Source organism: Oncorhynchus gorbuscha, linkage group LG07 (assembly GCF_021184085.1).
Source record: "Oncorhynchus gorbuscha isolate QuinsamMale2020 ecotype Even-year linkage group LG07, OgorEven_v1.0, whole genome shotgun sequence".
Taxonomy (NCBI): domain Eukaryota; kingdom Metazoa; phylum Chordata; class Actinopteri; order Salmoniformes; family Salmonidae; genus Oncorhynchus; species Oncorhynchus gorbuscha.
Window position 1 is genome coordinate 70534781 of NC_060179.1, and position 72089 is coordinate 70606869.

General features: G+C 42.3%; 2 protein-coding genes and 1 long non-coding RNA gene across 3 annotated transcripts; 2 read left to right on the plus strand and 1 right to left on the minus strand.

Moving 5' to 3' along the window:
* The first annotated feature begins 3274 nt into the window (after positions 1 to 3274).
* LOC124040310 (protein phosphatase 1 regulatory subunit 21-like) lies at positions 3275 to 27571 on the plus strand. Its single transcript, XM_046357375.1, has 21 exons — positions 3275 to 3568; positions 5115 to 5183; positions 5360 to 5506; positions 5881 to 5985; positions 9145 to 9309; positions 9525 to 9583; positions 10974 to 11068; positions 11618 to 11670; positions 13078 to 13227; positions 13872 to 14062; positions 14388 to 14524; positions 17941 to 18033; positions 18295 to 18422; positions 20182 to 20334; positions 20591 to 20683; positions 20915 to 21181; positions 22382 to 22417; positions 22523 to 22639; positions 23927 to 24025; positions 24472 to 24600; positions 25421 to 27571. The coding sequence occupies exons 1-21, from the start codon at positions 3515 to 3517 to the stop codon at positions 25451 to 25453; spliced, it is 2373 nt and encodes a 790-aa protein (XP_046213331.1). The 5' UTR covers positions 3275 to 3514; the 3' UTR covers positions 25454 to 27571.
* A 2096-nt stretch (positions 27572 to 29667) lies between these two features.
* Positions 29668 to 49688, plus strand: LOC124040311 (stonin-1-like). Its single transcript, XM_046357376.1, has 7 exons — positions 29668 to 29864; positions 42887 to 44192; positions 44356 to 44553; positions 45880 to 46020; positions 46224 to 46743; positions 47119 to 47321; positions 47624 to 49688. Exons 2-7 carry the CDS (start codon positions 42987 to 42989, stop codon positions 47687 to 47689), a joined length of 2334 nt encoding a protein of 777 aa, XP_046213332.1. The 5' UTR covers positions 29668 to 29864; positions 42887 to 42986; the 3' UTR covers positions 47690 to 49688.
* Positions 45650 to 52041, minus strand: LOC124040312. Its single transcript, XR_006839701.1, has 3 exons — positions 51642 to 52041; positions 51447 to 51540; positions 45650 to 46006 (listed from the first exon to the last, which is right to left on the minus strand). It is a non-coding gene; the product is annotated as an uncharacterized LOC124040312 (long non-coding RNA).
* Positions 52042 to 72089: the final 20048 nt, after the last annotated feature.

The following is a 72089-nucleotide window of genomic DNA, read 5'->3' on the forward strand; positions in this document are numbered from 1 at the left end:
CAGTTAACCCACTGTTCCAAGGCCGTCATTGAAAATAAGAATTTGTTCTTAACTGACTTGCCTAGTTAAATAAAAGTCAAATAAATAAAATAAAATAAAAAGTACTACTTGAATGTCTTCGGGTCTGCATCTATAAAGGTCAAGTACAAAATGAAGGAAGTTAACAATGTGGCTTAGATTGACTTCAAAGTTGACATAAATGATAAACTAAGCAATAAAATGCAACAAACTACTGCACATATGAAAGACTACCACACAGGCCAGTACAATGGACTACACATGGAGAGGAACCTAAAAGGCACATACATTACCAACAGTACTACTCACCTGACAGACAGGGCAGGTATGGACCAGTGCTGCCTTGGCTGGAGTCTTCTGGTTCACAGCTGCTCCCTCCATCTTAGCAGCCAAGGAAAGAACTTCTCTGATATAGCCAAACATGCCACTACGTGCTCATTAATAGCCTACATTGTGACTATCCCATCTATTCACAACATTAGGAATAGTAATTTTAGGCTGCAAACTAGTTTTTTAGGCTGCAAATGCATCATATCTGCATGTAATACTTTGTTATAAAGGTGCAGATTTATGGTGAAAAGAATTGCTTCCCAAAACGTGAAACTCACGCGACACATGCTAATAGGTACACTATAGTCTATCTAGCTGGCTAATTTAATGTTGTTGTTAACACCTGGTTAGAATAACAGCAAAACTCAAAATTGATCAGATTTGACTAACCAGTGATACAATTATTGTTATAGACCCTGTACTGAAGGCTGTCTGGATTCGGGTCTAGACGGGTAAAAACGTTTTCATTTTTCCGACAGTTCCCGAGACTTATTTAGTATTTTTTCACCTTTATTTAACCAGGTAGGCTAGTTGAGAACAAGTTCTCATTTACAACTGTGACCTGGCCAAGATAAAGCAAAGCAGTGCGACAAAAACAATAACACATAGTTACACATAAACAAACGTACAGTCAATAACACAATAGAAAAATCTATGTACAGTGTGTGCAAATGTGGAAGAGTAGAGAGGTAAGGCAATAAGTAAGACATAGAGGCGAAATAATTACAATTTAGCATTAACACTAGAGTGATAGATGTGCAGATGATGATGTGCAGGTAGAGATACTGGGGTGCAAAAGAGCAAGAGGGTAAGTAATAATATGTGGATGAGGTAGTTGGGTGTGCTATTTACAGATTGGCTGTGTACTGGTACAGTGATCGTTAAGCTGCTCTGACAGCTGATGATTAAAGTTAGAGAGGAAGATACAAGACTCCAGCTTCAGAGATTTTTGCAATACATTCCAGTCATTGGCAGCAGAGAACTGGAAGGAAACGCGGCCAAAGTAAGTGTTGGCTTTGGGGATGACCAGTGAAATATACCTGCTGGAGCGCGTGCTATCTCCTTGTCACCAATGGTTGCAGGGAATCTGTAAAAAAAATATATATCCTCATTGTCTTTCCTGTCTTGTTGGAGCAGGCAAATACTGAACAGAAAATGACCATGGGGATGAATCAACTAGTTTAAGGCACCATTATCAAGTAGTTTGTGGTAGTCACTCAGCTGTTGTCGGATTAATTAATGTGGTCTTCCAACATGGCCACCAGGAGGCGTCGTACGTCAACTGCAAGTCCTCTATAGTTTCCATTTACCTTATCTTGGAACACTTTTCAGAAGGACCTAAAACTAGATAATTTTACTCTGATTGATGATTTTAAATCCCAGATTGGAGGGCTGCTGACCATAAATTGCACATGTATTTAAACTTGCTCTTTTAACCTGTTTTATGCACTTTGCGCCTTTTTAACTTGCATTCATTGTTATGTTTTATGGTTTGTTGTGTCTCATGCGTTTACTAAATGCAACATTTATGTTGGATGTATTTTAAACATGTATTTCACTGGAGTATTTTGTCATTAACATTACACTGGGCTGAACTACACTCCAATATATTTTGTAACAAGATACTTTTGAGTGCTGTAATTTGTATTTTCAAAATATTTTATGCAATTTTTTATATTTTGTATAGCAGTTCACAATTTTGTGTCCCCTTTCACCCTGCATTGGTATCAGAAGTCTGACGGCATGCTCAATGAACTACACTTAACAAAAATACAAACACAATATGTTATGTGTTGGTCTCATGTTTCATGAGGTGAAATAAAAGATCCCAGAAATGTTCCATATGTTCAAAAAGCTTATTTCTATCAAATATTTTGCTCAAATTAGTTTACATCCCTGTTAGTGAGCATTTCTCCTTTGCCAAGATAATCAATCCACCAGACAGGTGTAACATATCAAGAAGCTGATTAAACAGCATGATCATTACACAGGTGCACCTTGTGCTGGGGACAATAAAAGGCCACTCTAAACCGTGCAGTTTTGTCACACAACACAATGCCGTAGATGTCTCAAGTTTTCATTTTTTTCATTTTTTCATTTATTTTGATACATTGATCATTATGGTATAATGGGTAGCCTAGTGGTTAGAGTGTTGGACTAGTAACCTGAAGGGTTGTGAGTTCAAACCCCCGAGTTGACAAGGTACAAATCTGTCGTTCTGCCCCTGAACAGGCAGTTAACCCACTGTTCCTAGGCCGTCATTGAAAATAAGAATTTGTTCTTAACTGACTTGCCTGGTTAAATAAAGGTCAAATAAAAAAATTGTATTTTGTGTAATTTAATTTTGGAAGTTTTGCACATCCTTGACTACAGTATATTTATGCTGCTTTCTTGCAGCATAAATCACAGTGTGACCTCTGGTTAAATAAATTATAAAGGATTGTAGCCACATGTAGTTATAGTTTCCCTTTACATCATCTTGGAACACTTTGCAGAAAGACCTGGAACTAGACCAGCACATTTTACACTTTTTGACCACAGTAAAAGTCCAGCAACACTTCCTATGACCTATCTTTTTGTTCAAATTCACCTGATTTATTTTCTAGGGACTCCAGTGAGTAGACTAGACCCTGGTTTTATGGACACACAATCGATAGTTTTCCTGTGCAGTGCTATATGTGTGTACTGTATACAGAAATGTGTTATTCTTTATTTGACATTGAAACATGTTTTCGTGGTTCAAATGTCACTTAAATAAGAACAAATATGAATCATTGTTAAGTTATACACAATTCTTTTTCATATAATAAAATATACCGTTTATTGATACTTTTCTACTATTACGTGAAGGACTTTTATTTGGAAAATTCCCTGACCCGGAAGTGCTTTTTTACTTATTGTTGCTGGATCGTTAGCTTACTAGCTAGCTGAATAACATCCGGCTTTACCACTCAATCAGATTATAGAATAGCTATCCTCCCCTTCCTACATGGCATGAAACTGTTTATCAGTCACTTGCACCAACTGTCATTCAGATAAAGAAACGGCAAGCTAACTCGTCAGTGTACCTGCGCTACAGTAACTAGCCAGTTTATTTTCTCGCGTTAGCTAGCTATTCCATTACATATTGGTTATCCAGCTAACTAGCTTTATTTTTACTAAAGCAATGGCTGCAGACCTGCAAGCGAAATACACCAAATTGGCCCTGGAGTATTCAAAGGTAAGGAGTTATTTGTTGCTCTATCGTTAGCCACAGTTTTTGGCTATTTAATCCGATTGCTGATTCATTCTAACTAACGTGCAAGGTACACGATCAAAAGTATGTGGACACCTGCTCGTCGAAAATCTCGTTCCAAAATCTTGGGCATTAATATGGAGTTGGGCCCCCCTTCGCTGCTATAACAGCCTCCACTCTCCACTCCACTCTAGATATTGCTGCGGGACTTGCTTCCATTCAGCCATGAGCATTAGTGAGGTCGGCACTGATGTTGGGCGATTAGGCCTGGTTTGCAGTCGGTGTATCAATTCATCCCAAAGGTGTTTGATGGGGTTGATGTCAGGGCTCTGTGCAGGCCAGTCAAGTTCTTCCACACTGATCTAAAAAATATTTCTGTATGGACCTCGCTTTGTGTACAGGGGCATTGTCATGCTGAAACAAGAAAGGGCCTTCCCCAAACTGTTGCTGCAAAGTTGGAAGCACAGAATCATCTGGAATGTCATTCATTGTATGCTCTAGCATTAAGATTTCCCTTCACTGGAACTAAGGGGCATAGCCTGAACCACTATTCCTCCTCCACCAACCTAAAAAATAAAAGGTGCTGTCCAAAGTATCTAGTTACTTAGCTCGATCTGTTTCCAATCAAGTTCCTTTTCAGGGTGTCACTACTCACTAGTGTGTCACCCTCCTGGGTGTATTGTCAAGTATAGAGAGAGCAGCCCATTAATAGGTTGATTTGTGTTTGATAATCGAAGGCAATATTTGGTGTCTTTACTGCACTGTTCACTATGAATGTGAACTGTGTACAGCAAGGGATGTAGCTAACTGCTGTCAATCAATCAAAACAATCTCATAGTGAACATTATTTTGGTTGGTTTCTTCATTCTATGATTTAGCCTAGGTCACTGCCTGATATGTCAGCTGACACTCACAATGTGTCTGTCTTTCATGACAAAGGGAGGAGGGTAGGCCAGAACAGAAGCCACCCTTCTCTAAACAATATAATGTTACATAGCCTGAGTAAAACGCGGGGAGCCATGTTCTTCAAATCCCCTATCATACGTTAGGTAGAAAATGGATTGGTATCCATGTCAATAGTACCCATCCTAAAAACCCTTTTTAGGCATTATTAAAATAAATGTCAGTTAGACTGACTAGCTTTGGTTAATATAAGAACTAGTCTCCTGACCAACACTGTCAGTTGACAGGCAGTGAATGGAATGCATGGTGTTTCCTGTCTGACTGTTGTAAAACCATAGCTCCCCGCTGGCCAATATCCTGTTATTTCTATTTTCCATTGAATATGGGGTGTAGTTTCCCAATAAGCAGCAACATTCACCCAACCTTCAGAAATGTTAGTGCAGTCATGCATTGCAGTTGAGTTATCCATATTTGATGATTTAACAATATGTCTCACGCAAAATAAATCCATAAGATAGCCGTGTTGCTTTGCTTAGAAGCCAAAGGCCGAGGCAATACTGTAAATTTAGAGGTGGTGTGTCTGCAGTAGACCTACAGCTCAGTGTCTATACTCCCCATGTCTCCATAGCTACGGGCACAGAACCAGGTCTTGAAGAAAGGCGTGGTAGATGAGCAGGCCAGCTCCACCTCTCTTAAGGTACAGAACCATTCAGAGCCCTCTGGAATAGGGTTTCAAAATTCCAATTTCCAATCCTGGTTGGAGGAAATAATCAGGAAGGGAATCCTCCAACCAGGAATTCTGAAAAACCTGGGAATTTTGGGTGATATACTTTAAAATCACTGAGCGTCTTCTCCTCCACACCGACACTACAGGATCAGGTGAAGCAGCGAGAACAGAGCCTGAGGAAGGTGGAGCAGGAGATGGACAGTCTCACCTTCAGGAACCAGCAGCTGGCTAAGAGAGTAGAGCTGCTGCAAGAGGAACTGTCTGCCAGCGAGGCCAAGGGCAAGAAGAGCAAGGTAGACAGACACTGGTCCTCTGTAGCTCAGTTGGTAAAGCATGGCTCTTGCAACGACCGGATTGTTGGTACGATTTCCAGGACCACCTCTGCTTAAAATGTATGCATGCATGACTATAGCTTTGGATAAAGGCAACTGCTAAAATGGCAGTATATTAGACTGGGAGGCGGGTGCACCCCACAATCAGACATGTTATAGTTCGACAGGCTTACCTTGCTTTCCTTCTACCTTTGATCATGTTTGAGTTCAGTTTAAGCAAGGCGAAGTGCAGAATCACTCATCTCGAGCACATAATGAGTATTCATTTGGGATGCAATTTGATTTGTCGATCAGTGATTCGGTGTAGTCGATCTCAGACACTTTCTCTTCACCAGAACAAAGGGGACTCCCCCTCCCAACAGGGCTTGCAGCAGACCCAGAGTGTGTTTGATGAGGACCTGCAGAAGAAGATCCAGGAGAACGAGAGGCTTCACATCCAGGTATGTCTGTGTCCGAGACATGGGAGTGAATACAATGAATTTGGGAAGTATTCAGACCCCTTCCCTTTCTCCACATTTTGTTACGTTACAGCCTTATTCTACAATGGGTAAAACAAAAAAACAAAGCAAATACAGGTTTTTAGAATTAAAACAGTAATACCTTATTTACCTAATTATTGAGACCCTTTGCTATGAGACTTGAAATTGAGGTCAGGTGCATCCTGTTTCCATGGATCATCCTTGAGATTTCTACATCTTTATTGGAGACCACCTGTGGTAAATTCAGTTGATATGACATGATTTGGGAAGGCACACAGTTGTCTATATAAGGTCCCACAGTTGACAGTGCATTTCAGAGCAAAAACCAAGCCATGAGGTCAAAGGCATTGTCCGTAGAGCTCCAAGACAGGATTGTGTCGAGGCACAGATCTGGGGAAGGGTACCAAAAAATGTCTGCAGCATTGAAGGTCCCCAAGAATATAGTGACCTCCATCATTATTAAATGGAAGAAGTTTGGAACCACCAAGTCACTTCCTAGAGCTGGCTGCCTGCCAAAGTGAGAAATTGGGGGACAAGGGCATTGTTCAGGGAAGTGACCACGAACCCGATGGTCACTCTGACAGAGCTCTAGAGTTCATCTGTAGAGATGGGAGAACCTTCCAGAAGGACAACCATCTCTGCAGCACTCCACCAATCAGGCCTTTATGGTAGAGTGGCCAGACGGAAGCCACTTCTCAGTAAAAGGCACATGACAGCCCACTTGGAGTTTGCCCAAAGGCATTTAAAGGACACTGAACATGAGAAACAAGATTCTGTGCTCTGATGAAACCAATATTGAACTCTTTGGCCTGAATGCCAAGCATCACATCTGGAAGAAACCTGGCACCATCCCTACAGTGAAATGTGGTGGCAGCATCATGCTGTGGGGATATTTTTCAGCAGCAAGGACTGGGAGAACCCGATCAAACATCTCAGAAACCTGAAAATAGCTGTGCAGCGACGCACCCCATCCAAACTGACAAGAGCTTGAGAGGATCTGTAGAGAATAATGGGAGAACCTCCCCAAATACAGGTGTGCCAAGCTTGTAGCGTCATACCCAAGATGATTTGAGGCTGTAATCGCTGTTGAAGGTGCTTCAACAAAGTACTGAGTAAAAGGTCTGAATATTTATGTAAATATTTTATTCACATTTTTTTATGTGCATTTGCTAAAATGTCTAAACATGTTTTTACTTTGTCATTATGGGGTATCATGTGTGGATATATATATATTTTCCCCTCATCAATCGAATCCATTTTATAATAAGGCTGTAACGACACAAAATGTGGAAAAAGTCAAGGGGTCTGAGTACTTTCCAAGTGCAATGTATACAGTTGAAGTCTGAACTTTACATACACTTAGGTCGGAGTCATTAAAACTAGATTTTCAAACGCTCCACACATTTCTTGTTAACAAACTATAGTTTTGGCAAGTCAGTTAGGACATTTACTTTGTGCATGACACAAGTCATTTTTCCAACAATTGTTTACAGACAGATTGTTTCACTTATTCACTGTATTACAATTCCAGTGGGTCAGAAGTTTACATACACAAAATAGTTGGAAAATTCCAGAAAATGATGTCATTGCTTTAGAAGCTTCTGATAGGCTAATTGACATCATTTGAGTCAATTGGAGGTGTACCTGTGGATGTATTTCAAGGCCTACCTTCAAACTCAGTGCCTCTTTGCTTGACATCATGGGGAAATCACAAGAAATCAGCCTCTGAAATTGTAGACCACAAGTGTAGTTCATCCTTGGGAGCAATTTCCAAATGCCTGAAGGTACCACGTTCACCTGTACAAACAATAGTACGCAAGTATAAACACCAAGGGACCACGCAGCCGTCATACCGCTCAGGAAGGAGACGCATTCTGTCTCCTAGAGATGAACGTACTTGGTGCGAAAAGTGCAAATCAGTCCCAGAACAACAGCAAAGGACCTTGTGAAGATGCTGGAGGAAACCGGTGCAAAAGTATCTATATCCACAGTGAAACGAGTCCTATATCGACAAACCTGAAAGGCCGCTCAGCAAGGAAGAAGCCACTGCTCCAAAACCGCCATTAAAAAACCCAGACTATGGTTTGCAACTGCACATGGGGACAAAGATCATACTTTTTGGAGAAATGCCCTCTGGTCTGATGAAACAAAAATAGAACTGTTTGGCCATAATGACCATCGTTGTGTTTGGAGGGAAAAGGGGGATGCTTGCAAGCCGAAGATTACCATCCCAACTGTGAAGCACGGGGGTGGCAGCATCATGTTGTGGGGGTGCTTTTCTGCAGCAGGGACTGGTGCACTTCACAAAATAGATGGCATCATGAGGATGGAAAATTATGTGGATATATTGAAGCAACATCTCAAGACATCAGTCAGGAAGTTAAATTGGTCTTCCAAATGGACAATGAGTCCAAGCATACTTCCAAAGTTGTGGAAAAATAGCTTAAGGACAAATAAGTCATGGTATTGGAGTGGCCATCAAAAAGCCCTGATCTCAATCCTATAGAACATTTGTGGGCAGAACCGAAAAAGCGTGGGCGAGAAAGGAGGCCTACAAACCAGACTCTGGTACACCAGCTCTGTCAGGGGTGAATTTTGGCCCATTCCTCAACTTATTGTGGGAAGCTTGTGGAAGGCTACCTGAAACGTTTGACCTAAGTTAAACAATTTAAAGGCAATGCTACCAAATACTAATTGAGTGTATGTAAACTTCTGACCCACTGGGAATGTGATGAAAGAAATAAAAGCTGAAATAAATCATTCTCTCTGCTATTATTCTGACATTTCACATTCTTAAAATAGTGGTGATCCTACCTGACCTAAGATGAGGAATATTTACTAGGATTAAATGTAAGGAATTGTGAAAAACTGAGTTTAAATGTATTTGGCTTAGGTGTACGTAAATTTCTGACTTCAACTGTATGTATGGGCAAGTGTTTACAAAGAGACTACTGGCTTGAATATGTGTACTACATAATGTATTTGATCATTTGTTTTTGTGTGCTGGTCTGTTCTAGAATGTGTGTCTGAGAATGATGATATTTTTAGAATTCTTATAAGGTGAAGCCCAAAGAAATGTTTAATCCTTGGTTGGACAATAAAGTTATGTTCTATTCTAAGTTCTATGAGGCTGATGAGCAGCACAGGCAGCAGGAGTCTCAGCTGAAGGTCCAGTTGGAGGAGCTGGAGAGAGACCACGAACAGCACCAGGCCATAGTGGACGGACTCACCTCCAAATACATGGACACTATTGAGAGACTACAGAGTGACAAGGCCAGACTAGAGGTGAGAGGGAGGGGAGGTGGAGAGTAGTGGATGTCCCACCTCCAACTACATGGACACTATTGAGAAACGTTAGTGACAAGGTCTGAGTAGAGGTGGGATGGTGAGAGAGACTGCTGGAAGGAGGAAGCGACTGAACAAAGGCTAAACTCAATCTTTTGTTATTGGTAAATGATAGAATAGTAATACATGATGCTATTTTCTGTGTTCTCCTACAGGTGAAATCCCAGACTCTGGAGAGGGAAGCTAAAGAGTGCAGAGCTCGGACAGAGGAATGGTAAATAACCTGTTCTAATCTACACATGTACCAGTTAGATATACACTAAGTGTACAACACATTAGGATCACCTTCCAAATATTGAGTTGCAATCATTTTGCCATCAGAACAGCCTCAATTTGTTTGGGCATGGATTCGACAAGGTGTTGAAAGCATTCCACAGGGATGCTGGCCCATGTTGACCTCTTTGCGAGGCATTGGAAAACCTGGTCTTTGTGGTTAAAGCTGTGTTTGAAATTCACTGCTGGACTGAGTGACCTTACAATTATCTGTATGCGTGGGGTACAGAGAGGTAGTCATTCAAAAATCATGTTTACATAATTACTGCACACAGTGAGACCATGCAACTTGTTGAGCACATTTTTACTCCTGAATATAGTTTAGGCTTGCCGTAACAAAGGGGTTGAATACTTATTGACTCAAGACATTTTAGATGTTCACAAATTAAATAAAAAATGAACATTTCCACTTTGACATTATGGGGTATTGTCACTGGCCTACACATAATCAAAATGTAATCCATTTTAAATTCAGGCTGTAACACAACAACATGTGGAAACGTCAAGGGTGTGAATACCTTCTGAAGGCCCTGTAGATAATCTTTGATCAGCCTACTGGTCTTACCTAGTGAGTTGCACTGAGCATTAAAAAACATTAGCAACATCTTCCTAATATTGAGTTACACTGCATTTTGCCCTCAGAACAGCCTCAATGCGTTGGGGCATGGACTCTACAAGGTGTCCAAAACATTCCACAGGGATGCTGGCCCATGTTGACTCCAATGCTTCCCAGTTTACGTTGGCTGGATGTCCTTTGGGTGGTGGACCATTCTTGATACACACAGGAAACTGTTGAGTGTGAAAAACCCGTTGCAGCTCCGGACACACTCAAACCGGAGCACCTGGCACCTACTATCATCCCAGCCAGCCAAACGCTACCCTAACCCGGACAAAGCTGGGCCAAATGTGCGCAGCCTCATGGGTCTCCCGGTTGGGGCCGGCTGTGACACAGCCCGGGATCAAACACAGATCTGTAGTGACGCTTCTAGCGCTGTGATGCAGTGCCTTAGACCACTGCGCCACTCGGGAGGCCCCATCTACACAGATTTGAAGTGGATTTAACGGGTGACATCAATAAGGGATCATAGGCTGACCAGGTGCCTCCAAGTGAAAGCTGTGTCATGGAAAGAGCAAGTGATCCTAATGTTTTATACACTCAGATGGAGAATGATTGTATGTATCTGGTAGAGGACTTGTGGTTAACATGATGGAATAATGAGGGTTGTAATAATGTGGATAGGGAAGTATTTAATATGGTCACTGAGTGGTCATTCACCATCTCCTGATTCCTCTACCCTCTCTTCCTCTCACAATCATCCCTCTCTCTCCAGTCAGCAGCAGTTGAGGAAGTGTCAGTCAGAGCTCAACAGACAGGTGAAAAAGAGCAGCATTGTCATCCAAGAGAAAGTGCCCTTCAACGACACCAGTGAGTAATATGCAACATTTCACTGACCCAGATCATGTTTATTAGGAAGAAAACAGACTGAAAGAGTAAGGGACTACCTGGATTTGTCCAATATGAACTGCTCATTATACATTTTCTGTTGCAGTGTGTGCTCTAATGAACACAACCTTGTAGAAACATCACCGATGATGGTTTATCTATGAGCACGTCTTCCCATTCTATGACATGACACCCACACATATGCAGTACTAACTACTAATGAAATTGAATTACGTTTCTATCTCACTGACGCTGTAAGAGGAAAACTGAAGCACTGTGTAATGTGTGTCATGCCATGCCACTAGAGCCTTGTTTTCCTCCTCAGATGGTTTTCATGCTAAATGAAGGACCGACCTATGACATGCCATCATTTGGCGCTTTAAAGGCATAGTGCAAGATTTTGGCAATTAAGCACCCAGAGTCAGATGAACTCATGGATACCGTTTGTATGTCTCTGCGTGCAGTTTGAAGGTAGTTTGGCGAGCCGTTGCTCGCAACCTCTCCTTTAAATTTCCCTCCCTTTTTCTCTAGAATTCAGTGACTACAACAGTCTCAACGTTCCACCACACAACAGAAGACACCAGGTGAGAGGAAGTCCTATAGGAGGCATCATCAACAAGATTATATCTTTTTTCTTGATTGGATGGTCGAGCCAGAACATAATTACAAATGATTTGTAGACTGCAAATTGATCACAGGAAGCAGAAACTGAAATATTGTAAAAATTATTATTTTTTAACCTTGCTTACAAGGTTTGAAATGAACGCCGGCTAAATGCGGGTTGAACTATGAATCCTACAATATATATCCCACATCGCCCAACGAGCAGCGACGATGCCTGGCTGGGGAGCTGTGAGCAGTGTGATTTAAGTGCTGAAGATACATTTTTAGGAGCACTGTGCACAGGCATACAAGTTGGTCTAAATTACTAAAGTCAACTAGTGAGACTTTGTCATTGTGTTTCTTGACAATTTACATTGTTTTGTTTACAAGCTACGTTGCTTTTCAATGTTGGAGTTTGCTTCAACTTCTAGCGAAGACATTCTCTAGCTCACACAGGCACATTGTCACTAAGCGGTTGAGAAAATGTCTCATCTGGGATATTTAGGTTAAAATATTTTGTTCTCAAAAATGTTTGTAATATTGAGCAATATACCACATCACTTCAGTTGTTTTAGAAACATTACAAAGCATGCTCATTCCATAGTGGTTAGAAGCCCCTTTGGCAGTGATTACAGCATCAAGTCTTCATGGGTATGACGCTACAAGGTAGATTTTCCCATTCTTCTCTGCAGACCCTCTCAAGCTCAAGTATCTCTCTGTACTTTGTTTCGTTCATCTTCGTCTCGATCCTGACTAGTCTCCCAGTCCCTGCCGCAGAAAATATCCCCACATCATGATGCTGCCACCACCATGCTTCACTGTGGGGATGGTGCCAGTTTTCTTCCAGGCGTGACACTTGGCATTCAGGCCAAATAGTTCAATCTTGGTTTCATCAGACCAGAGATGCTTCTTTCTCATGGTTCTGAGAGTCTTTAGGTGCCTTTTGGCAAACTCATAGCGGGATGTCATGTGCCTTTTACTGAGGAGTGGCTTCTGTCTGGCCACTCTACCATAAAGGGCTAATTGGTAGAGTGCTGCAGAGGTGGTTGTCCTTCTGGAAGGTTCTCCCATCTCCACAGAGGAGCTCTGAATACTTTCCGAAGGCACTGTACACCAGAAGGTCCGTTTAAGGCCCAGACCACATATCTCTATTGTGTGTAGGAATACTTTGGAACTGATTTCCCAAATTAAAATCACTTGAAACTGATTTGCTGGTGTTTTTAGACTTGTGTCCCAAAATGTTTTTGCTAAGAGAACTTGGGGGGGGGACCCTGAACTATAGCGTGATCCTCATATTTTATAGAACAGTTATGGCTTCATCATATGTTGTCATTGTAGATATGTGGTCCAGAGTTTTGGTACTAATTTCTAATTTTCCTGTCCTCTAGTTGAAGGCCCGAGACGTGGCTGGTCAGGCCTTAGGCTTCGTCCAGGACATAGTGGCTGCTCTGTTAAACTTCCACTCCTACACAGAGCAGAGGGTACACATCTACCCTCTGGACTCCTCTATCGAACCCATCTCACCACTCAACCAGAAGGTCAGGGACACACACACACACACACACAGTCTATGCCCTGACATCCTGTTTTTGTCATTTAGCAGATGCTCTTATCCATACGTGTCAAACTCATTCCAGAGGGCCGAGTGTCTTTGGGTTTTCGCTCCTCCCTTATACTTGATTGATGAATTTAAAGGTCACTAATTAGTCCTATATACTAGGTGGTGTCAGAGGAAGGGCCCAAAAAATTCAGTCAACCAAGTCAGACTATGCTCTCTGCTACCGCACGGAAAGCGGTACCAGAGCTCCATGCCCCCCCCCCCCAAGCCATGAACAATTAATCATCTGCCTCGCTATTTCATTATTTTTTTAACTTGAGTTTATTTAGTATATATTTTCTTAACTCTTTATTGAACTGCATTGTTGGTTAAAGGCTTGTAAGTAAGCATTTCATGGTAAGGTCTGTTGTATTCTGCACGTGACAAATACAATTTGATTTGATAATAAGGCACTCACCTCATTGGGTTGTCTAGGGCTTAATTGAAAGCAAAACCAAAAACCCGCAGACGCTCGGCCCTCCGTGGAATGAGTTTGACACCCCTGCTCTTATCCATAGTAACATACAATAAGTGATTTTGGCTGAAGTAGGTAAGATGAACTCTACTCCGCAATCTTTTCCCCAGTTCTCCCAGTATCTACATGAGAATGCAGCCTATGTGCGCCCCCTGGAGGAAGGACTAGTGCAACTACACCAGAGCATCACAGAGGACACAGTAACAGTGCTGGAGACTGTGGGGAAACTCAAGGACTTTGCCGATCACTTCACCTCCTACACCCACTTTCTGCAGAAGATTCTACCATACCAGCTCAAAAGGTCAGTACTCATTACATTAGGTAATGTGTACTGTACGCATGAGTGTGTGTGTGTGTGTTCCTCTCTATCCCCCTCTTCATTTTCCCCTCTCCAACCTGGAGGAAGAGTACGGCCCCTCTCTGTACCTGAGCCCTCACCTCTGAGTGTGTGTGTTTCTCTATGGCTGCGTTTACACAGGTAGCCCAATTCTGGTATTTTTTTCCTACTAATTGGTCTTTTGACCAATCACATCAGATAATTGGTCAAAAGAAAATATCAGAATTGGGCTGCCTGTGAAACTGCAGCCGATGTGTCTCACCCTCTCCTCCTCTCTTCTCCTCACCAGTCTGGAGGAAGAGTGCTGGACTCCTCTGTGTACCTCCTCTCTCACCTCGAAGAACCAGGAGCTGCAGAGTGACATGAAGAGAATCACTTCTTTGTTTGACAAACTACACAGCTACATCAGCCTACTGGCCTTACCTAGTGAGTTAACACAAAGGATAGAAGTGAGAGGACTGACTCTGTGCCAAAATCAGTCCGCGCAAGAATAAAGCGTGAAGCAGACCAAGTGGGATTTTTTTAGTATGGAGGGTGTTAGGGTTGGGTGGATTTCCATACCTTTATACAGTTCCTGTACCATACCGGGGTATACGGTATTACCAGCAGTGCACATAAGGGGCGCTATTTCTTTCAGAGTATAAAAAATATATATCATGCTAACAAAGTACTAGTGAATTCCTATATTGGATGCTAACTAAATGCTAACAAGCACAAGTGAACATAAACTAAATGCAAGTACAGACAACTCAACTCATAAAGTTATACAAATGTCTCAAAAGGCAACTCGCACTTTATCCAGGAGGGGATTGATCGTCTGCTGTAACCAAGAATCTTGAACTTGCACACTAACCATCACACACTAACCAGCTAGCAAGTTAGCAAACCAAATGCATAGCTGGAGCCCTGAGATGGAGAAAATGTATTTGGTATTTAGATAGTTAACTTATGTTTAAGATATTTAGTAGGGAATTTCAAGTGGAACTTGATCATCACTTGTGCTGCTCAACAGTGGACATCGTATCACAAAAGTAAGTTTTAAAACACCAGTTTGCTCCATATGATCTTTGTAAACAAACATATGTAACTGGCTCAATATAATTTTTGTGAATGAAAAATATTTGGGGGATGGTAATTGAACATCATACAGTCAGTTTTCGAAAAAATACTCCGATATACAACTAAAGCCTAGAAGTGTGTCGAATTTTGTTAAGCGAGGCTTATATGGTAGAATAGAAGTTGTTACGAAAGTACTGATATAAGAGGATGAACGTGGCATCCCAGCAGCTTTGAGAAACATATTTTATATCGGGGTTGTGCATGTTCACATGCATATCTGCCCTCTCATTGTCTAGGATGTTCCCGTCTCCTCCCGCCTGCCTTTGTCCTTTGCGGACATTTATTCCCATTGGTAGAGCAGACTGTCAAATATCTTGTCAAGGTCGTGCCTTCAGAAAGTATTCATACCCCTTGACTTATTCCACATTTTGTTGTTACAGCCTGAATTCAACATGTATTAAATAGATGTTCTTTCCTCACCCATCTACACACTACACCATCATTTCAAAGTGAAGACATGTTTTTGCAAATTTATTGAAAATGAAATTCAGAATGTTTTCTGTAAGTATTCACACCACTGAGTCAATACATGTTATCTTTCTGGGTAAGTCTCTTAAGAGCTTTGAACACCTGGATTGTCCAATATTTACCAATTTGTATTATTTTCAAAATTCTTCAAGCTGTCAAATTGGTTGTTGATCATTGCTAGACAACCATTTGCAAATCTTGCCATAGATTTTCAAGCGGATTTAAGTCAAACCTGCAACTCAGGAACATTCACGGTCTTCCTGGTAAGCAACTCCAGTGTATATTTGGCCTTGTGTTTTAGGTTATTGTCCTTCTGAAAGATGAATTAATCTCCCAGTGTCTTGTTGAATGTAGACTGAATCAGGTTTTCCTCTAGGGTTTTGCTTGTACTTTGTTCCATTCCTCTCCTCAGTCCTTAATGATTACAAGCATACCCAATTACCCATATGATGCAGCCACCACAATGCTTACAAATATGGAGAGTGGTGTGTTCAGGAAAAAGTGAATGGCTTTGCAACATTTTTTGCAGTATTACTTTACTGCCTTGTTGCAAACAGGGTTCATGTTTTTGGAATACTTTATTTTGTACAGGCTTCACTCTGTCAATTAGGTTAGTAATGTGGAGTAACTACAATGTTGATCTATCCTCAGTTTTCTCCTTTCAAAGCCATTATATTCTATAAATTTTTCAGAGTCACCATTGGCCTCAAGATGAAATCACAGTGGTTTTTCTTATTTTCCTTCAACTGAGTTAGGAAGGACACCTGGATGTTTCTAGTGACTGGGTGTACTGATAATTTATTAATTTGTGAACATTTCCACCTTCACAAAATGGGGCATTATTGTGTGTAGGCCAGTGACAATCAAAATGTAATCCATTTTAAATTCAGGATGTAACTCAACAAAATGTTGAAGTCTAGGGTTAGGAGTACTTTCTGAAGGCCCTGTAGATAATGTTTGATTACCATCATCCTACTGGCCTGGCCTAGTGAGTTACACTGAGTGTAAAGGTTGCACCCCTTTTTGCCCTCAGACCAGCCTTAATTCATCGGGGCATGGAACCTACAAGCATTCCACAGGGATGCTGGCTCATGTTGACTCCAATTGTTTTGTCAAGTTAGCTGGATATCCTTTGGGTGGTGGTCCGTTCTTGATACATCCGAGAAACTGTTGTGTGAAAAACCCAGCAGTGTTCCAGTTCTTGAGACACTGAAACCGGTGCACCTGGCACCTACTACGATAACCCGTTCAAAGGCACTTAAATCTTTTGTCTTCCCCATTCACCCTCTGAATGGCACACATACTGTACACAATCCGAGTCTCAATTGTCTCAAGCCTTAAAAATCCTCTTAACCGGTCTCCTCCCCTTCATCTACACTGATTTTGAAGTGGATTGAACAAGAGGCATCAATAAGGGATCATAGCTTTCACCTGGTCAGTCTATGATATGGAAAGAGTAATGTTTTGTACACTCAGTGTATATCATCCTACTGGCTTTACCTAGTGAGGAGAGAGCGGGACCGCTGTGCCACTCGGGAGTTCTATATCTGAGGCATCACAGTGCTAGAGGTGTCACTATAGATCCTGGGCTGTATCACAACCGGCTGTGATCAGGAGTCTCATAAGGTGGCACGCAATTGGCCCGGGGTCGTCCTGGTCAGTGGAGGGTTTGGCCGTCATTGTAACTAAGAATTTGTTCTTATTAACTGCTTAACTTGCCTAGTTTATTTTACTTTATAAAGTTGTTTTTTTTTACCCCTTTTTGTCCCCAATTTTGTGTTATCCAATTTGGTAGTTAAATTCCTGTCCCATTGCTGCAACTCTCTTACGGACTCGGGAGAGGTGAAGGTCGAGAGCCAAGCTTCCGCCGAACATAACCCAGCCAAGCCTTACTGCTTCTTGACACGATGCCCACTTAACCCGGAAGCCAGCCGCACCAATGTGTTGGAGGAAACACCGTACACCTGGCGACCGTGTCAGTGTGCATTGCACCCGGCCCGCCACAGGAGTCTCTAGTGCTCGTTGGGATAGGAATATCCCTAGCGGCCAAACCATCCCCTAGCCCGGATGACGCTGGGCTAATTGGGCCGGCTGCGACAGAGCCTGGAGTCGAACCAGGATCTCTAGTGACACTGCGCCACTCGAAGACTGACTTTTCTAGTTAAATAAAAATGCAATAAAAAATGTCAGCTTACTGGCCTTACTAGTGAGTAGTGTGGGACTTGAGGAAAATCATGTGTGCAATTGTTTTCCAGGTGTTCGACAGGACTCCATGCCCCAGAGCAGTTCCTCTGCTGTCTTCACCCAGCTAGCGGCCTGTCTACACAGCCTTCACGATGCGGTCAAAGGTGAAACCTTTTTTTTTTTCTTTTACTAGAAATGGTTATTTTGTCTGTTTTTATAGACTAATGTTCAAGCCACTCTGTCCTTCCTCTGTGTTCTGTAGAGATGTCTAAGCTTAACTGTTATAAAGCAATATACCTGCAGGCTTCAAATAAAATGGAACCAATAACAGGGTAAGCCCCCTGTGCCATCCTTTAACTGTTGGTCTCCTTCCTGTGTGTGGAGATTATTTTGTATGTATAAGCTAAACCCCTCTGTCTCTACAGAGATGTCTACTCATTACAGCCAGAAGGCCAGTCTGGAACAGGAGTTGTCTACAATCACTCAGAAGCTCCGCACTACTAATGAGTGTCTGCTGGCTTCCCTGGGCTCCCTCACCAGCAGCACCGGCAAGGTAGGACCATTTACCGCTATAGAAACACTGGGAATGTATTAGCGATTGGGGGGAAAAAATAATGCAGTTACATATCGCAATATTATTTTGGGATGATATTCTATCAATTCAGCTGTCATCAAATCATCCCTGTTCTCGATCTTATTTTTAGTGAGCCAACATGTTTTCAGCACTTATTTCCATGATTGATCAAAACACATTTTCTCATGTCTCTGCAGCAGACGTATAATGAGCAATATGTTTGGAACATCAAATTGCAATATATATTGTATCGACACCGAAGTATGGTGATAATATCGTATCGTGAGTTCCCTGGCAATTCCTGGCCCTATCTGTTATCACAACATCTGTGTCTAAATGGACACAAATGGCCCCAGCAAACAAGCACACTGACAGAGACTCTGTTGTTTTGGTTGTCATTCTCACATTATCACAGTTTCATAGGTTTGGTAACATGAAAAAATATTGGATTTTTGTCAGTAAAAAAATACGATGTATTTTTATTTTTTACTTCCCGGGAATAGTCAATGACATCGGACTTATTTCCATTGTGGTCACTATTTTTGCTGTTTACATATGAGTTTAAGCAATAGTAGCAACTGCCTTGGTATCTGGCTTATCAACCGTGAGGATTGGTCATTTACAATACATGACCACTAATAAGAAGGGAGGGCTTAGTTGGGGCAGGAGGGATTTTTTTCACAGATCCGCACCATATCAGAGCAGTACAGCTGTGTACCCCAGATAAAAGGGGTGGGGGATGGGGGCTTTGAAACTGAGACTGTACAGTGAGTGGATACGTTTGTACTATACGTATGAGAGCCTTGCGGGAATTGAAACCACGACCGTACCAACTGATTGTATGTAGAGGAAGTAGATATGTTACTGTTATAACTGTAATAACCACACTGATTATTTTTTGGTATTCTAGTTCTAATAGTAAGGCATGTTTTTAGTCTCTACTGCTGCCTGGCTGATGAATGCACCAGACACAGACCGACTGTTTGTTTGAGGTATGAGAGATGGGCTACTGTTCTGTTGTTGTGGAAGAACAGGGATGGAATGCTCTGAGCTGGTTGGTTGCAGAGTTCTGAAGGAAGGATGTTTACTATGAGGTGATCTGAGTGGGCGAGTTGTTTTGAATGGCCTGGTGCCCAAGGTGGTCTAAAATGTGCAAACTCCGCCCACCCAGGCCTCCTGGCCATGTTAAATAAAAGAGTAATAAGAACTTGGTTAACAGTAGTTGGGAGTGTCAGAAAAGAGGAGCAAGGCACTCGTCATATAATTAAGTTGTAGTGGGAGTGTGTATTAGAAATGTGTCTATTCGGTCAGTCCCTTCCACTGACCTACTCAAAGGAACAGAGACGTAGTTGTATTGGATAAGTGTGTATAGGAAAGTTTGACTTGGTGTTGTGGCTTTGTTTGAAGTGTGTGTATAGTGAAGTAATCATGACAAAAGATTTTATGTACTCCTTTCACATTAGTTTGTTTAATTGCACCTGTTTCACCCTCATATTGAAGCGTATACAATATTGACAGATTGAAAATGTATATTCTATGACATTGTTGCACCGTGATATTGAAATGGCAGTGTGGACTACAACATATAGGCCTAGAAGACCATGTATATGGCTCACCAATACTGTTTATAAGAAGACCTTTATAAAGCTTATACTTCCTTAAAACAAATGATAAAGAATTGGTGTCTATACCTGGATAAGTCTTACCGTAATATTCATTCTGTACTGTTTTTCTACAGATTGCGACGTTCTTCAGCAACAACCTGGATTTCTTCACATCTTCTCCAGGCTACAGTCCAAGAGGGGGGGCCGGGGCACTCAACCCCCTGCAGGCAGAGAGCATGCTGGGTAACAAGAAGGCGGCCTCTGACTACATGCATGCCATTAGAAAGGTCAGTAGCTTTGCTGGTCATGTCACCTTCACAGACCTGGGTTAAAATACTATTTTAGACATCATTCAGCTGTGTTCAATTAAGCTTGCCTAGCAAAATAGAACCAATAAAATAGTCTTCAGTGTAAATCCTGCCCCATCTGGCACGCCAATCCAGGCTTGCCTAAAGCAAACAGTGGAACATTCCCTTAACAACGATGCTGTGGTTCAGTACAAAAGTGTGTATTTGACTCCTGTCCTGTCTGTTGTGTATCCAGCCCAGACCAGAGACTGTTCCATACAGAGAGGCCCTGTTGCACCGCCGTGTTCTAACTAGCTCTACAGAGAGCAGAGAGGGACTCACACAACAGGTATTGTTTGTATTTCCACGCTCCTCTCTTCCCTTCTACCCTTCAGTCTGTCAGTACACACGTCTGACTCTTTATAATGCTCAAGGTAACCCATTTGGTTACTGACTAGGTAAGTGTGTTAGAGAAGTATAGTCCTCTTACCAACTCGCTCCTCTTCTTTCCACCTCTCCTCACTGTGTCCTCTCCTCCACATCTCCATTTTCCTCTGTGTCCTCTCCTTTATCACCCCAGGTGGTGGCGAGCCAGGAGAAGATTGCTCGTCTGGAGCAGGAGAAGGAGCACTGGCTGCTGGAGGCCCAGCTGGGCAGGGTGAGGCTGGAGAAGGAGAGCCAACGCATACATGACCTGGAGACACAGCTCTCCTCTGCCCTGGGAGGAGGAGGCAGCCCAGCCCACTCCCTGGGCCAGGCCCCGGGCAGCCCAGCCCTCACCAGCCTGGAGGACGGCGAGGTGGAGGAGAGAGGAGCAGGGAAGGAGGCTATGCTAAGCAACAGTCTGGTAGATACATCTTCACTCTTGTTTTTTCTTTACGGCTGCAAGAATCCTCAAAGGGATTTCAGGAAAACTGGCAACTTTTGAAAACTTTCCGGAATTTTGCGACCTTATTTTTCTTCAACAGTGATTGAATTTGTCTTCATCCTCATGCTTAACAATACTACTTTGCAGTTGTGTGAGACTGGCATGATGTGAGATTAAATCTAGGGACATCATTCCTCCCTTTACAACCCTCCCCTTTCCCACAAAATGAGTCTGACACATCCTCGTGGGAGCAGCCGTAACATGCATTTGAGTGTTTTGGCTTCAGTGAAGGCGGTTGTGTTATCAGTGTCTGGTTAAGTTCCAATTATCTCTCGTTTGGCCCAAGGTGTGCACTTGTTCATTTCCCTTCTCTGATTTGAAAGTAAATGATGGGTATAAGGAATATGTTGGAAACTTCCTCTAGCCCATGCCTCCACAAATTCAATGCTTTTTAATTTTTAAATATATATATTTTTTAATCCTTTATTTAACTAGGCAAGTCAGTTAAGAACAAATTCTTATTTACAATGACTGCCTAACCCAGACGATGCTGGGCCGATTGTGCGCCGCACAATGGGACTCCCAATCATGGCCGGTTGTGATACAGCCTGGAATCGAACCAGGGTCTGTAGTGACACCTCTATCATTGAGATGCAGTGCCTTAGACCACTGCACCACTCTGGGGCCTTATAGTAGTGAACGTGTGTACACCTCATGAGAAAATAAATAGTATTGGGAGGCACCAGCTTCCTTGTTTCATAATGCCTGTATTTTAATAGCATACTCAAGGTCCAGGATACACCCACTTAATCTGGTCCCAGATCTATTTGTGTTGTCAAGATCGCACAAACAGATCTGGGACCTGGCTAGCACCATGCTAGTCACTAACTGGACACGGTTGTCATTAACAACCAGCTAAACTCTTCATTCACAGGTGTTTATGAATGTAATTCCTTGCAGGTCCAGTTTCAGATACCATTAGGGGCCTGTAGTGTTTTATTGGATTTCAGTGGGTTTTATTAGCCTGGGCCCAGATCTGTTTGTGCTGTATAGCCATAAATGACCATAGCAGTTGGCAAGATGACAGAAACCGATGTGGGACCAGGCTTGGTTCAATTTTTATAGCTTTTTCAATTCTCATAGGGAGTGATTGTCTAACTGTGTTTTTCATCTCATCAGGTTGGCATGTTAACCACAACTCCTACCAACGAGGATGTAAGTTTGTCTTGTTCTTCTTGACCCAACTATTCCTAGTGTAATTACAACACCGGTGTAAGAGCAATTTCACGTAAAGTTGTTGTCCTCTCTGTGTGCTTACAGGTGGGAGACGAGGAGTCCAGAGAACAGCTGATTAAGACTCACTACATGGCCAGAGTAGGAGAGCTCACCACACAGCTACAGGTCTCTGACAGCAAGGCGGTTAACTTCCATGCTGAGGTGAGATACTGGATCTAATTCCCATTCATAAACACAGAACTATTATTTCCTATTGAATGTAAAAGGATGTGTAGATCTTATTTTGTTGGTGGATACTGAGGAGAGATATGGGGAACAAAGTCACATGTGCGCTCAATTTAGACGCTGCTATACAGAAGACTAACTTACTAGTTGTACAGTCACTTAACCATTTCCCCTCACGTCTTCCTTCCTCTAATACATCCAGTGCATTCGGAAAGTATTCAGACACCTTGACTTTAAGTTACAGCCTTATTCTAAAATTTTCCCCCTCAAATCTACACACAATACCTCATAATGACAAGGAAAAAACAAGTTTATTTATATGATTGGACTCCAATCAAGTTGTAGAAACATCAAGGATGATCAATGGAAAGAGGATGCACCTGAGCTCAATATCAGTCTCATAGCAAAAGGTCTGAATAGTTATGCATTTGTTTATGTTTAATACATTTGCAAACATTTCTAAAAAACAGTTTTAGCTTTGTCATTATGTGGTATTGTGTGTAGATTGCCGAGGATAAAAAAAAAATTGTAATCCATTTTAGAATAAGGCTGTAACGTAACAAAATGTGGAAAAAGTCAAGGGGTCTGAATACTTTCCGAAGGCACTGTACATGTGTATATGTTCCTGCTGCTATTTTGGTAACCTACTTCAGTCCTATACGTCTTGTTCCAAGGGAAACGGCAACAGTTGACTGTAGTCAAACCTTGTTTCCCTAAGAAGACAACTTTGTCTTTTCTCTTCCTCTTTCGTTTCTCTCGATCTGCTCTTTCTATTCCATCCTGTGTTTCCAGCTGGACAGACACAGGTGTGCTCACAGGGAAATCATTACATTTCTACACTGGTGTTCCCGGTTCCAGACCTACACTAGGATATATATATATTTTATATACATGTATCTACATTGGCATGAAATAAGTTTATGCTATAGTTAACCAAATCTAAAGATAGCCATGTGGCGTTAGTATGTAGTATTGACTTACTGTCACATGTCAACCCTTCCGTGCTATGCATCACGGCAGTATGATTCCTCCTGATAGATGGGGAACTGGAAGTAGTGACGTAGAATCTCCCACAAAGTTAAACATTACTGTTGCAGGGTCCGTTCAGTTCAAACCCAGACATCATGTAGGCCTATATTTAAATAGTTTTAGTGAAGAGCATCCCATTTTATGACTTCACATTAGTTGAAGTGATCATCTGTGGATATGTTATATTTTGTAGGTTTGTTTATTCTCTCCTGTGTTGTAACTTCCCACCCTCAGTGTCGAGCCTTGGCCAAGCGTCTGGCTATCGCAGAGAAGTCACGGGAGACTCTGACGGAGGAGATCAAACTGGCCAATCAGAACATCACACGTCTCCAGGTAAACAACATCTGTTGTTTGAAAGAAACCAGCATACCCCAGAGCCAGTCAGCTTTATAATTTATTCATTGATATTTGTTGTTTATTATGTATATGTATATTTGTTCCGACCTTTTTCTTTTTTAAGTAGGATTTAGAAAGTAGGATTCCCATGTATTCAGTAAACATGGCATATTAACTTTAACCTTAAAAACAAATATACAAATGTTCAACTTCATATTCAGTTCCATCACCACCTCATGTGAAAATTGCACGTTTCTGTTTTGTAGTAAAAAAGAGAGGATGATAAATTTGGTTGTCATTTTCCTCCATTTCTTTTACTACAAAAGACATATTTTTCACATATGTTGATGTTCGGGTGGTGCTGGAGATTATGAATAAAGTTGGATATTTTTTAAATAAACATATTGGCTCTACCTAGCCACAACATGTTCCTTGTCTTTCAGGATGAACTGGCCACGACCAAGAGGAGTTACAAGGAACAGCTCAGTATGATGAGTGACCACCTGTGCAGCATGAACGAGACTCTCAGCAAACAGAGAGAGGAGATCGACACACTCAAACTGGGCAGCAAAGTATGGAGTCCCCTCACACATTCCTCACTTCCTACACACTCTGTCGACTGCTACTATATTGATGAGGTCTCTCTTGCAAAACAGATTTGATCTCATTGAGACTAACCTTGATAAGTTAAGGTTCAATAAAACGCTTCACTCACTGGCCCACACAGCAACATAAGCAGTAAGAGGTCAGGTTATGCTGATATAGACATAACCCAGTAACAAACTACTATCAATTCTGAGGGGAGCTGGGATGTGCCAGTGGGGGATAAGGGGGGGTGGGGGGCACAGCAGGGTCTGATAGGAAAAGCACCTGCTGGAGTCAGAGGCTGACATCTGAGAAAGTCATTACTGTTTGGCTGGGCTGTTGAAGTCGAGGAAGAGGCCTTCTGTTAAAACCCACTTCTCTTAAAACACTTCTGAGATGAGGTGTGTGTATACGTTCTTGGGTATCAACCCAAGCTATTGTGTGTGAATGGTGGCGGCCAAGTGCTGATACAAGCCTATTCAACCTGAATACAATCCAAGTGTAAAGAAATAAACCGATTTACATGATTAGCTGTGAGTGAAACTATAGAATGGAACTAACAATGTTTCAAAGTCGAGACTCATTCATGGGGTTTCTTTCATGAGTGCTCACTGGTCACGTACTAACACCACAATCTTATTCAAAAAATGCCATTCCGATCTCCAGATTACAGTACCAAACCAGAAGTATTGATACTAGGACTAGCGCTCCTGCTTTTGCTTTATCGCTTTAATGTTCATTCAAAAATGTATTTAGTCTTGGTTTACCATGCGTTATATGTAACTCAACCCCTCTTGCCTTTTCCAGGGAAACTCCAAACTTCTGAAGAAGAGTCGGTAGGAAAGTCTGTTGGGAAACTTGCTACATTTTGGATCGGCAGAGCACCCTGGACTGAGCTTTACTATGGGACAACCCACCCACTACAGTCCTGTCAGCTCCCTAGCACCCCAAGATGGAGGACCCTGTTAACTTCTCTATCAGAGGGTGGGCTATTGGGGGGTGTCTCTCTGATACCACTCTGCTTAACCATAAATAAGCAGTTTATCTAATGTGTATTTCTGATTTACACATAATGACTTTTGTAAAGTGCTTCCTAATGTATGATGGAGGGCAGACTGACAACTGCTTGACCCTTTGACCTTTGGTTTGAGGGAAGTAGAGGAAAAAATAAAAATCCTAGTGAGGTCATGGATGCTCACTAAAGTCAGGGATAAAGACCACCAGGCCCTCATGGTTACTGTCTTTCTCTCTCTACTATCTCTGTGTGCTAAGCGTAGGAATGACATAGGTATTACTCAAATTGCAATTAAGTGGGAAGAGTGAGAATGTGTTTGCATTATGTAAGGGAATGTCTGTCTAATACTGTGACAGAAAATAATTGAATCTTTCCATGTTTTATTAGATGGTTTTTAGTTTCAGTGAGAGAAAATGTGTGCAAATGTTGGTTGTGTTTACCACAGTCTTCTGTTTGAAGAAGGGCTGCCCCAGATTAAATCAAGGAATGAGTGACCAATTAATTACTCACACTAGCCTCTGAAGTCCAGGCTTCGCGCTTAACCGAAAGCCTGAAACAGACACATTCCCTTAACTAGATATCCCATCTATCCTCTAGAACAGATAGAAGAATCCATACACAAGTAGCATTTATGACCTTACTCGCCAGAAGGTGGAGATTGCCCTTGTCTATGTCCCAATGGCAGACTAATTCCATATTTAGTGCACTGGCTTTGGTAAAAAGGTAGTGCACTATATAGGGAAAAGTGTGCCATTTTGGAAGTAGTCCAGGGGTGTATTCCGTGAGATGAAACGTAAAGAATGTGATGGTGCAGATAGATCTATTCTATGTCACTGCATGTCTGTCTCGATTCCCCAATCAGTTCTAACATGACAGAACTGTTCTATATGATATTTCTATCTGAACTCGGGCCAATGTAGAGTTCATAAAATGGTGACCGTTTTGTCTGTGATGTTTCTGTAGTGTGGATGTGCACTGAGGAGAACTATATCTGCGTCCCAAATGGCACCCTATTCCCAAATAGTGTGTTACTTTTACCAGAGCCCTATGGACCCTGGTCAAAAGTAGTGCACTATATAGGGAATAATGTGGTGCCATTTGGGACATAGTATGTGTAGCACCAGTCTCTAAACCCATGTTATTATGTATTGATGAAAAAGGGTTGTGAATATAATACTCCTTTTGAATCATTCAATGTACATTTATTGTATTGTGTACTTCTTAAGTAATATACTAAAAAACAAAGGCATTCATTCTACAGTTTCAAATGTCTAATTTCCATGATGACCCAATGAAATGACTGGTTGATCAATGAAAAAGATAAGAAATATCAAGGTAATCAATCACTCACCTGCATTTATTTTTTTGAATATTGGGTTTGAGATCTTTGGAAATATCTACTGAAAGGCAATACACACACAAAGGTCCACTCTCTTGGATCTAGAGTGAGACTGTATCACTGTTTGTGTACGGCACTTTACAATTGTATTATTGGCATGTTGGCAAGCTAGTCAACCCCTTGTCTGGAAATGTGTAATGACATCTCTAAACTGTTTACAATTAACAGCAGGGTTGTGTTCATTGGGGTACACCGTATCAAAAGCAACGGAAAATGAAAGTTCAGATAGTTAAATGCCGTTTCGGCCAGTTTATGGAACATTTTCTTCCATTTTGTACCTTATCCTGTGGACGGTTTAGACCTAAAATAGGTTTTGATGAGTTTGGATGCTTCTGATGGGTTTTGACTGGTTCTTCCGTGTTCAGTTCAACCACCAGGTTTACCAATAATGAGAGCTCTATTATACCTGCCGTTGGATCTTTAATATGATGAGAATTCAAGAGGTTTGCCAACATGCCCTATACTACTGAAACTTGTAAAACAATGTAATCTGACAGACCAACAGATTGCACATATGAAATAAATAATAAAGAGCTCAATATTCTTTGTTTTGTGTTAGTACTTATGACGTACCACAGAGTTGAACACTTCAGGATATGTTGACAAGCTACTGTAGATTTATGAAGTTCCAATGTTATATGGCAAACAAACTTGTTAACTATGTCCAAAATGTTCCCAATCTCAAATAATTCAGGCAACACTAGCAGCTAGAACCAAACACTCACTCCTACACAAGCAAATTTCATATGCCACTCGCACATGTGAGCTATTTTTGTTGCAGGTGCATGGTAACAGTTGAATAATATGAGAAAAAAGAACCTGCACACCGCTCTTGCTAGTATTCAACACTGCTCTTTAATAAGCTTTACCCATCGGCCTCAAGGCCTTTGTCAGAGCCTTTGCAACCACTCACACTACCACCCATAATAATAGTTGGCAGTTCCAGGATGATGGCCCTTACAGACTTGTTGCCAGCTGCACTATTACTTCTTCAGCAAAGAACAGGATAAACCCTGATCACATTCATGTTGTCAGTGGGCCCTTGGCCCACTGTGACTAGGTGTTCTCATCCAAATACTCCTCGCTCTGTCCTCTCCATCTCTTACTGAATGTTCTCATCCAACTACTAGGGTTGTCCAACTGAATGTATTCAACTGAAAGGTATTCAACTTCCACATTTCACCCAACCCCTCTGAATCAGAGCGGTGCAGGGGGCTGCCTCAATCGACATCCATGTCTTCAGCGTCCGGGGAACAGTGGATTAACTGCCTTGCTCAGGGGCATAACTACATATTTTTTCCTTGTCAGCTCGGGGATTCGATCCAGCCCAACGCTCTAACCCCTAGGCTACCTGCCACCCTTCTCTCTGTGACAATGTTCTCATCCAACTACTACCTCTCTTCTCTCTGACTGAATGTCCTCATCTAACTTCTATCTCTCTTCTCTCTCTGTGACACTGTTCTCATCCAAATACTACCTCTCTCTGTTTGCATTGTGTTTGTTTTGGGTCTGTTCCAAAGGGGCTAAATGACCTTGTATTGTGTTAGGCTGAAGGTTGGCCATAACCCATAGCCATCCTCCTCCTCCCCTCTGAAGAGTGCTATGTTATCCCGTTTATCCACCCTCCTCCACTCATCTGTTATCGGACAGAACAGAAAGAAAAGGGGGATACCTAGTTAGTTGTACAACTGAATGTCTTCCGCATTTAACCCAACCCCTCTGAAACAGAGGTGCAGGGGGCTGCTTTAATCCACGTCTTCAGCGCCCGGGGAACAGAGGAAAACCACTTCAGTTTGTGTTGATATTGGTTTAATTTAATTTAGTGTGTATGTGTATGTGAGAGAGTGTGATTCTTGTCTGGACCAACTCCAGATGACAGCACTTCAATGATTTATCTTCAACCCTTTAATTATCTCCCATCCAACCGCTGACCCCTCCCTTGGTGAGTAATCTCTAGTCATCCACGCCTAATTGTCCCACCCTAGCATCAGACCTCTGTCACTGTGTGAACCACTACCCTTTTTTATCATGGAGTCATATGAACATGTCTGCCAGAATTCAGCTCAAATTCTCCATCTCCGCTCAAATCTCTTTCTCACTTCAGATTTTTCTCTTTGGTCATAATTTATAGTCTCCAGTCTCCATAGCTTGTAACTAGGACTAGCCCACTGTGAGGTTAAGAGGTTAATTGACAGACAACCTTGTCCTAATCAGTGTGTGAGTGAGTTGACTGGGGTGGAACGAGGTTCTTTGACAGACAACCCAGTCCTTGTCCTAATCCAATTTCTAAATGTCCCACCTGGAACGTAAAAAAAAAAGAGTCAGAATGTCTAGAATGTGCTTTACTACTTATTACCGTTTTACTTAGTTGGTGGATATCAACCAAAAATATTATATTCATAAAGCTTCCAACTAGGCTATCTACTCGTAATGTATGCTAATGGATCTTTGCGCTCGCAACAATGCAGCCTGATGTTTTATCGTGTGTGTTATTGTAGCCAAATCATAAGCTTTGTCTACTTCACCGGACACTCATAACATTGGCAAAAACAAACTCCCTGTCACACCAAAAGCATCGTCATCATTCGGCCAGATGAGATGTGGGAGGAGAATATGGGCATCCTCGGTTCATTCCTTCACTCGCCCCACTTCATTTCTCTAGCAGGGACGTCCCGTTAACGGGAGGGCTGAAAGGGGATAGCAAATCAGATGCATTTTCTCTCTCCCTCTGCCATTTTGAGAGAAACCTGTCGGCCTCGCATATTGGGATTTCTGCTGTTTTAACGGAAAATAAGAATCATGACCTGATTGTTGTTATTTCGGGATTTGTGTAGAACGTGAGTATTGTTTTGTTTCGTTGCAAGTTTCCACCAGAGAGTCAGTTGACAACTTCCATCTCATTGCTCCGTCAAAACAACCTACCGTAGAAGAAGCAAGCAAGGCTACAACAATAGCTAACTTCTAACTTGTTACCACACACTGTGCAAAGTTGTTTATTCTATAAAATATGTATTATATTCTTAGTGGAAAATCTTGACTATCATGGCCATTGATATTTCTTGAACGAGTGGACTTTGCGTTTATAACGGTAGCATATAATTAACCATTTTAAAACGGTCATATTCTTTGCTGACAAACTACAACGAAAGTCATAGGTCGAATGACAATACAACAAATACGCTGGTAGGATAGCCTCATTCTCATTTCGTGACATTGCATTGAAAACAACATCGTTCCTGTCCTGATGTTGAGACCAGAGTTCCTCCGGCGGTAATGAGTCATGGACGATCACAGCACGGTTGAATTATTACCGAGACCAATGCACAGTCTGCGTTGTAGCAAAACATGGAAAAACAACGATTGTCACTATGCACCGTTTCACAGAAGGATGCGGTAGGACCAAAATTCAGCATTTTGTTGTCTCATTATATGTCCATTTTCAAACCACTAGGTCAGACGTCACTCAGCAATACATTCTTGTACACTGGACATAGACTTGGCGTATGTCACTCAAAAGCAATACATCAGCTATAGCAGAGACTCTTTCAAACAGGATGGTGTCCACACATAGTGCCTGCTAAACATGTATTGGTTGATAAACAATAGCAGTTGTAATTTAGGATCTGAATTTGATCACACTGTTGCAGGATTACTTTCCTTAAATGCAGGAAATCTTTAACTTGTATTAACTTGAAACATATTATTTGAGGTTTTAAAAGGCTTCTGAAGTTTGTAATTTCCAATATGAAATGTTCCCTTCTGAAAAATGCATCAGCCCCTACAAAAATGGCCATTAATTATAATCCACATAATATTTCCTGATGCTGCTGGATTATTTTCCTGCTGTAGCAAACTGGCTCAAATGAAGATCCTTTGCTCCAGAGTGGCACAGCGGTCAGATCACTGCATCTCAGTGCAAGAGGCGTCACTACAGTCCCTGGATTGAATCCAGGCTGTATCACATCCGGCTGTGATTGTGAGTCCCAATAGGGTGGTGCACAATTGGCCCAGCATCATCCGGGTTTGCCTGGGTAGGCCGTCGTTGTAAATAAGAATTTGATCTTAACTGACTTGCCTAGTTAGATAAAGGTTACATTTACAATTTAAAAAAATAGTGTATATATATATATATATATGGGGCATTGAAAACTCAGCCTTGTGTAGATTTTGCCACGAGGAAACAGAATCAATAGAAAACATCTTCTGGTACTGTCCATCGGTTGCTCGCTTTTGGAGTCAGGTCCAGGAATGGGTATGTCATAATATCAGGGTTCAGATGGACCTGGAAACTGTATTGTTAGGGGGATCTGAAAAACCATGATCAGTCAATGGGAACTATCATTATACTCTTGCGTAAAGTATTTAGTTTTAGCGAAATATCGGTAGACATTTTACAAATAGGGAGGTTCAGGACCGTTGTAAGACATTATAGTAAAATGGAGGGATGTAATTGCAAAAGGAAATTGCAAAATCGCATTATACTGGGAAAGATGGGCTAATGTGTGGACATCGGAGGGTTTGGGGTTAAGATCAGAATGATGGTGGATTGGCCGTTATGGGTGAAAATCAAGCACTTGAAGAGGAAATTAGGAATAGGTATAATTATTTAACTACAGGTACCATAGGTATAAGGGAAAATAGCTGTAAATAGACGTATTCTTGTCCGTTAGTTTACTTCTGGATCAGAAAACCAGTCAGTATCTGGTGTGACCACCATTTGCCTCATGTAGCGCGACACTTGTCCTTTGCATAGAGTTGATCAGGCTGTTGATTGTGGCCAGTGGGAATGTTGTCTCACTCGTCAATGGCTGTGCGAAGTTGCTAGATATTGTCGGGAACTGGAACACGCTGTCGTACACGTCAATCCAGAGCCTCCCACACATGCTTAATAGGGGACATGTCTGGTGAGTATGCAGGATATGGAAGAACTGGGACATTTTCAACTCAAGGAATTGTGTACAGATCCCTGTGAAATGGTGCCGTGCATTATTAGGCTGAAACATGAGCTGATGGCAGTGGATAAATGGGCCTCAGGATCTCATCACGGTGTCTCTGTGCATTCAAATTGTCATTGATAAAATGCAATTGTGTGTGTTGTCTGTAGCTTATGCCTGCCCATATCATAACCCCAATGTCACCATGGGGCACTCTGTAATAACCATTGACAACAGCAAACCGCTCGCCCACACAACGCCATAGACACTGCCTGCCATTTACCCGGTACAGTTGAAACTGGGATTAATTCGTGAAGAGCACACTTCTCCAGCGTGCCAGTGGCCATCGAAGATGAGCATTTGCCCACTGAAGACTGTTACGACGCCGGACTGCAGTCAGGTTAAGACCCTGGTGAGGACGATGAGCTTGCAGATGAGCTTCCCTGAGACGGTTTCTGACAGTTTGTGCATTAATTATTTGGTTGTGCAAACCCAGTTTCATCAGGTGTCCAGGTGGCTGGCCTCAGATGATCCCACAGGTGAAGAAGCCGGATGTGGAGGTCCTGGGCTGGCATGGTTACATGTGGTCTGTGGTTGTGAGGCCGGTTGGACACACTGCCAAACTCTCTAAAATGACATTGGAGGCAGCTTATGGTAGAGAAATGAACATTAAATTCATTAAATTCTCTGGCAACAGCTCTGGTGGACATTCCTGCAGTCAGCATGCCAATTGCACGATCCCTCAAAACTTGAGACATCTGTGGCATTGTGACAAAACTCCTTTCATTGCCCCCAGCACAAGGTGCACCTGTGTAATGACCATGCTGTTTAATATGCCACACCTGTCTGGTGGATTGATTATCTTGGCAAAGGCTCACTAAAAGGGATGTAAACAAATTTGTGTAGAAAAGTTGCGAGAAATAGCTTTTTGTGCATATGGAACATTTCTGGAATCTTTTATTTCAGCTCATGAAACATGGGACCAACACTTTACATTTTGAGTTTGTATTTTTGTTCAGTATATCGGCAATATTAAAGCTGATCTGTTTGAGTGGTTACATTTCTTCAGCGCCATCCCTCAGCTGTGTCCCCTTTGTTATCATTCGACCTGCAGATTGGCCCTTTTATCAAGTCATTGATTTGTTCTAATCAAGCCATGCTGATCTAAGTTGCCAGTGGGACATCTAGAGGACACGGTGTCAGCACAGGGTCAACACTGATGGCTATAAAGGCATTATCAAGATCTACAGATCATAGTGTGTTTATCTTTATGTTTACATCAACACTCTTGTTTACATTTGGTCATAATCAAGATGGGAGGGAGACATCATAAGAATACCCACAACTTCACAAACGACACCGTTTTTGCAAAGGTACTGTAGGGACTCTATATTTGATTCCCCGTTTAAATGCCTGAATTAAATGCCTGAATTCAGCACAGTAGCAGGGGGAATAGCAGGGCATAGCAGTACTTGTAGGGGGCATGAATCTCTTCTTTGGTCACAGCAGGGAGTATTTGATTCCAGATTACATTCTTTATTCTGCTATTAAGTATTCTGTCAAAGTTTGGAAGCAAATACGATACTGTAAAACGCTCAAGAAGACAGTAGTCGAATATGCATTCATGTACATTTCCACTGGCTGAACACGTTAAATAGGGTCACGATGACAACCTTCAAAGGGGCAATCTGGAATATGACCACTTGTTTTGATAAACAACTGAATGATGGAACTGGAGAAATGTTACCACTCCCAAATAATTCATAGACAAAGCTATGGATGCAAGTAGGAATAGCTATGGATCAAGTAAGAAAATAAATCTGTCTGTGACTCACTCAACTCACTTCTGCAGCAAGCGTCTGACAGTTTTAAAGACTAGACAACGAGACGGTTCTTTATTTAACAAGGGAAGTCACATCTCTTTTCTAAATGTGGCTTTTTTGTCTCTCACTCATCAAGTCATTGTCTTGTGACTGTTTGGAAAGAGTCTCTGCCAGAAAATACATAACCTAGAGTTAAAAAGTTATCTTAGCTATCTTGTAGGTGCTTTGAACTTGGCGTCTCCCTATATCTTGATTCATGGGGACAAGGGCTGTCTTTCTCCCACTTCAAGTCATTATAAAAGGATGATTTATATCATGTGAGACTAAACATTACTGGAAAGCGAGCGATCATATCATGCAAACATTATGAACATATACTTATTTAGTTATTAGACCACTGAGCATGCTTGCCCTTACAACATTTATATTTTAGTCATTTAGCAGACACTTTTATCCAGAGTGACTTACATGAGCAATTAGGGTTAAGTGCCTTGCTCAAGGACACAGACAGATTTTTCACCTAGTCAGTTCGGGGATTCAACCAGTGAACTTTCGGTTACTGACCCAACTATCTTAACCGCTAGGCTACATGCCAACAAAAGAGTTTCATACAGTAAGGGATGGTTTCCGGACACAGATGACATTTTGTGTCTGGGAAACCATGCCTAAAAAGCAAGCTCAATGGAGAAGTTCCATTTAAAATGCTTTTTAGTCCTAGATTAGGCTTAATTGGTGTCCCTAACCCTAAAAGTTTGGGCTTCAAATCGTAAATCAGCTGACACGAGCAACCAAACCTGAGTGACATGTACAGTACAGTTCAAAAGTTTGGGGTCACTTAGAAATGTCCTTGTCTTTGAAAGAAAAGCTATTTTTTTGTCCATTAAAATAACATAAATCAGACATACTGTGTAGACATTGCTAATGTTGTAAATGACTATTGTAGCTGGAAATGGCAGATTTTTTATGGACTATCTACATAGGCCCATATGAGTAACCATCACTCCTGTGTTCCAATGGCACCCTGTGTTAGCTAATCGAAGTTTATCATTTTTAAAGGCTAATTGATCATTAGAAAACCCTTTTGCAATTATGTTAGTACAGCTGAAAACTGTTGTTCTGATTAAAGAAGCAATTAAACTCGCCATTCTTTAGACTAGTTGAGTATCTGGAGCATCAGCATTTGTGGGTTCGATTACAGGCTCAAAATGGCCAGAAACAAAGCACTTTCTTCTGAAACTCGTCAGTCTATTCTTGTTCTGAGAAATTAAGGCTAACGAGTTTCAGAAGAAATGTCTTTGTTTCTAGCCATTTTGAGCCTGTAATCAAACCCACAAATGTTGATGCTCCAGATACTCAACTAGTTTAAAGAAGGTCAGTTTTATTGGCTTTTTAATCAGAACAATAGATTTCAGCTGTGCTAACAATTGCAAACATGTCCTCTAATAATTAACTAACACAACGTGCCATTGGAACACAGGAGTGATGGTTGCTGATAATGGGCCTCTGTACGCCTATGTAGATATTCCATTAAAATCTGCCGTTTCCAGCTAAAATAGTCATTTACAACATTAACAATGCCTACACTGTATTTCTGATCAATGCCTACACTGTATTTCTGATCAATTTGATGTTATTTTAATGGAGAAAAATTTGCTTTTTTTTCTGTGACCCCAAACTCTTGAACGGAAGTGTACAGTGTAATCACTGTCATTTACAGTGTATGAGAACCCATTGACAGACTGACATTGAGTTGATGTTTGCTGTGTGTGTGTGTGTGTGTGTGTGTGTGTGTGTGCAGAAGCAGTAGAGTTGGCTGGTATTTCCTGTGTGCATGCTGCTCTGTCCCTTAGGAATGATTAGAATGTCTGTTCTTTTCTGCCTTTGTAGATTTAGTAACCTTTCATTCCCCCTGCTACTAGCCTGGTCAGAACTCCTGCTAGTGTGACAATACATCTAGGACCAGGATATTTCTCTGCTCCATCTCTTTGGAACAGGCTGATGGAGGTGGCAGTACTGTTTGGAAGTGAACTGCAGGAGTTGCCAGTATTGGCCTGGAGCAAGGTTCAGTTAGCCTCGATACGAGGTTCTTCCTCCCTAAAGTCCACATTCTATCATATCAACAGGCCTGAATCAATGGGATATGAGTAAAATTGTTTTCTCAAAAAAAATTGTAATTAATTATGTTCAAAAGCAGCTTTTCTGTGTAGGAATGGTGTGGGTGTACCTCAACAACAGAATGGTGTGGGCGAACCCCAACAACAGAATGGCGTGGGCGAACCCCAACAACAGAATGGCGTGGGCGAACCCCAACAACAGAATGGCGTGGGCGAACCCCAACAACAGAATGGCGTGGGCGAACCCCAACAACAGAATGGCGTGGGCGAACCCCAACAACAGAATGGCGTGGGCGAACCCCAACAACAGAATGGCGTGGGCGAACCCAACAACAGAATGGCGTGGGCGAACCCCAACAACAGAATGGCGTGGGCGTACCCCAACAACAGAATGGCGTGGGCGAACCCCAACAACAGAATGGCGTGGGCGAACCCCAACAACAGAATGGCGTGGGCGAACCCCAACAACAGAATGGTGTGGGCGAACCCCAACAACAGAATGGTGTGGGCGAACCCCAACAACAGAATGGTGTGGGCGAACCCCAACAACAGAATGGCGTGGGCGAACCCCAACAACAGAATGGCGTGGGCGAACCCCAACAACAGAATGGCGTGGGCGAACCCCAACAACAGAATGGCGTGGGCCTACCCCACCAACAGAATGGCGTGGGCGAACCCCAACAACAGAATGGCGTGGGCGAACCCCAACAACAGAATGGCGTGGGCGAACCCCAACAACAGAATGGCGTGGGCGAACCCCAACAACAGAATGGTGTGGGCGAACCCCAACAACAGAATGGTGTGGGCGTATATAGTGGTCATAAAAAATTATTAGTAGGCCGCTGATTGGCCAGCTCATCCTGCTCAGGAGGATGACATCATCTTCTGAGGAGATAGCAAGCATTTTTTAAATGGTCTGTTTGAGATACACGTTCGAGGTGGGGCTTTTGAAGTGTTTTTTCCCCTCCAATTTATGCGCTGGCCACAAAACACTAGTATAAGAGGAGTCAACAACATTATTTGGGTATGAGTTAAGAGAATATTAACTTTTAAGTGAGATTTTCACTGGAAAGTTACTTGAAAACTGCAACATTGTCTCTGTATCATGGAAAAATGTGTAGAGTAGAAGGAAATTAACTTTAAAACTACAAAAATTATGCCTAATCCTCATGACAAAATGTGGTGAATAGCATGAGATCAGCTATAAAACAGCAAACTTTTTTCTCTGCCCCATAGTAAAACGTGTTGAAATGCAGGAAGTTAGGGGTTCTTTCCACTTGTACTGTGTTTTCAAAATACCCCTCCATTTACCCCTTATTATGCCTCGAGAGGGGTATTTTAAGTAATGTCAAACTGTAGAATTGTAGGAAATTATTTGTAAAGTAAATACACCCGTTGATTCATTATGATCTAAAATGAAAAACTGATCCTAGATCAGCATTCCTACTCTGAGATGCTACCTTGGGTTCCTACAGCCCCTGAGCTCCATTCATATACTTTATTATAGCATCAAGGGAAACTTGCCCTATTATATTTAACCAATTATTTAACCAATTGACTGAAACCAGTTGATCTGCCTCTGTCTGGGTGTTACTACTGTCATTAATGCTGCTGCTGCTGGCAAGAGCAGTGTTGCCAGCGTGTCACAGCCAAGGAACAATTGGCTGCTGAGGTTGACTGGGAATCAATTGCTAGATGGTATGTTGATTACAGCGTGACTGCTCTCCATTCTGCCATATTCTCTAACTTTGAAATCTTTAACAGCTGGGGTCGAGGCTAGGGTGGAGGACATGAATGACATCAGAGCTCAGGATAATGTACTAGCCTATATTTTGAATTGCCTGGTCCCAGATCTGTCAGTGATGTCTTGCAAATCAGATCTGGGACCAGGCTATATTTCCACAGCTCTTAAGAAACTGCTACCATTTACATTTACATTTAAGTCATTTAGCAGACGCTCTTATCCAGAGCGACTTACAAATTGGTGCATTCACCTTATGACATCCAGTGGGACAGTCACTTAACAATAGTGCATCTAAAACTTAGGGGGGGGGTGGGGTGAGAGGGATTACTTAACCTATCCTAGGTATTCCTTAAAGAGGTGGGGTTTCAGGTGTCTCCGGAAGGTGGTGATTGACTCCGCTGTCCTGGCGTCGTGAGGGAGTTTGTTCCACCATTGGGGGGGCCAGGGCAGCGAACAGTTTTGACTGGGCTGAGCGGGAGCTGTACTTCCTCAGTGGTAGGGAGGCGAGCAGGCCAGAGGTGGATGAACGCAGTGCCCTTGTTTGGGTGTAGGGCCTGATCAGAGCCTGGAGGTACTGAGGTGCCGTTCCCCTCACAGCTCCGTAGGCAAGCACCATGGTCTTGTAGCGGATGCGAGCTTCAACTGGAAGCCAGTGGAGAGAACGGAGGAGCGGGGTGACGTGAGAGAACTTGGGAAGGTTGAACACCAGACGGGCTGCGGCGTTCTGGATGAGTTGAAGGGGTTTAATGGCACAGGCAGGGAGCCCAGCCAACAGCGAGTTGCAGTAATCCAGACGGGAGATGACAAGTGCCTGGATTAGGACCTGCGCCGCTTCCTGTGTGAGGCTATGCAGTAACCATTGTATTAGATTTTTCCACCATCCGGCTCTTTCTCTAGAAATTAGTCTGGGAATGAGGTTTACATTACACTACGGTGTATGTACAAAGGTATGTGGACACCCCTTCCAATTAGTGTATTTGACTATTTCAGCCACACCGGTTGCTGACGGGTCTTTAAAAATAGACCACGCAGCCATTTAATCTCCATAGACAAACATTGGCAGTAGAATGGCCTTACTTAAGAGCTCATTGACTTTCAGCACGGCACCGTCATAGGATAACACCTTTCCAAAAAGTCTGTCAAATTTATGCCCTGCTAGAACTGCCCCGGTCAACTGTAAATGGTGTAATTGTGAAGTGAAAACGTTTAGGAGCGACAACGGTTCAGCCACGAAGTGGTAGGCCACACAAGCTCACAGAACGGGAACGCAGAGTGCTGAAGCGCGTACAAATCATATGTCCTCAGTTGCAACACTCACTAACGATCTCCAAACAGCCTTTGGAAGCAACGTCAGCACAAGCACTGTTTGTCTAGAGCTTCATGGAATGGGTTTCCATGGCCGAGCAGCCGCACACAAGCCTAAAATCATCATGCTCAATGCCAAGTGTCAGCTGGAATGGTGTACAGCTCGCGCCATTGGACTCATTAGAAACACATTTTCTGGACAAATCTGGGTTTGCGGATGCCAAGAAAACACAACCTGCCCGAATGCATAGTGTCAACTGTAAAGGTTGGTGGAGGAGGAATACTGGTCTGGGGCTGTTTTTTCATGGTTCGGGCTAGGCCCCATAGTTCCAGTGAAGGGAAATCTTAATGCTGCAGCATAGAATGACATTTTAGACGATTCTGTGCTTCCAACTTTGTGGCAACAATCTGGAGAAGGCCCTTTCCTATTTCAGCATGACAATGCTCCTGTGCACAAAGCGAGGTCCATACAGAAATGGTTTGTCAAGATTGGTGTGGAAGAACTTGACTGGCCTGCACAGAGCCCTGACCTCCAACCCATCAAACACCTTTGGGATGAATAGGCCTGGCTCGCAGTCGGCATTCCAAATCACTCAACACCAGCGCCCGACCTCACTAATGCGGCTGTGGCTGAATGGAAACAATTCCCTGCAGCAATGTTCCAACTAGAGGTCGACCGATTAATCAGAATGGCTGATTAATTAGGGCCGATTTCAGGTTTTCATAACAATCGGATATCGGTAATTGTGGATGCCGAATTTTCCTTTTTTTTTACACCTTTATTTAACCTTCATTTAACTAGGCAAGTCAGTTAAGAACACATTCTTATTTTCAATGATGGCCTAGGAACAGTGGATTAACTGCCTTGCCCTGGACAGAACAACATATTTTTACCTTGTCAGCTCAGGGATTCAATCTTGCAACCTTACGGTTAACTAGTCCAACGCTCTAACCACCTGCCTCACGAGGAGCCCGTCTGTTACGCGAATGCAGTAAGAAGCCAAGGTAAGTTGCTAGCTAGCATTAAACTTAATCAATCATAATCACTAGTTATAACTACATATGGTTGATGATATATTTTTAAACCTGCATATTTAGCTAAAAGAAATCCAGGTTAGCAGGCAATATTAACCAGGTGAAATTGTGTCACTTCTCTTGCATTCATTTTTTATTTAACTAGGCAAGTCAGTTAAGAACAAATTCTTATTTTCAATGATGGCCTAGGAACAGTGGGTTTAACTGCCTGTTCAGGGGCAGAACGACAGATTTGTACCTTGTCAGCTCGGGGGTTTGAACTTGCAACCTTCCGGTTACTAGTCCAACGCTCTAACCACTAGGCTATCCTGCAGCCCCAAGAGCAGTGTTGCCAGCAATTTATGGCACGCAGAGTCAGGGTATATGCAACAGCTTGGGCCACCTGGCTCATACCGAACTAATTTGCCAGAATTCTACGTAATTATGAGATAACATTGAAGGTTGTGCAATGTAACAGGATGCCATCCATCAGTCTAAAATAAGGAAAGGTTCCGTATTTCACTGAAAGAATAAACGTCTTGTTTTCGAGATGATAGTTTCCGGATTTGACTATATTAATGACCTAAGGCTCGCATTTCTGTGTGTTATTATGTTAGAATTAAGTCTATGATTTGATAGAGCAGTCTGACTGAGCGATGGTAGGCACCAGCAGGCTCATAAGCATTCATTCAAACAGCACTTTAGTGCGTTTGACTTCAAGCCTATCAACTCCTGAGATTAGGCTGGTGTAACGATGTGATGCGAAATGGCTAGCTAGTTAGTGGGGTGCGCGCTAATAGCGTTTCAAACATCACTCGCTCTGAGACTTGGAGTAGTTGTTCCCCTTGCTCTGCATGAGTAACACTGCTGTTACTCGAGGGTGGCTGTTGTCGTTGTGTTGCTGGTTCGAGCCCAAGTAGGCGTAAGGAGAGGTACGGAAGCAATACTGTTACACTGGCAATACTAATACTTAAGTGTCTTTAAGAACATCCTATAGTCAAAGATATATGAAATACAAATGGTATAGAGAGAAATAGTCCTATAATAACTACAACCTAAAACTTCTTAACTGGGAATATTGAAGACTCATGTTAAAAGGAACCACCAGCTTTCATATGTTCTGAGCAAGGAACTTAAACGTTAGCTTGCTTACATGGCACATATTGCACTTTTACTTTCTTCTCCAACACTTTATTTTTGCATTATTTAAACCAAATTGAACATGTTTCATTATTTGAGGCTAAATTTATTTTATTGATGTATTATATCAAGTTAAAATAAGTGTTAATTCAGTATTGTTGTAATTGTCATTATTACAAGTAATTAAAAAAAAAATGTCCGATTTAATTGCTATCGTCTTTTTTTGTCCTCCAATAATCGGTATCGGCGTTGAAAAATTATAATCGGTCGACCTCTAATTCCAACATCTAATGGAAAGCCTTCCCAGAAGAGTGGAGGGTGTTATAGCAGCAAAGGCAGCACCAACTCAATATTAATGCGCATGATTTTGGAATAAGATGTTCAACAAGCAGGTGTCCACATACTGTTGGTCTTATAGTGTGTGTCTTTGGTCTTGTTGTGTGTGTGTGTGTGTGTGTGTGTGTGTGTGTGTGTGTGTGTATATATATATATATATATATATATATATATATATATATATATATATATATATATATATATATATATATATATATATATATATGGAGGTGTAACTAACTAAGTCCTATGAAGACATTCATTATGCTTGGATTTTCCAATTCCCATTACACCACAACACAGTAGGGTCTGTGCCTCATATCTCACCAGCTGTTAAATAATCCAGAACCCTCACACCAGCTGTTAAATAATCCAGAACCCTCACACCAGCTGTTAAATAATCCAGAACCCTCACACCAGCTGTTAAATAATCCAGAACCCTCACACCAGCTGTTCCAGTGTTCCACAGCCTAGTTATCACAGATGGCTTCTTACTGATTGGTTCTCTGCTCGAGTGCCAGTGACACGTTTCCTGAATCCTACCCAGGCTTTGGGTTCCCCTCCAACCAATCCCAATTCAGTTCAGCCTTCTACATTTCCTACCAGAGCATGGTATTTTCATCCAACACAATTTATCTACAAATTCCAAAACCCTACATTTTATTCCAACTCCACTTTATTCCAAATTTCACCACCTTTGAATAGGAGGGCGCTGACGCCTGAAGTTCAACCCAAATTGAAATTGACCACAATTCCTCTGGTAGTGGCTGACAGAGCAGAGCTGTACCTCTCTGCATTTTCATTCAACAAGGCTGCAACTGTAGCGTTTAGCCAAATGTTACTCAGCAGTGTCCACTAGCATATTCAGTGTTTCTATATTTATCCTACTCAATTCCAGTGAGAGAACACATGGAGTGTGTGTGGTTGACTGGTGACAAGACACAGCAAAGAGTTGTACTATATTTTTTCCTCCAATCATGTATTTTACTTGAATTTACTCCTAGCACAAAGTGCATTATTGTAAATATAACCACATGGAGCCAGTTGCTGAATTGCCACAAATAAAAAGGAAAAAAGAAACACACCAACACACCAGCTATTAAATAATTAAACCAACAGTCATGTGGGAAATTTAATGTCGCCGAGTGGCTAAGAGGGGACATCTAACTGCACTGTGTTGCCAGATTTTCATGACACTTTGCAGGTGAATCTGAGCAAAAATCCCCCTCCAATCTACTAAAAGTAGCCCATGAAACAACCCTATCTGGCAACACTAACTGTAGATGTCTCTTAGGCCAGAATGCTCACAAGGGGACACTGTAGGGTCATTTCTCGGTGTACACAAGAGATAACTGATATCTTTCAAAGCAAATGCATCAATATATAATAACTGTAGATATTATTTTCTGATACTCTGTGTGTTCTAATCTATGACTATGTTCTGTTCAGTGTTTCAGCAGGGAATACCCTTGTGGCGGAGTCTGAGGATAACGCCAACAACAGAAGCAGGAAGTGCTGACTTGAACCTTGACACCAAACAACCAAAGCCATGTGCTCCGTGAACAATCCAAACTGGGTGACCTTCGAGGATGAGGGGAGAACGTCTACGTCTCCTTCTTTTGCCTCAACCCCCTTGAAGATCCCAGAGAGTGGGACAAAGTTGGCCACAACACCCCTGAAGTCACCAGGGGCAAAGACAAGTTCACCCCCTTCCTTTGCCTCTACACCCCTGAAGACAGCCCCAGGTAGTGTGACAACGACAGGGTTAAAGACAATCCCCCGTCCCAATGGACTAAAGCTGATACTGCCCCCAGTGGGAGATCCATCCTGGATCTTCAGCAGTTCCCTTGAATCCAGCTCCCCTCCAATGCACTTTAACCTCAATGGAAGTTCCTGTGTGCCCTGCAACACTCCTCTTTGCACTCCGGTGAGGGAGGTTCCTCCTACCGGCGCGTTACCTTTCCATTGCAGGCCCTGGGATCAGCACGATTTCTTCAGTAGTTTTTCCAGTTCATCCTCTGCCTCTGTGCCTTATTCTTCTTCTCCCCCTGGCCCAGACCAGGCCACCACTACCGGCACCACCACACATATTCAGGGTGACGTCTCTGTCTCCGATGGCCCCAGTACCTTCCCCTCCTTCCAGGGGGACCCGGGACATTTCAACCCATTCTGGGAGGGGGCTGGTGGGCATAGCGTGGACTCTGGGAGCTCATCTTCCGACTCCGAGGCTGGAGGTTCTAGTCTGCCTCGCTTCTTCATTCGGACGAAAGAAGGCAACAAGCCTCCTCGACCAGACCACCTCCAGAGCTCCTACTCCTACATCTGCCACAAGCTGGAGGGCCTGCGGGCCGAGGAAGACAATGACACAGAGGAAGGAGTAGGGATGGAGAGGGGGGAGAGGAGAGGAGTAAGAGACAGGGAGGCAGCCAAGGAGGGACCATCCCCAGCCTTTGTCTCTCACGGTCTGTTCCGTAGCGAGAAGAGAGACGGCTGGTCTTTAATGCTGAGGATCCCAGAGAAGAAAAACCGAATGTCGTCCCGACAGTGGGGCCCCATTTACCTGCGTTTGCTGTCTGGAGGTGTGCTCCAGATGTACTATGAGAAAGGACTGGAGAAGCCCTTCAAAGAGTTCCAGCTGCAGCCTCACTGCAGGTTGTCAGATCTCAAGCTAGAAAGCAATGGAGAGCCTCGCAAGATCCAGACAGTTAAGGTGGAGCACGTGTCTTACACAGAGAAGAAGCGTTACCACCCCAAGGTAATGTTGTGCTCCCCCCGAGCACAATTGAGGTTTTTAAATCACATTTAAAACACACCTTTGTAGCTTGGCGTTTAATCAATCAATGATATTACTGTTATAGATGTCATCATATTGTTTTACTGTGTGACGTGATTTTAAATGCATAAAGTTTGATTTGAAGCTGGAGGTGTCCCACGAGGCAGAGGTGGAGCAGCTGCTGAAGTTTGGAACCACGGAACACGGCGACATGGAGGACCTTTTCGAAACTATGGAGGAGGAGCTTCTCAGGCTGGCGCCGCCGCTGTTGCAGAAACGGCACTACGACGAACAGGAGATGACACTGCAGATCACAGACCACCTCTGGGTGCAGCTGGACAAGGTGCATGTACTTCTTCTTCCACTACCATACAACTACTGTAAGACAGTTGGCGCAAGCACACATTTTGGTCAGGAAATGTAACTTTGCTAGTGTAGTTCATTGGTATTTCAGCATTATTACATGTTTGAATTTTTTACATAAAAAAAAAAAAAAGAATATCCAAAACATACAATATACTTGCAGTGAAGCCGCTCAACAACTACACCACACCAGTCATTCATTCAACAGACTCCCATTCAGGGCGACACACAGAAGCATCCAGGGTCAAAGCCCTGCACAAGGGCATGTCGACCGATCTCTCACAAGACAAAAAACAGGGACACGAATCCTCTAAGATCCCCCCCCACAGTTCCCCAATAGCTGCCCCTCAACCATCCGAGACCCCTCCCACACCCCCCCAATAATAAAAAAATTAATGAATTCCATTCCCCACCCCCAAGAAGCCCCCCAAGAAGCACCCCAATGCGCCAACAACCAAGAATATTAACTAAAGAGAAAAAAGACAAAGGAAAACAGAAAACAATGCAAAAAAAATAAAATAAGTACATCAAAGGACAACTAAAATCATAACAGCAAGGCCAACTGTTTGTTTGAGTGCCTGTCTGGCACTATTTACATGTGTGTATTGAATGAGAGTGTGTGTATATGGATGTGTACAAACACCTGCATGGCATCAGCCTCTGGCAAACCGGCATTAGCTGTAAAAACACTGCCCCTCAGTGTCATTCTTTTTATTCTGTTTTATTTGGACTTTTATCTTTGACTATCATTCTATCTCCCGCCCAGCAACTCCACTCCCACATCCCATCCATCTCTGCTGGCCTCCCGCTTTGGATTTCTACACCACATATCTTTCAACTATGCTGGGATGTTGAATGTACAATTTCAATCTATCGAATAGAATCTACAGATTGCGAGTTGAAGATAAATACTTTTCCTAAGAGTATTATTATATTAGTAATTGACTGACCCGGTCTATCCAGATATCCTAACAGTACTATTTCCAGGGTAAATTTTAGATCAATGTTGTGCATTTTCAGCCATACTTCTCTCTGAGAAGTAGCAGTTATTTACTATTTTACACCTGGGGTTGCTATACATTACAGGTTCTTAAAATCAGGCGTTATTAAAAACTATTTTATTAATTGCTGTTACTTATTATACAACACATTGATGGAAATGTATACCCTTATTATTTAGGCTATGAATGTCTTTTCCTAAAATCTTTCACATAAAAATGATATTTGTATATATTGCATGCCCCTTGGGGATCCTTTTTGCCACTCCACCTCTCATTTGCTAAAATCAGAGGATATATTTTTCAAGGACGGTGTATTGATGGACCGGGCGGCCATGACGAGGATCCACTGCCTGGCGTTCCTCAATGGCCCAGGGGAGTGTTTCCTGGCTCTCAACGACTTGGGGCTTCTCCGCTTCGACGCCAGCTACGGCTCTGGCTCAGAGGAGGTTTAGTATTAGTTTCTTAACATGCATATCAACACACAAACAACATTTTAACATGCATAACAACTAAACATACAATTTGAACACACACATCAATGCACAATTTTAACACCCATCAACACAAACATACAATTTTAACATAAGTAAAATCATCCAGGATGACCAAAAAAAATCAAGATATGTCTATTGCCATTGTGGTCTTTCAGGATGACCTCCTGGAGGGCTGGATGGAGATCAGTGACTGCCACTTCCACAAGTGCATCAACGACTTGGAGTTCCACAGGTCTCGGCTGCTCAAGTTCTCTCCTCCGGACGCCTGTAGAGTAGAACTGATGCGCTACAAGACATTAGCCCTGGGAAGTACCGAGCTGCCCTTCTCCGTCAAAGCTGTGGTGACTGTCCAAGGGGCCTACGTGGAACTCCAAGCCTTTCTCAACATGTCAGCCATCTTCCCATCATTTATCAGCGTGTCGGAGACTCAGCCACTCTGCGAGAATGTCCTGATCCGTGTGCCGGTACCGGGGGACTGGGTGAAGGTGTCGCGTACAGTGACGTTGCTACGACGTAAGTCACTGACGGCCAGGATGAACCGGAACGCGTGTCTGGGGTCAGTCAGCGCTTCAGAGTCACAGCCAGTCATGCAGGTTACCGTGGGGACGGTCAAGTATGAGAATGTGTACTCAGCCATAGTGTGGAGGATCGACAGACTGCCTGCTAAGAACATGGGTAAGGACTAAGGAAGAGTTTGGCTGTCTATTGATGATGGCGGTCTATTGATTTTCATATGGAATGCTGGTTTATTCTGACAATAGTGGCTTTATTTTACATGTTATAATTACAACTTACCGAAATAGGTTTCCAAATAGTCTATGTGAATTGTAACTTATGTTCCCTAATCAGTTTAGCTACAATACATATTATTTATAGTATTATGGTTTGTTATACTATTGCTTGGCTAAATATTAAATTCCAATTGACTGACGTTAGTGATTTGTTTGCATTGTGCCAGAGGATGGAAACATGTATCTATCAGATTCTGCTCATATTGCTCCCCCAAGTGGTATAGATTGCTAACTACACATTCTCCTTTTTACCTCACAGCAGTGGACCATCCCCATACCTTCTCCTGTAAGTTAGAGCTTGGTTCAGACCAGGAGATTCCCAGTGACTGGTACCCGTTTGTCACAATGGAGTGTGACATGGTGGGGGCCGTAGTTTCACAGACCAGAGTGACGTCACTGGGCACAGAGAGTGACATTCAGCCTCAGAAACATGTCACCAGTAGGACCCACTATCATTGTCAGGTAAGAACTGAGATATTATTAGTTAAGTTTAATATCTATAATGTTTAGTATTTTTTTGCTGTTTAATATCTATAATGCTGTTGTAGACTATTTAAATCTATTTCCCAAGCAGAATCATGCTTTGTGATTAAGGGTGCAGGGTATTTTTTATACTGTAGTTATTACTGTGACACCAGCTGACCTTACACTATAGGACCAGCCTAGGCATGTGCTGTAGTGTATCAAAATCTTCTATCGTTGTCATGCCATCGTGATTATTCCATATCTAATGAAACAACCGTATCGCTCTGTCCTTTTTATAGGTAGAAATTGAGAAGAAGTGGATTGAGACAGAAGCACAAGGGCAATCAGGCTGCACAACACAGTAATGATTATGATCAAGGAAGTCTTAAAGGATCAAGTCTCACATTACCATACTCCCAAGTCTCGTTAGTTGTAAGGAAGCCTGGAATTGAGGCTATACACTAGATGCCTATTTCCTTGGTCCAAGACATTTTTGCCAACCAAACTCATCCTCGCTGTTTCAATACAAGGACAAATGTTTGAAAGGGACATAATCTACATGTGGCTGATGAACAATTGTGCTTTTATATTTTGTGTTTGTGGTGTACACTTTATCACCTTTAAGTCTGTCATAATATTGTTTGGTCCTATTGTACTCCTGTATGTATGGATATTAACATGTTGTATATCCTGGGTGCCAGACATGACAAGAGAGCAGAAACAGACTGGCAGCCAGGCTAGTTCTAACCTGCACGGTAGAATAGAATTAGGCTACAACAAACAAATATATTATGATTGGAAGAACAAACAACCGAACACACAGCCCTACCATCACAATGCACTTTACATTTCTCTCAGAAGATTATTCATTGTGAAATGACAGGCGGTTGAAGAAGCTCTCTTTATAAAAGAGTAAATACCACATAATCTTGTAGGCTTGTATTTAACACACCCAAAAGGACTGGTTTTCCAGACACAGATTAGGCACAGGAGGCTGCTGAGGGGAGGACAGCTCATAATAATGGCTGGAATGGAGCAAATGGAATGGCATCAAACACATGGAAACCATGGAAACCATGTGTTTGATACCATTCCACCTATTCTGCTACTGCCATTACCACAAGCCCGTCCTCCCCAATTAAGGTGCCACCAACCTCATGTGAGATTAGGCTAAATCTAGTCCTCTGTAGCTCAGTTGGCAGTTGCAACGCCAGGATAGTGAGTTTGATTCCCGGGACCACCCATACATAAAATATACTGTATGCATGCATGACTAAGTCGCTTTGGATAAAAGCATCTGCTAAATGGCATATATTATTATTATTATATAAAAAGCACCTTCAATGTAGATTCTCAATTGAGCTTGCTTTTCGGTCCAGGACAAGGCTCTATCTGTCTCTGGGAAACAACCCATAGTGTTTCCAAACACTATCTGGAATGAATTTCCAATTAAGACAATTAGGCTAATTATATAAAATGTCCTGTCATTTGTTGACTAGCTAGCTGACCATGGTCCTTTTGCACAGCTAAGCATGTGCACTCATCTATTATTATATAAGTCAATATCATTGACTTATGGTTATATGAAGTAGCCCACATACATTATGGTCTCATGTACTTGCCACGCCAGGGCTGTGGGTTCGATTCCCACGGGGGGACCAGCACAAATGTATGCACTCACTACTGTAAGTCATTCTGGATACGAGTGTCTGCTAAATGACTAAAATGTATTACTAATTACAATATTTCAGAGGGGGCTCTAGAGATGCAGCAATGGTCTGCGCTCACTAAAGAAACTATATAACTACATTTATTAAATGTGTTGTATGTGTATATGAATTAAGTGGTAGTTATTAACAAAACAAATTAAATATATCTGCATTTTATGCCTGTGTATGTGAAATGGTAGAGGTGTAGATCAAAAGTTGCAACCTGGTCTCACAGCATTTTGTATTATTTTGATAGTAAATCCAGGACAAACCATTTAGCATGATATGTTATGTTTCATGTGATATGCATTCATTTGCGGATGTCCATCATACATTTACGGGGTTCGTACAGACAATGGCAAGTCAAATCCAAGGACTTTCAATAACTTTTTCAAGCACTAGTATTTATTTTCAATGACCATCCATTTGTAATATTTCCTATTATGTAATTGTTCTAGTCACCACCAGATAGCAGTATATTGCCACAATCTTGTAAAAAAAACTAAAAACGTACTATTCATCACTACCTTACAAGTTCTACTCAATAATACGTGTTTCACTACTTATTTACTACATACATGAGTGATATGTCAGTACTGATGATGTTGACTGATTTCCTTACAAATTGTAAGTCAGTAAAATCTTTGAAATTGTTGCATGTTGTGTTTATATTTTTGTTCAGTGCACATTATAATAATATTAAATTGTCTTTATATTAAAATTCTCTATATATTTCACTAAATGTTAGGTCCCGTAGGCTCTCTCAACACAATGACATGAAAGTGAATTTTAACAGTGTAAAAGGTCCTTAGTTGACTCTAAAATGTTGTATCCTATACCCATTTGAAGAGAAACAAGTTATTGTGTTTGATAACATTAAAGATGATCTCATGAGACCCTATTTAAAATTTTAGGGGACCCCACATGGGTCAAGGACCCCAAGTTTGGGAACCACTGTCCTACTAACCTCTCCCTGCTTGCTTCAATGCTTCCTCTCTCTGTGCATCTCTTTTACCTTCATTGCAGCCTGACTCATCACTGTCTATCTCACTACTCTCAGTAAAGAAAATGTATTTTGTTATGAGAACTTATAGCCCATCCTTTGATTATAGCTAGCTTAATTTTAGTCAACTGCTCCTGCTGAGGTCATGCTCTGTTCAACGTTAGAAGCTAACTTCATCCTTCTAGCCAGCAAGCTATAGCTAGAGCCCTTGAGCTAACTATCTAGCTAGACATCTGACTGAAATATCAGCGACTATTTACCAGTTGTAAACTCATTCTCCGAGAGTCCGTTTTAATTTTTATTTGGGGAATGTCTGTTGACACGGAAAAAAAATCCCACTCTGCCATTTACCACTGTAGGTCTGGGCTGAGGAAGTTTGTTTTACCTCTAGGCCTGTCACGGGCAGAGTGGTGAATGAATGTGCTGCTAACAAGGCAAATCCAAGGCAGCTGGTGAACATAACGAGCATACATGAATCATTCATGATTCAACTCGTTAGCAAAGGTAGGCACAATTAGAACTCTGATCAAGAATCCTTCTGAGCATTTTCAACGCTAGGAACACAATAATGGGTAAATGTTAATTAACAAAATAAAAAAGGTGAGTGAACACTATATAAAAAGGTGCGTAAACTGCATTTACCCTCCTCTACATCCCTGGTTAGGTCTGGCAAAACCAATTTATAAACATCAATATCCTGCCAGGCAAGTTTTAATCTACATTTGCCAGGCATTTTAGCTATCGATGTTTGAAGCATTCAGTTCAGTACCTGTCTGGCTGAGTGGAATGAGCGAGCTCATCTGGCAACCAGAGCGCAAAAATGTATTTCCATGACCAATACGTTAATCTAATATTTTTCATATTAACATATTTTATCATTTTCTGTTCTCTCATTTTAATTGAAGTACTTTTCAAGTACCAACTTGATAATATCTGAGGTATTCCGGTACTTGAATTTCAGAGTGCCAAATTCATGTACTTTAAGCACCTCAACTGTAATTCTTAACATACCCTGGTACAATATGTTAAGAATTACAGTTCGTATGATATGAATTTCAATTTGTTGTGGCTAACCTTAGCTAGGCTAGGGTTTGGAGTTAGGTTAAGGGTTATTATAAGGCTAGGGGAAGGGTTAAGGTTAGGGTTAGCTAAATAGTTGCAAAGTAGCCAAAAAGTAGTAAGTAGTTGCTAATTAGCTAAAGTTGTCAGTGATGAGATTTGAACACGCACCCCTTGGGTTGATAGACTTTTGCATTACACGCCCAACATTCTTAAGTAATCTTCTGTTTTATGTAACTATATCAAACGTAACATCATTCTAATTTCATGTTCTGGATTTACATTTACTATGTTACTTCTAGTCTGAGACCAGGCTGCAACCAGATGTCAAGAATAAAATGTCATACTCACCTATGTTGGAATGAACAGCCCCTCCAGACTAGCCTACTATTTCAGCCGTTTCTATCTAATGAAACCAGATATAAACTTCAGTATCAATGTCCACCTAGGAAAGAAAGACCAACCGATGATGTGTCAACAATGAAATATGTGTCTGTTACATGCGCGAGCTATTGAGCTGCCCAGCTAGTTAGCTATTTTGCTTACCTCGCGCCTGTTATCAAAACCAAGGGAGCCGATCGTCTGGTCCCTCAAAATGTTGTCAAATTCAAGCCATGTGGTTAAATGGATATGTATATTGTTGTTTGGGTTAGTTAGTAACGTTATCATTTGTCACAACAACATAGCCACGTCACTAACGTTACTCTTCTTAATTGCAAAACTGTCTCCTTCTTTCCTTGTATCCTCCTTTAAAAACCCTCTAACCGAAGTTATCTAGGACTGGAGGACCATGGCCTTTAATTAAGACCTGAGACAGGTGAGTGGGACTTTACCTGGACTAATGATTTGTATACCGGGGTGGTGAGATACATTGAGTAAATTGACAAAACAGACCATCTTATGGGACTCCTTTTCACATGCGACCGCGGTGGGTCTGTGTAAACTATGCGATTATATTAGAGACAGGTTTACAGCAGCGAATGTCATCTATTAATTTACTGTTATAGTATTTCTAATTACTAGCAGCCATGTCAACCAGGGATTTTCTTTCTCTCAATTTATGATAGAACATTCCTATATTTTCTGCTTTACTGTGTCTCTTTACCTGAATTGTTAGGGTTTTCTTTTCATCACAAGAAAAAAATCTTATTTTGCTGAAATAGATATAATTCAATTGTGTTTCCTTTGAAAAAATGGGCCTGGCTGGGAATAGAACATTCCGTTTTCTGCCTGAGTGTGGCGCTGTTAATCGCTATTGTCTGAATTATTTTGTGACCTGAACAAAACTCATTTTACTCAACTAGAGATGGAATTAAATGGTGTTTATTTTCAAATGTGTGACTGGCTGACATGAAAAATACAATAAGGGGAAAGGATCCACAGACACCAGAGGCTGATAGTCTTTCTGCACATCTCTTTATTACAATGTTGGCTGCTATGGTTAACACACACACATGACATTGAATGCTACCTGAATTGACTCAGCAATGTCAAACAGGTGTGTGTGTGTGTGTGTTAGTCAGTTTATCCAGTGTCCACAGCAACACTATTAATTATTCTCTACTCCAAGTGCATGTGGTGTACTATGCTCTTAGTGATGCCCTCACTTTTACTTAACACTTATTTTTCTTAAAGCAAATTTAATTTGACTAACCCTGTCTAGAACTGCGAGGAGTGACAGCGTAAACTACATTGCTAGCTACCATGACAAAGACCAAAGCCAGCGGGAGTACCGTTGAGGACAGTGGTGTCTCTATCACACATGAAGGATATTTTTCAATTAACAAAAAGAGACCTTCTTGTTACAATAAGGAAATGGCTTCAAGTGTTTTGTCCAAATACTTTTAGATTCTACTAATAAAAGAATGGACGACCTGACCAGAGAGGTCCAGGACCTGAAGAACAGTTTGCAGTTCTCCCAGGGTCAGCTCGATTAGTTGAAACAGGGAAATTTTCTCTAAGAAATTGAAGATTGACCACAGGAAGATTGAGGTGGAGTGCGCCCGGAGGACTGGAAAACCCACCACCGGCCCAGGACGATGGTGGTCAAGTTCCTGAGGTTCAAGAACAAGGTAGCTCTTCTGGAAAGAGCCAAGAACTTGAGAGGAACGTATATCTTCCTCAACCAGGACTATCTTGAAGCTGTGCGCCAGAAGAGGAAAGAACTGATTCTAGCCATGAAAGCTGCCAGAGTGTGTGGGGACATTGCTTACATCCGCTATGACAGGCTCATTGTCCACCCTCCCTCCCAGAAGCCTCGAAGGGATGAGAGAGCCAAGCCTATGGGTTCGTAGCTTCAACCCCGCAGCACACACACCAATTTATTAATGGACTGCTGATTGTATTTTTTTTCTCTTGCGTTGTTTGCTCTTTTCAGTATTATGTCTCTCCGATAAGCCTCCCAGGAAAGGGCTGAAAATAGCCCATATGAATATATGTAGCCTTATAAGGTTCATGAAATCAATAACTTGCTATCATCCAATAACATTCAAACATTATCAATTTCTGAGACTCGCCTAGATAATTAATTTGATGATCCAGCAGTAGCAATACAAGGATATAACCTCTTTAGAAGAGACATAAATGCCTCTGGGGAGGTGTTGTATATATTCAGAGCCATATGCATGTAATGCTTAGAGAAGATCTTATGTCAAGTGTTATTGAAGTGTTGTGATTGCAGGTTCACTTGGCACATCTAACGCCTTTTCTTTTGGCGTATTGCTATAGGCCACCAAGTGCTAACAGTCTATCTAAATAATATGTGTGAAATGCTTGATAGTGTATGTGATGTAAACAGAGAGGTATACTTTCTTGGGGACCTGAATATTGACAGGTTTTCATCAAGCTGTCCGTTCAAGAGGAAGCTTATTACTGTAACCAGTGCCTGTAATCTGGTTCAGGTTATTAATCAACCTACCAGGGTGTTTACGAACACTACAGGAACAAGATCATCCACATGTATCGATCACATTTTTACTAATACTGTAGAACTTTATTCTAAAGCTGTATCCGGCTATATTCAGGAAAGCCAAAGTTCCAACAGCTGGACCTAAAATAGTGTATAAGAGATCATACAAAAGATTTTGCTGTGACTCTTATGTGGATGATGTTAAACATATTTGTTGGTCTGATGTGATTTAATGAGGAGCATCCAGACGCTGCACTTGAATTTATGAAATAGCTTCTTCCAATTTATTGATAAACGTGCACCTGTTAAGAAACTGACAGCACTGTTAAGGCTCCATGGATAAGAGCGTCTGCTAAATGACTTAAATGTAAATGTAAAAAACTGTATGGTTGAAAGAGATGGGGCAAAAGGAGTGGCTAATAAATCTGGCTGCACATCTGACTGGATTAATTTCTCAATTTTCAGTAAGTATGTGACTAAACTCAACAAAAAGATGAATAAACTGTATTATGAAGCCAAGATCAATTATATAAAGAATTAGGGAAAAACACTTTGGTGTACTTTAAATGAAATTATGGGCAGAAAGACATTCAACTCCATCTTTCATGGAATCAGATTATTCATCACAAAACCATTTGATGTTGCCAATTATTCTAACGATTATTTAATTGGCAAATTTAGGCAGGAAATGCCAACAACGAACAGTGAGCAATTGTATTCATGCATAAAAAAAATAATAATGAAAGAAAAACATTGCATATTTGAATTTTGTAAAGTTTGTGTGGGAGAAGTGGAAAAATCGATAAATTACAAACCTGGCATTGACAATTTAGATGAAAAGCTACTGAGGAGTGGCTACAGAGTCTATATTATCTGTCATATTTTTAATCTGAGCCTAGAGGAAAGTCTTTGTCCTCAGGCCTGGAGGAAAGCCAAAGTAATTCCGCTACCCAAGAGTGGTAAAGTGGCCTTCGCTGGTTCTAACAGCAGACCTATAAGCTTGCTGCCAGCTCTTAGCAAACTGTTGGGAAAAAAATAGTGTTTGACCAAATACCATTTCTCTGTAAACAAATTAACATATTTTCAGCATGCTTATAGAGAAGGGCACTCAACATGTACTGCACTGACACAAATGACTGACTGGTTGAAAGAAATTGATAATAAGAAGATTGTGGGCTCTGTACTGTTGGATTTCAGTGCAGCCTTTTCATATTATTGACCGTAACCTGTTTGTGGAAACTTGGGTTGCACATTTTGTGAAATATTCAGAGGTGGAAACTTTCCATATAATAAACGGGAATATAATGGAAATTATATGCAAATTAATATTAATACCATTTAAATGTAGATGTTTTTTTGTGTTGGATATATTTATCATATGGAGACAAACATAAACATAAACCTTTTACCTTATCACAAGTAGACAATTGCAAATTATGAAATCCTTCCAATAGAAACAAAATAAACTCTTTAGTTTCAAATTCAACTTTAATTGAGTTGACTCTTCACATGGGATGATTTCACTGAACAACAAAAGAAAGGGAATATTGAATGATCCCCAATGATCCATCGCATCTAACAAAAATATTTGACATCTGTAAAATGATAGTCTAGAAACTCAAGCTTTGGTTGTCTTCCTCTCAGGCTTCCATGTCTTCTCCCTGGACCTCAATGTCCATCTCTTGAACATCAGACTCTGAGGCCTCATCTTCACCTTCACTTTCCAACCTTGTTGAGGATGGCTCGTTGTCCTCATTTGCCCTGATGGCCACCAATCTTTCAACCCTTTTATTGGTCAGCCTGTTGCGTGCTTTGGTGTGTGTATTCCCAAACAAGGACAAGTTTTGCTCTGAGGTGGCTGATGTTGGTGGGATTTAGAGGATGGAGGCAACAGGGGAAAGAGCCTCCGATCCACGATGTCCCTTCCACCAGGTGGCTGATGAGATATGTTGGCACGACTGCCATATTGCATTTCCATCCCAAAGCCCTTGCTTGGAAGTGTACTTCACCAGACTGCCACGAACATTGCCCTCATCCCGGCCAAGGTGGCGAGACACGGTAGTGATGACAACGTAGGCCTTGTTGATCTCTACACCAGACAGAATGCTCTTGCCAGCATATTTGGGGTCCAACATGTATGCTGCTGCGTGTATGGGCTTCAGGCAGAAGTCTCCACGCTTTTTGATGTATTTCAGAGCTGCAGTTTCATCTGCTTGGAGCAACAGTGAAGTGGGCAGAGCAGTACGGATTTCTTCTCTTACGTCTCTTACTTGGGGTCCAACATGTATGCTGCTGCGTGTATGGGCTTCAGGCAGAAGTCTTCATGCTTTTTGATGTATTTCAGAGCTGCAGTTTCATCTGCTTGGAGCAACAGTGAAGTGGGCAGAGCAGTACAGATTTCTTCTCTTACGTCTCTTACTTGGGGTCCAACATGTATGCTGCTGCGTGTATGGGCTTCAGGCAGAAGTCTTCATGCTTTTTGATGTATTTCAGAGCTGCAGTTTCATCTGCTTGGAGCAACAGTGAAGTGGGCAGGGCAGTACGGATTTCTTCTCTTACATCTGCAAGCAGAGTCTGAACATCAGACTGGATGGTATTGTCTCCCTCAATCTGTGCAATGGCAACTGCTATAGGTTTCAGGAGTCAGGCTGCTTACCACTCTCTCCCAAAATACATCATCCAGGAGGATTCTCTTGCTGGGGCTGTCTATCGGCAGACTGTGATATGGTTGTTTCTTGGAGAGACCCCTTCCCCTCCAGGAGTCTGTCAAACATGATGACAACACCACAGCAAATACCTTCTGTGGTCCAAGTTCATTGATGACTGCCTTCAGCTCATCTGCAATGTAGAGACCGGTGTGTCTGTTGTCCCTTGTCTCTATGCTCTTGTAGAATACTGGTTGAGAGGTGGAGATGATGTAGTTAATTATTCCTTGCCCACAAACATTTGACCACCCGTCAGAGATGATTGCAATACAGTCTGCTTTCTCTATGATTTGCTTGACCTTCATTTGAACTCTGTTGAACTCTGCATCCAGCAATTGAGTAGGAGGGGTGTATGCTAGGTGTAGAACATTCAGAAATCTCTTCAATACACAGTGCCTGTGAGCATCAGAGGTGAACCAGTTGCATACACAGCTCGAGCAAGACATTCATCAGCATTTCTGTGACCACATTCCTCCATTGAGTCAAAAAACCTTCTGATTCGAGGAGGACCATGAGCAGTTGCTGTCAATAAGATGTCTGATTCATTATTTTCACCTCGACTAGAAGTAGAGGGAGTTTTGTCAGAGGTCGCTTGTTGTGAGCACTGAGGGAACTTTATGCACTTGGCCAGATGATTCTGCATCTTTATGGCAGTCTTCACATATGATTTGGCACAGTATTTGCAAATGTATACAGCTTTTCCTTCTACATTAGCTGCAGAGAAACGTCTCCGCACATCAGATATTGCCCGCAGAATTTTCCTGTGAAGATTAGGGAAAAAATGAATTAAAAAAAATACAATTCAATGATAAAAAGTTAAACAGTTAGATTAAACAACTCCTTTTGTAAGATGAATGTTTTAAAATAAAAAATGTATGGAAACAGGTGAATTAACACTCCTCAGTTAGCAGACTCAAGCAAGCTAAAACCCACATGTTAGCAAACACTAACTAGCAGAAATTGTTAACAAGTTATAAATGATTTAAACACACTTTGCTGTAGGCTACTATTTACTAGTTAACAAAAACAATGATGTATGTCAAAATATATTCACACCACCCAGTATCGTAATCAAACTTACCGGAAAGCATGTAGTCCTTTGCTCAGACAGTGTAGTAGTTTGGGCTCCATAGCATCTCATTAGTGTGCAAGATCTTGAGAATCAGCTGTACATGTGATGGAAGACACTTGATTAATTGGAATGGCCGATTAATTGGGGCCGATTTTCAAGTTTTCATAACAATCGGAAATCGTTATTTTTGGACACCAATTTTGCCGATTTTAATTGTATTTTATTACACGTTTATTTAACTAGGCAAGTCAGGTAAGAACACATCCTTATTTTCAATGGCGGCCTAGGAACAGTGGGTTAACTGCCTCGTTCAGGGGCAGAACGATAGATTTTCACCTTGTCAGCTCAGGGGACCCATTCTTGCAACCTTACAGTTAACTAGAATAACGACCGTTGCACTCGTTGCACTCCACAAGGAGCCTGTTACGCGAATGCAGTAAGCCAAGATAAGTTGCTAGCTAGTTAAACTTATCTTGTAAAAAACAATCAATCATAATCACTAGTTAACTACACATGGTTGGTGATATTACTAGATATTATCTAGCGTGTCCTGCGTTGCATATAATCTGACTGAACATACAAGTATCTGACTGAGCGGTGGTAGGCAGAAGCAGGCTGTAAGCATTCATTCAAACAGCACTTTCGTGCGTTTTGCCAGCAGCTCTTAGTTGTGCGTCAAGCATTGCGCTGTTTATGACTTCAAGCATATCAACACCCAAGATGAGGCTGGTGTAACTGAAGTGAAATGGCTAGCTAGTTAGCGGGCGCTAATAGCGTTTCAAACTTCACTCGCTCTGAGCCTGTGGTTGTTTCCCTTGCTCTGCATGGGTAATACTGCTTCGAGGGTGACTGTTGTGTTCCTGGTTTGAGCCCAGGTAGGAGCGAGGAGAGGGACGGAAGCTATACTGTTACACTGGCAATACTTAAGTTCCTATAAGAACATCCAATAGTCAAAGGTTAATGAAATACAAATGATATAGAGGGAAATAGTCCTATATAATTCCTATAATAACTACAACCTATAACCTCTTACCTGGGGATATTGAAGACTCATGTTAAAAGGAACCACCCGCTTTCATATGTTCTCGTGTTCTGAGCAAGGAACTTTCTGAGCAAGGAAGCTTTCTTACATGGCACATATTGTACTTTTACTTTCTTCTCCAACACTTTGTTTTTGCATTATTTAAACCAAATTGAACATGTTTCATTATTTATTTGAGACTAAATTGATTTTATCGATGTATTATATTAAGTTAAAATAAGTGTTTATTCAGTATTGTTGTAATTATCATTATTACAAATAAATTAATTAATAAAAAATGTGGCTGATTTAATTGGTATCGTCTTTTTTGGTCCTCCAATAATCAGTATCGGCGTTGAAAAATCATAATCGGTCAACCTCTAATGCAGAGGGTTGCAATTCCATTGAATTGGGGATATTTTAACCAAAATATGCCACAAGACCTAGATTTGCGTTGTGTATCCCACAAAAAAGTTGACTGTTATAAGCTAACTTTTTTGATGAATTTAGCAAAATTCCCCAAATTTCCAGGCTTAACTTCCCATGGAAAATGTCCAGAAATTTACCTGACAGTTTCCGACAGTTTGCAACCCTAGTTATGGCTTTTCAACCTTCTATATCGTGGATTTAGAGCAGTTGAAGTTGGAAGTTTACATACACTTAGGTTGGAGTCATTAGAAATCGTTAGTTTTGGGAAGTTGGTTAGGACATCTACTTTGTGTATGACCCAGGTACTTTTTCAAACAATTGTTTACAGACAGATTATTTCACTTTTATAATTCATTGTATCACAATTCCAGTGGGTCAGAAGTTTACATGCACTAAGTTGACAGTGCCTTTTAAACAGCTTGGGAAATTCCAGAAAATTATGCCATGGCTTTAGAAGCTTCTGATAGGCTAATTGACATCATTTGAGTTAAGTGGAGGTGTACCCGTGGATGTATTTCAAGGTCTACTGTCAAACTCATTGCCTCTTTGCTTGACATCATGGGAAAATCTCAAGAAATCAGCCAGGACCTCCACAAGTCTGGTTCATCCTTGGGAGCAATTTCCAAACACCTGAAGGTACCACATTCATCTGTACAAACAATAGTATGCAAGTATAAACACCATGGGACCACGCAGCTGTCATACCACTCTGGAAGAAGATGCGCTCTGTCTCCTAGAGATGAATGTACTTTGATGCGAAAAGTGCAAATCAATCTCAGATCAACAGCAAAGGACCTTGCGAAGATGCTGGAGGAAACGGGTACAAATGTATCTATATCCACAGTAAAATGAGTCCTATATCGACATAACCTGAAAGGCTGCTCAGTAAAGAAAATGCCACTGCTCCAAAACCGCCATAAAAAAGCCAGACTACGGTTTGCAACTGCACATGGGGACAAAGATTGTACTTTTTGGAGAAATGTCCGATGAAACAAAAATAGAACTGTTTGGCGATAATGACCATCGTTATGTTAGGAGGATAAAGGGAGATGCTTGCAAGCCGAAGAACACCATCCCAACCGTGAAGCATGGGGGTGGTAGCATCATGTTGTGAGGGTGCTTTGCTGCAGGAGGGACTGGTGCACTTCACAAAATAAATGGCATCATGAGGGAGGAAAATTATGGATATATTGAAGCAACATCTCAAGACATCAGTGAAAGCTAAAGTTAAAGCTTGTTCGCAAATGGGTCTTCCAAATGGACAATGATCCCAAGCATCCTTCCAAAGTTGTGGCAAAATGGCTTAAGGAGGACAAAGTCAAGGTATTGGAGTGGCCATCACAAAGCCCTGACCTCAATCCTATAGAACATTTGTTGGCAGAACTGAAAAAGTGTGCACAAGCAAGGAGGCCTTCAAAGCTTGTGGAAGGCTACCTGAAACGTTTGACCCAAGTTAAACAATTTAAAGTCATGCTACCAAATACTAATTGAGTGTATGTAAACTTCTGACCCACTGGGAATGTGATGAAAAATAAAATCTGAAATAAATCATTATCCCTACTATTATTCTGACATTTCACATTATTAAAAGGAAGTTGTGATCATAACTGACCTAAAACAGGGAATTTTTATTAGGATTAAATGTCAGGAATTGTGAAAAACTGAGTTAAAATGTAATTGGCTAAGGTGTATGTAAACTCCCGACTTCAACTGTATCTATCTAATAGAACTCAAAAGGCTTTTCTTTAATAGAATCCTCTCTAATGTCAAACATGTTAAATGTAGTTTCCCGCAGGGCAGCTCTCTAGGCCCTTTTTTCTTTTACACCAATGACCTGCACTGGCGTTAAACAAAACGTGTGTCCATGTATGCTGATGATTCATCCATATATGCATAAGCAACCACAGTTATTTAAGTTACTGAAACACTTAGAGTTGCAGTCTGTTTTGGAATGGGTGGCCAGTAATAAACTTGTCCTGGACATCTCTAAAACTAAGAGCATTGTACTTGGTACAAATCATTCCGTACGTTCTAGTCCTTAGCGTAATCTGGTAATGAAAGGTGTGGCTGTTGAACAAGTTGAGACTAAATTACTTGGCGTTACCTTAGATTGTAAACTGTCACGGTCAAGACATGGATTCAATGGTTGTAAAGATGGGGAGGGGTCTGGCTGTAATAAAGAGATTTTTTTTGGACACCCCACTCCAAAAATCAAGTTCTGCAGGCTCTAGTTTTGTCTAATCTTGATTATTGTCCAGTCGTGTGGTTCAGTGCTGCATGGAAATGCCTAGTTAAGGTGCAGCTGGCCCAGAACATAGTGGCATGTTTTGCTCTTCATTGTAATCAGAGGGCTGATAGTATTTATATGTATGCCAGTCTCTCTTGGCTAAGAGTTGAGGAGAGACTGATTGCATCGCTTCTTGTTTTTATAAGAAACATTCATGTATTGAAAATCCCAAATGGTTTGCATTGTCAATTTACACACACTTATGCCACTAGGGGTCTTTTCACAGTCCCCAAATCCAGAACAAATTAAAGAAAGCATAGTATTATATAGAGCCCTTATTGCATGGAACTTAATTCCATCTCCTATTACTCAAATAAACCGTAAACTTGGTTAAAAAAAACAGATACAGCAACACCTTATGGCACGACGCCTCTCCCCTATTTGACCTAGATAGTTTGTGAATGCATTGATATGTAGATTACGTGTACCTTACATTTTTTATGCTGTTCTTGTCTATTGATGTTCTGTATTATGTTTTGTTGGGTGTGACGTAGAAGTCAGTCACTGTCCGTGGGCAGCATTTGGTTCTTTAACGCACACACATATTCATCACTCCTCCTTGCGCCATTATAAGATAAGTTAACAATGTGGGTCGACAAGGCTTGAGGACTACTCCCTACCATCCCCAAACGGATGGGCTCGTAGAGAGATTCAATCAAACGCTCAAGAACATGCTGAGGAAGTTTGTGGCTGACACTGGTAAAGACTGGGATAAGTGGTTACCCTTTCTGCTTTTTGCTTACAGGGAGGTGCCTCAGGCATCGGCAGGTTTCTCGCCATTCAAACTCCTCTATGGATGGCCAGTGCAAGGACCACTGGACCTGCTGAAGAAGTGCTGGGAATGTTCCCCAGTAGCTACCTCAGGACAGGGGATTGTCCAGTATGTCCTCCAGATGCGAGACAGGTTGGAACGGTACTGAGAGGAAGCTAGAGCAAACCTTCAGCAAGCCCAGAAGGCCCAGAAGAGAGGCTATGACCAGCACGCTCACCACAGAGAGTTTGAGCCAGGACAGAAAGTCCTGCTCCTCCTTCCCTCGTCTACCAGCAAGCTCCTTGCGCAATGGCAAGGACCGTACCTAATCAGGAGGAAGATGGGCCCAGTGACCTACGAGGTGCTGCACCCGGACAAGGGTAAGAAGAAGCAAACCTACCATGTGAACCTTCTCAAGGCCTGGGAGGAGAGAGAGGAACTCTCCAAAGAAAAGTCCTTTCTGGTCCGCAGAGTAGAAGAGGATGAGTCGGATGGGGTCACAGAGGCATGGAAAGAACGAGTAGAAGTCATACTGGCCCACCTGGAAGAAGACGAGCAAGATGAGCTGAAGCAGCTGTTTGGCAAGTATCCGGCCCTCTTCAGTCAGAGACCAGGAAGAACCAAAGTCCTAGAACACGTCATTCGTTTGAAACCTGGCCAGAACCCTGTCCGCCAGCATCCTTACCGTGTGCCTGAGAGGCTGGTGGTAGCCCTCAAGGAAGAGGTCCACACCATGATAGAGATGGATGTTGTCGAGCCATCTTCAAGTGAATGGAGCAGCCCTATTGTCATTGTCCCAAAGAAGGATGGCTCTTTGCGCGTCTGCATGGACTTCCGTAAGGTGAATGCCATCTCCCAGTTTGATGCCTATCCCATGCCCCGCATTGACGACTTACTGGAGAGAATAGGTAGAGCTCATTACATCACCACATTGGATCTCTGCAAAGGGTACTGGCAGGTGCCCCTGGATGAACAATCCAAGGCCTACACTGCATTCCAGACGCCAATGGGCCTGTTCCAGTTCAAGGTCATGCTGTTTGGCCTTCATGGGGCCCCTGCGACTTTCCAGAGGCTGATGGACAAGGTCCACCAGGACTGTGACGATTACTGTGCTGCTTACTTGGACGACGTGGTGATCTACAGCCACTCCTGGGAGGAGCACATACAGCATCTTAGCAGAGTCCTGGGGAAGATCCATGAAGCAGGCCTCACGCTTAACCTCCTGAAGTGTGAGTGGGCGAAACAGGAGACAAAGTACCTGGGTTACCAGCTGGGTAAGGGTGAAGTTCGGCCTCAGGTGGAGAAAGTGGAGTCCATCAGGAATAGCCCTCAACCCAGAACCAAGACACAGGTGAAGTCCTTCCTAGGTCTGGCAGGGTGGTACCGGAGATTCATTCCACAGTTTTCGACCATCGCTGTCCCTCTGACCAACCTCACTTCGAAGGGGGCCAGCAACCCTGTGAAGTGGACTGAGGAGTGTGAGGAAGCCTTCATGACACTGAAAAACCGACTGTGCTCATTCCCTGTTCTCCAGACCCCTGATTTTCAGAAGAGATTTCTCGTGCAGGTGGACGCTTCGGCTGTAGGAATTGGAGCTGTACTGGCCCAAGGGGAGCCAAGAGAAGAGCTTCCTGTGCTGTACCTGAGTCGGAAGCTGTTGCCTAGGGAAACCAGGTATTCTACAATCGAAAAGGAGTGCCTGGCTATAAAGTGGGCCCTGGATAGCCTCCGTTACTACCTTCTTGGGAGGGAATTTGACCTGCACACGGACCACAGAGCACTGACCTGGATCCAGACCATGAAGGACCGGAATTCTCGTGTGACCAGGTGGTATCTGGAGCTCCAGCCCTTCAGGTTCTGTGTCCGTCACAAGGCAGGAAAAGAGAACGTTACTGCGGACTACCTATCAAGGCTCCCGAACATGGTCGATTCAGGAGAGGAGGAAGGTAATGTGACGCAGAAGTCAGTCACTGGCCGCGGGCAGCATTTGGTTTAACGCACACACATATTCATCACTCAGTTTGTCTCTGTGAATGGTTTGTCCTCTGACAAATCAACTGTACATTTCGGTGTTCCTCAAGGTTCTGTTTTAGGACCACTATTGTTTTCACTATATATTTTACCTCTTGGGGATGTTATTCGAAAACATAATGTAAACTTTCACTGCTATGCGGATGACACACAGCTGTACATTTCAATGAAACATGGTGAAGCACCAAAATTGCCCTCGCTAGAAGCATGTGTTTCAGACATAAGGAAGTGGATGGCTGCAAACTTTCTACTATTAAACTCGGACAAAACAGAGATGCTTGTTCTAGGTCCCAAGAAACAAAGAGATCTTCTGTTGAATCTGACAATTAATCTTAATGGTTGTACAGTCGTCTCAAATAAAACTGTGAAGGACCTCGGCGTTACTCTGGACCCTGATCTCTCTTTTGAAGAACACATCAAGACCATTTCGAGGACAGCTTTTTTCCATCTACGTAACATTGCAAAAATCAGAAACTTTCTGTCCAAAAGTGATGCAGAAAAATTAATCCATGCTTTTGTCACTTCTAGGTTAGACTACTGCAATGCTCTATTTTCCGGCTACCCGGATAAAGCACTAAATAAACTTCAGTTAGTGCTAAATACGGCTGCTAGAATCCTGACTAGAACCAAAAAATTTGATCATATTACTCCAGTGCTAGCCTCTCTACACTGGCTTCCTGTCAAAGCAAGGGCTGATTTCAAGGTTTTACTGCTAACCTACAAAGCATTACATGGGCTTGCTCCTACCTACCTCTCTGATTTGGTCCTGCCGTACATACCTATACGTACGCTACGGTCACAAGACGCAGGCCTCCTAATTGTCCCTAGAATTTCTAAGCAAACAGCTGGAGGCAGGGCTTTCTCCTATAGAGCTCCATTTTTATGGAACGGTCTGCCTACCCATGTCAGAGACGCAAACTCGGTCTCAACCTTTAAGTCTTTACTGAAGACTCATCTCTTCAGTGGGTCATATGATTGAGTGTAGTCTGGCCCAGGAGTGGGAAGGTGAACGGAAAGGCTCTGGAGCAACGAACCGCCCTTGCTGTCTCTGCCTGGCCGGTTCCCCTTTTCCACTGGGATTCTCTGCCTCTAACCCTGTTACGGGGGCTGAGTCACTGGCTTGCTGGGGCTCTCTCGTGCCGTCCCTGGGGGGGGTGCGTCACCTGGGTGGGTTGATTCACTGTTGTGGTCGGCCTGTCTGGGTTCCCCCTTGGGTTGTACCGTGTCGGAGATCTTTGTGGGCTATACTCGGCCTTGTCTCAGGATGGTAAGTTGGTGGTTGAAGATTTCCCTCTAGTGGTGTGGGGGCTGTGCTTTGGCAGAGTGGGTGGGTTATATCCTTCCTGTTTGGCCCTGTCCGGGGTGTCCTCGGATGGGGCCACAGTGTCTCCTGACCCCTCCTGTCTCAGCCTCCAGTATTTATGCTGCAGTAGTTATGTGTCGGGGGGCTAGGGTCAGTTTGTTTATCTGGAGTACTTCTCCTGTCCTATTCGGTGTCCTGTGTAAATCTAAGTGTGCGTTCTCTAATTCTCTCCTTCTCTCTTTCTTTCTCTCTCTCGGAGGACCTGAGCCCTAGAACCATGCCCCAGGACTACCTGACATGATGACTCCTTGCTGTCCCCAGTCCACCTGGCCATGCTGCTGGTTTCAACTGGCCTGGGCCCTAGGACCATGTCCCAGGACTACCTGACATGAGGACTCCTTGCTGTCCCCAGTCCACCTGGCCATGCTCCTGCTCCAGTTTCAACTGTTCTGCCTTACTATTATTCAACCATGCTGTCATTTATGAACATTTGAACATCTTGGCCACGTTCTGTTATAATCTCCACCCGGCACAGCCGGAAGAGGACTGGCCACCCCACATATGCTCTCTCTAATTCTCTCTTTCTTTCTCTCTCTCGGAGGACCTGAGCCCTAGGACCGTGCCCCAGGACTACCTGACATGATGGCTCCTTGCTGTCCCCAGTCCACCTGACTGTGCTGCTGCTCCAGTTTCAACTGTTCTGCCTTATTATTATTTGACCATGCTGGTCATTTATGAACATTTGAACATCTTGGTCATGTTCTGTTATAATCTCTACCCGGCACAGCCAGAAGAGGACTGGCCACCCCACATAGCCCGGTTCCTCTCTAGGTTTCTTCCTAGGTTTTGGCCTTTCTAGGGAGTTTTTCCTAGCCACCGTGCTTTTACACCTGCATTGTTTGCTGTTTGGGGTTTTAGGCTGGGTTTCTGTACAGCACTTTGAGATATCAGCTGACGTACGAAGGGCTATATAAATAAATTTGATTTGATTTGATTTTGATCACTCCTCCCTGCGCCATTATAAGATAAGTTAACAATGTGGGTCGACACACAAATTAACTTCTCTCTTGGTGCATGCATTTCACACTTGTCAATGTTCATATTTGAGAGATACAATAATTATTATACTCAATGTTGTGGATGAGCACATTGTTTGTTTGTTTGTTCTGTTCCTCTCTCTCCATCTCTGTAGCTTCCGGGTATGCTGGAAAAGGACCCGAGCTAAGGGAATTGGGTTGGCTTTATAGTGCCTGTCCCAAATGGCTCATTAATGCATATGGGCATATTGAAAGATATTGTCAGTAGTGATGTAATGTTGTAAATGGTATGTTGTGATATTGTTTAAAACCGTGTTGCAATGTATATCCTTTAGTATGTTTAGTTCATGGAAAATGTAGTTTTGTATTGTTAATTGATTAATTAGGGTTAATTGTTCTGAGGGAAGGGGCTAGCCCTACAAAAGGAGCCTCTCTTTCAGTCATGGAAAGGCATTTTTGGATTGAGCTGTGGATGGGGCAGCATTGTTTTTAAGCTGTCCCATAAGGTAGACGTTGATGGCAGTACTGTTTTTTGTTCCGGAATCACTTGTAAATAAACACCTTTGCACAGAAGAACTTTTGCGGCTCCGCCATCTTTTTATTTTGATAGAGGTTAGGTTTAGCCTTCTGGCCTACTCTACGTGACATTGGGACACCAGGAAGAGCAAATCAAATTTATTTATATCAGCTGATATCTCAAAGTGCTGTACAGAAACCCAGCCTAAAACCCCAAACAGCAAGCAATGCAGGTGTAGAAGCACGGTGGCTAGGAAAAACTCCCTAGAAAGGCCAAACCTAGGAAGAAACCTAGAGAGGAACCAGGCTACGTGGGGTGGCCAGTCCTCTTCTGGCTGTGCCGGATGGAGATTATAACAGAACATGGCCAAGATGTTCAAATGTTCATAAATGACCAGCATGGTCGAATAATAGTAAGGCAGAGCAGTTGAAACTGGAGCAGCAGCAGCATAGTCAGGTGGACTTGCAGTCCCCAGGAGTCATCATGTCAGGTAGTCCTGGGGCACGGTCCTAGGGCTCAGGTCCTCCGAGAGAAAGAAAGAGGGAGAGAATTAGAGAACGCACACTTAAATTCACACAGTACACCGAATAGGACGGGAGAAGTACTCCAGATATAACAAACTGACCCTAGCCCCCCGACACATAAACTACTGCAGCATAAATACTGGAGGCTGAGACAGGAGGGGTAGCGGCTGCTTTTGCAACAGCTAACGGGGATTCTAATAAAATACAGTTCAATGTCCTGCGTTTTGTATTAACCAGCCAGCATTGTAAATACACAGGTGTGCAGAAAGATAATCAGCCTCTGGAGTCTATGGATATTTTCCTCTTAATGTATTTTTCATGTCAGCCAGGCCCATCTTTTCAAAGAAACACCACTTATTTCAATCTCTAGCTGAGTAAACAGATGATATTCACTGCTATAAACCTGTCTCCAATATAATCGCATAGTTTACACAGACCCAACGCTGACCTTTGACACACACATCTCATTGTGAAAAGACGTCCAATGGTTTGTTTTGTCAATTAACTCAATGTATTCACAACACTGGTGGTAACCAGATGATCCCAATAATTTAGGTAGCCGAGTAAATGATGCCCCCGTCTGGTCAGCTTCTGGCATGTTCTATTGCGAGTTGTTTGGGACTCTATTGCGAGTTGTTTTCCGTGTTTACTAATCAAAGATATTTTACTTATTAAGTCAAATATGAAATGATCTGCCATACACGGTCTTTTACAATGGTGGGATCAAAAAAAAAGTATTTTTATTGTATTAAAACGTGTCTCAATCCAACGTGCCTAGCTAGCTCTGCCCACTGGGGCGTGGCTTATGGAGCACACTGAAATAAGTGCTCTTAACTCGATCCATTGGAATAAGGCGATACTTCACCAGTGAGCACCATCTTCTAGCTAATGTTAGTCCTCCCTGACCAATGGACTATTGACTTGGCTTTGTAACGCACAGTGGACTTGACTACTTATTTTATGTCATGAAGGGAGTTAATAAGTATTTCAGAATATATCACATTGAAGTGAGAACACCGCAGCCCGTCTAGTGTTCAACCTTCCCAAGTTCTCTCACGTCACCCCGCTCCTCCGCTCTCTCCACTGGCTTCCAGTTGAAGCTCGCATCCGCTACAAGACCATGGTGCTTGCCTACGGAGCTGTGAGGGGAACGGCACCTCAGTACCTCCAGGCTCTGATCAGGCCCTACACCCAAATAAGGGCACTGCGTTCATCCACCTCTGGCCTGCTCGCCTCCCTACCACTGAGGAAGTACAGTTCCCGCTCAGCCCAGTCAAAACTGTTCGCTGCTCTGGCTCCCCAATGGTGGAACAAACTCCCTCACGACGCCAGGACAGCGGAGTCAATCACCAATCTCTGGATAAGAGCGTCTGCTAAATGACTTAAATGTAATGTAAATGAAGTGTGGTGTTTTGAAGCTACATGTTGAAATCAAGAAAAGAGCAGAGGCCATATGGAACTAGAACTGCAATCATATTAAACACAGCTTATGTTATGTCAAATCAACTAACTAACTAGCAAACCAAATGAGTTTTCCTTCATCTGTAGCTCTGGGAGTCAAAGATTCTGCAGTGGATGGCTTGGCCCTCATGAAGAACACCAACTCATCAGACTTTGTGCTGCAGCTCCCTCCAAACTATGGACAGACTTTTACAAAACATACATGTAAGTAGAGGGTTTACAGTCCAAGGGTACTTCTCTATTCGCTCTTTCCTCCAAAAGTGTGCACTTGTCCACTTCCCTTCACTGATTTGAAGGGAAATGACTGGTAAAGGAAATATGGTGGAACTCCCTCACAATGACTCCACCGATCTAATGCTTTTAGAATTGTGGAAAGTAGTGAACAAGTGTAAACTTCAGGAGAAAGGAGATATTATTGGGACGCACCCAAAGGCTCTACACCGCACCCATTACTATCTATGTCACAAATCATTGAGTTGATCCACCATATAGGAATGCCCAATGGTTGCATATTCTACAGAGCGAGTTAATCAGGTCAATTGAATACAGATCGCTACATCTACTTATTTAATTGAATAGCCTAATCATTCCTCTTCCTTCCATCCCCAGCCTCTGTGATCCCTACAGGCCAACATGTCCAGAGTTTCACAGCGAAGGCAAGTTACACGAAACCATCATACATTTGAATGATAACCTTTTTGTTGTGCAGTGCATGTCTGCAAACCGCTGTTTGGGGAAAAGAGCTTACTGCTAACCTGTCGAACGTTGATTTAAATAATTTGGTTGACAGGTGTAGATTTACATGACATTTTAGTCATTTAGCAGAGACTTTTATCCAGAGCGACTTCTAGTTAGTTCATTCAACTCAAGGTACGACAACCACATGTCATAGTAAGTAAAACTTCCGTTAATATGTTTAATTTTGGAGCCACACCCTGATTGACATGCCAAGTTGTCAATAAGGTGTTCAGCTGCTTGATCAGAGCCAGGGCAGCAGCAAATATCAGAGCCAGGCTAACAGCACTGTATGGTTAGGGTCAGCACGATGGTAACAGAGAGACCTCACCACCTTGTTTTGTGGCAACCTTTTACACCTCATTGGGATTGCGTTCCAATAATCTCTCCTTTCTCACAAAGTATGCACTTGTTAATTTCCCTTCATGGATCTGAAAGGAAATCACTGATGTATGGAAACTTCCTCTAGCACAGTGTTTCCCAACTCCGGTCCTCCAGTACCCCCAACAGTACACATTTCTGTTGTAGCCCCGAACAAACTCTTGATTCAACCTTTTAACTAATCATCAATCCCTGGATGAGAAGAATCAGGTGAGTTTGTCTGGGGCTACAACAAAAATGTGCGCTGTTGGGGAAACACTGCTCTAGCACATGCCTACATCAATCCAATGCTTTTAAAAGTGAATGAGTGCACACTTTGGGAAGCAGGAAAGATTATTGGGACACACCCTGAGAGTGACTGGGGAAAAGCAGCAGCAGCCTATTAAACCCCACGTTCTTATGTGATTCTGTACACACCAGGGTTGGTAACAAATTTGTCTGGGAAAGGGCCTTATGTTGTGTCTGGTAACAGGAGGATAGGTCAAGATGACACTATATTAACCATACAAAGGATGGGGATGGTGGGGCACATTTTGAATCTAGGCCTAGATGTGGGCAGAGCAAAGAAAGGTAAAAAGGAAATCAGTCTTTAGAGCATCCTGTTTGTGGGCAGCTAGGGTTTTTCTTCTCTCCCCTCTCTCTCAATTTGATGTTAAAGGCCCAGTGCAATCAATTCTGTTTTCCTGTGTTTTATATGCTATTGTACAGTAGACGATGAAACGAACACTGTAACAGTGTGATCAGTGTTATTTCCTGGTAGTTGCTGGTTTAAAATTCAATCTACAGAGGAGCTTTTAATGAGCAGGTTTGCATGGATGGGAGTTCCTGCTTTCCATTGTGACATCACCATGTGGTAAATTGTTTAATTGATCAGTAACACAGATAGTTCTAAACCCCTCTGCCAATAACGGCAATCTTTGGCACTTTTTCATGGAAATCTATTACAATAATGTACTTAATTGTTATCCAGAAGTGATTTTGATATTTATATAAAAATGGCTGCATTGGGCCTTTAAGTAGTTACCTTTAGCACGTCTCAGTATCTTAAATCAGTATTATGTGTTTGGTTATACTGTAGTGGCATGAGTCATGATGCCAACAGTCCTCCTATACTGTATGAGTCATGTCAAGCTGAACAGGATCATCTTTTTTCTACACTAACTGTATGATGACCTACTACAGTAACTCCTTTTATGAAATTACAGACAGTGATGTAGTCTAATTGTTAGTGAGTTTTTAGAATGGCATATCTATATCTCTGTGCAGCTGATGAGGTTAAAATGTAGAGTTTTCTTATGCTTGTTAGACAGCCTCTAATTTCCCAGGACTTGAGCCTGAACCCAGGACTCACTGGAAAACAGTGGTAAGTGTAATTGACAAGTCAACTCAGCGACCCCCGTTATTTGTGTGAGAGCAGAGGTCAAGAAGACTTGTAGCCTACTAACTGTTGCATTTTATTTTATGTGTGCTCTTGTTGCACAAGCAATTTCCCTGTCTATACAACAAATACAGTTGAACGTTCTTTCATTGAGTGGAGCAAATATGTGTAAACTGTCTAATTGTGTTGCAGAACAACAGTGGGACTCTGGCCACCTTCTCTCTTCCTCCACGGATGATCTACCCAGTCCAGATCCCTGCAGGGTTCACAATGCAGACATCCTCTGGTAAGAAGGGGAAAAACATGCATTAGCCCTCCATACACTCCCTCGATTAACTTAATTGAATGGTCCAATGCTATTTCATAGAAACATTTACCAAAATCTCTATGATGTATGTTTATGATATAGAAAAAATAAATAGCTTCATCAGTCTTTTTTTTTTCTCCAACATTT

Excerpts from the sequence above, each read along its gene's own strand:
- LOC124040310 (XM_046357375.1), top strand. The coding sequence starts at position 3,515 with ATGGCTGCAGACCTGCAAGCGAAATACACCAAATTGGCCCTGGAGTAT. Across the intron at positions 14,525-17,940 it reads CAGCCTACTGGCCTTACCTA|GTGTTCGACAGGACTCCATG; the intron begins GTGAGTTAACAC and ends ATTGTTTTCCAG. Across the intron at positions 18,034-18,294 it reads CCTTCACGATGCGGTCAAAG|AGATGTCTACTCATTACAGC; the intron begins GTGAAACCTTTT and ends CTGTCTCTACAG.
- LOC124040311 (XM_046357376.1), top strand. The coding sequence starts at position 42,987 with ATGTGCTCCGTGAACAATCCAAACTGGGTGACCTTCGAGGATGAGGGG. Across the intron at positions 44,193-44,355 it reads AGAAGCGTTACCACCCCAAG|CTGGAGGTGTCCCACGAGGC; the intron begins GTAATGTTGTGC and ends TTTGATTTGAAG. Across the intron at positions 46,744-47,118 it reads ACTGCCTGCTAAGAACATGG|CAGTGGACCATCCCCATACC; the intron begins GTAAGGACTAAG and ends TTTACCTCACAG.